This window comes from Lynx canadensis, chromosome B1, assembly GCF_007474595.2.
Source record: "Lynx canadensis isolate LIC74 chromosome B1, mLynCan4.pri.v2, whole genome shotgun sequence".
Taxonomy (NCBI): domain Eukaryota; kingdom Metazoa; phylum Chordata; class Mammalia; order Carnivora; family Felidae; genus Lynx; species Lynx canadensis.
Genome location: NC_044306.2, coordinates 6813470 through 6864438, shown reverse-complemented (window position 1 = coordinate 6864438; position 50969 = coordinate 6813470). Strand labels below are relative to the sequence as shown.

General features: G+C 44.0%; 1 protein-coding gene across 1 annotated transcript; it reads left to right on the top strand.

Moving 5' to 3' along the window:
* The first annotated feature begins 10087 nt into the window (after positions 1-10087).
* Positions 10088-41719, top strand: LOC115511739 (zinc finger protein 596-like). Its single transcript, XM_030312065.1, is given in 10 exon segments — positions 10088-10290; positions 17779-18060; positions 18329-18399; positions 36497-36582; positions 38328-38454; positions 39174-39269; positions 39736-39819; positions 40172-40671; positions 40673-40768; positions 40770-41719. Coding segments are annotated over 7 exon segments (1026 nt in total). The 5' UTR covers positions 10088-10290; positions 17779-18060; positions 18329-18399; positions 36497-36570; the 3' UTR covers positions 40881-41719.
* Positions 41720-50969: the final 9250 nt, after the last annotated feature.

Genomic DNA, 50969 nt, shown 5'->3' with positions numbered 1-50969 from the left:
GGTCACAATAAAAACCGATGCGCATCAGCAATCATGATGCTAAGCGTGTGATACTGACACTCATACCTATTGACTATATTGACAATAATAGTAAACCTATGGAGTTGAGACACAGAGGAGAGATTTCCCTTCGTGAATGTAGGTACAGATACTGGGCCTCATGAGGTAGTTTGGAGTCCCAGGAGGCAGAGGTGACCAGCCAGAAAGAGAAGAAAATCAGCTGGAAGTAGGCGTGTGCAAACACGGGGAGCCCGAAAGGAACCCCAAGCCCTGAGCATCCAGGCCAACCAACACCCAGCAGCTTTGGGGAGAGGAGGGAGACAGCTGGCTGATGGGGCAGGGCCCCGTCCCAAGAAGGCAGGGCTCCAGGCCTACATACGGCGCCCAGAAGCACGGACTCTGACAAACAATAAGCCCCTAGCATTGTGTCGTCCCAAACCATCTGGCTGCCCTTCTGCTGTCCGCTCTTCCGGGGCCCTCTGTGGCTGGGACACCTGGGTACTTGTATCGCCTCCAAAGGCTGCTGGAGGGGTTGTCACCCTCTATTCTCCCCTACCTGCAGCGGCGAGGCAGACAAAACCAGTGGTTCCCGGCCTTGCTAGAAGATTCTGTGTTTGCTCCAACAGGCCAGTCACCTGCTCAGTGCATTTTCGTATAGCTCCAGCCATCCCTGGACACCTGAGGAGACTTAGAAAATTTCCAGAAGCTCGGGAATTCTGGAAAGCACTCTGTGAGCATCCTTTGCCTGTGGCAGTGTATCCACGGGCTCCTGAACAGTCTTAAAATTTTTTCGGAGGCGCTGGTGAACACATGGGCCCGTTCCAGTTACAAAGGAGTGTTTCCTGGGCCCTGAGCTGATTCCCCCTGGGATCTCAGTTGGGTAACAGAAACTGTTCACGACCCATCCCTGCTGGCATAAGGGGCTTGTGGACCTGAGTTTATTTAGAGAAATTTTAGGTGGCCCAGTTGATGCAAGGAAGCCTTCTCTAGGGGCTGCAGGTCTGCCTATAGAGTCGCTGGCATGTGGACGATGTGTCTAATATTTTCCAGAGCCTGAGATAAGACGAGGGTGTCCTTTCCAAGTCCCCCCCTGCTGGTATGGACAGGTCCTTGCATCCAGAAGGAACCTGGAATATTTCAGGGGGCCCATCCTTTGAACTAGCACCAGACAAGACAGTAACAGGAGCCCCGAGGTGCTGGGTGTATGCACGTCTTCGGGTTACTCTTCTAATCATCTGCAGTAGCCTGGACAGCTTTCACAAACTGAGAAGCTTTACACAACATTACATAACAATCGCACAAAAGATCCATGATAACCATAATAATACATGGCGAGTAACAGTAACAATCACAGGGATGATCCTAATGACACAAGTATTAGTCATTTCAATGAAGACATTGTTAACATAAAGAGACGGAGATTGAGCATGTATTTCTTTGAGTATCTGACAACGTACTGATTGATATAGGGCCCCGTGGTGTAGTTTGGAGGCAGAGTCCTAGGACCGCACCGTGAAATGTGGTCCTGGGAGGGCAAAGAAGGGCAGTAGCAGGGAAAAGGCAACAAGCCACATGAGGCCACGCGTGAAAGCGGGGCCTCGCGCGCCACTCTGGGACGCATTACTGCCGGGCATTGATGAGGGACACTGGTCCGGATCCTGCCTGCCACAGGCCACTCAGAGGCTTTCGTAGTTTTGCCACATGGATGGCGGGGCAGCGCTCCAGTGAGAAAGCAGTACCAGCCCCACATCGCCCCCTCCAGGTCTCAGAAGCTCTACTTACAAGGGACATCAAGCCCCCAGCGCTCCATCAGCTCTCACCCCCGTGGCTAGCCTGCTGCCATCTGGTTTTCCCCAGCCCCATTATGGTGAAGGTATCTCCATACCAGTATTCACCAAAGCCTGGGGAGGGCATCATCCTGTACTTCTCCACCAGCAGGGGCAAAACAGGCCAGCACCCATGGTTCTGGAGCCTCCCTAGGGGACTTAGAGAATTCTGAGGTTGCTCAGACGGGCAGATAGCCCTCTCTGAGACTTGCAGTGGAGCTCCAGCCTTACACACCTGAGGGTACTTAGAAAACTTCCAGAGGCTCATGCAGTCCTAGGACACCCTTTGTGCAAATCAAATGTGTACAGTGGTGGCTCCTTGAAGTCAGAAATGAACTTAAGAAAACCTGGGGAGTCTCTAGAGGAAGGAGAAGAACTCTACTGCCATTCCAGAGAGAAAGGAACAGTTTTGTTGCCTGAAGGACACTCCTGCGTCCAAGTTCTTGAGTCGGAGGAGCACGCGGAAGAAACAGGAACCAGACGACTGTGCCTTGGACCAGTGGAAATGCCTCCAGAACAATCCCGGCCAAAGCCTGAATCCAACCTCAGGAAAACAGAATTCCCCCTGCCTTCCAATGTTGTCATGATTCACTAGCCGAATACAGCACGGGAATTCCTGAACGGGAAAACCACCTGCTCAACCATGCAGGTATGTACAGGTGGCAATGCACGTTGGCAAGTCCCATGTCGGGAGGAGCTCCAGGGGTAACAAGAAGAATAACAGGTCTCCAGATGTATCCCAGTCATCTCTGTCCAAGTGTTGACACACGAGCATATGCACGCGCGCACCCACACAGTTACTCGTGGATGAGGAGGTGAAGACAGAAGGTTTGTGGTTGTGCCCGCAGGTAGCGGAGACAATATTCCAGGTGAGCCTACACACAGGACGTATTTTGTGATGTGGCTTGTGGTTGTCTAGGCAGGCGGGGAGCTGTCTTTCTGCACATGTTCATGGACATCGCATGCAGCATGCATAAGTGTTTACTGGGTATTGGGCTGTAGGTCTCCACGGCAGGATTTCTGGAGAGGAGCGGGTCTTACTTCTGGGTCTGAGGATTTTCCAGTTGTGGTGTGTGGAAAGTCAGCTGATGATGGATGGGGGGGGGGGGGCGTTTCCATTTTTGCAATATGTGACCCATGTTCAGGGACCTGGAAGAACTGCTTTGGGAATGGATTTGCCTGATGCGTGGGTAGGTTTTTCTTTTCACCCATTTCCTACTGGTATTTAGTGTTGTCAAAGTAACTTCAGTTTTTGGCAGGTTGTCCAAATAAGTTCAATGGTGCGTTCTCAAGGAGCAGTGGGCTGTGCCATCTACATAGCTTCGGGCATGTTGATCATACATTTTGTGGTTCATCTGGTGGGTATATGGGGTAAGCGTGTGCATCTGGGACTGCAGGTGTGTGTGCATGTTGCCTGGCCTTGGTCAGATTTGGGATTCATTTAATTTGGGATTAAATACATTCAAAAATGTGTTTGTGCTCTATAGAAAGATGATATTTGAATTCATAGACCTTTGTGGTTAGAGAGAGTGCAGGTAAATGGTTTATTTAAAAATAAGGAGCAAGTGATCCTCTGCCTTAATATTGGAGGTTTTTATGAAGATGTAAATGAGTGAGGAATAATTTTTCCTATGTTCTAGGCTACGTGGTATTAATATCTTATAAAGTTGTCCCAATTGCCACTTCTCACAGAAACGTTATCTGCCACCTTTCATTAGATGAATAGCAAAGATGATTACTGAGAGCTCCCCCCACCCCCACATACACACCCACCATCCCTGCAGGTGCCTGTGCTGTGAGGTGTGTCCTGAGGGACCAGGCACATTGTCCTGGCTGCAGTGACCCAAGGAGGCCATTTCTGGCCCTCCAGGGCCACTAGACTTTTCCACCTACATTTGTGGATGTAGGAACTGCTCTTATCCTCCTGAAAAGGCTGGAGATGGTGAACTCTTGGGGCCAGGAGCTTCCTCAGAGTTGTCTGCATCAGCTTAGAGTCCAGAATCTGACATTTCTGACAACTGAGATCCAGTAACAGTGTTTTCGGCCCAACTTGACACTCTGGAAATATGCTGGATCCCTGTTGGAGAGCTGGAAAGGTGTGTGATGCCCTCGAAGGCAGCTTGGCGACCCGCCCTCCCAGGGAAACTGCAGAATTTCCTGAGTCCTTCAGGAAACCCATGGACCTCTCACACATGCCTGTTTCGCCCCCTGTGACACACTGAGATGCATGAACGCAGACATCTGGGATTTCCAGGCTGGAGAGGATCAGGAGACAAGCAGCCAGACATTAAGGGTAGCAGTAATGCTTGGAATTGGAGTCTGTGCGAAAATGCCGGAGCGTGATGGTGTGGGCATCCTGGCCCTTAATTTCTGTTCACATTAACAACGACATTTGCCCGGCAATACCCACGGCTGCAATTCTATTGGAAGGAACATGGAACTTTACAAATGTCAGCTAACGAGGGCTAGAAGAGAAAAATCCAGTGCATCTACACAAATAAATAGTAAACCTCGGTGAGCTTTAATGAACCAGAGCTACATGGGCCCACAGGGAGATTTTTCAGGAACAATTGTTTGAGTCAGAAGGTAAGGTGCAGAGTGAAACATAAAGCGTATTAACAGGGGCGCCTGGGTGGCTCAGTCAGTTAAGCGTCCGACTTCCACTCAGGTCACGATCTCATGGTTCGTGACTTTGAGCCCCAGATCGGGCGCTCTGCTGTCAGCACAGATCCTGCTTTGGATCCTCTGTCCCCCTTTTTCTCTGCACCTCCTCCACTTGTGCACGCTCTCTCTCTATCTCTCTCTCGCTCTCAAAAATATACATTAAAAAAGGAAAGTGTATAACAAATGTAACGTTCTTACTTACATAAAATATATGTTGTTAAAAATAATATGTTGTTAAAAATATATGTTAACATTTTTCAATGCTTATAAATGGTGAACAATTACTGTATATTATTTCCAGAGAATTCGATCACATGTGATTGGATCCCATAATTATAGTATATGGAAGTGAGTTAAGCAGGCTCCAAAAGGTAGAATCCTGTGTATATCTTATAAATTATGATAAATCTTTCCAAATTGTCCATCAAAACACATTAGTCATCAAACTGCCTTCAAAACAGCATTAACTGTGTACAATTCCCCAAAACAGTACATACAAGAGTTTGCTTCTAATTAGTTAACAAAAGACAATATTAAGAACTTTTACATTTTCCAGTTTGGTAGAGAAACTGTATCAAGTTAATATTATAATGTCTGTTTTCCCAACCAGCACTGAGGCTGTTTGCCTTTCATACCAAAATGATCGTTCATATTTCTTTAACTGTTAAATTTAATGTTTTATGTTCCACGACTTTTTATTTGGTTCATTTCTTCTCAATTTGATTGAGAGGAAATCCTAGTATATATTGTATACACGGCATCTTCTCCTACAGCATCCGAGGTGGATGTGCCTGCGCACAAGGAAGAAATCTGTTCTAGAAGCTGTTCTCACAAGTCGGCCGCATGAGATCCCCTGCCCTGTGGTGTCTCCCCTGAAATGACCTGAACTGACCTCCTCACCTCATGGACAGAATAAAATACAGGTAAGGAATGTCACTGAAACCCCCCCAGCCATGTTCCAAATACTTTAGCCAGGACCCCTCCCTCATTGTCAAGGTAGCAGACGGCCGGCCGGATGTCGGCTCTCAGGATGTTCCCCAGGCTGCCATTCCTCAGTCCCCAGGAACAAGCCAAGTATCCTGAAAGGAACTCCCATCCCAGCCCACATCCTGCTGCACATAAATTGGACCAGGACTCCAGACTCAGCATCAAGGCACCAGGTGAGAGATCTGCCCAGATCCCCATCCATCCAGACTTGGCAGAATCCCTCAAATAAATGGAGTCCCAGCCCCTTCCAGACCTTCAGTGGAGTATGATCTTGGGGGGCTTTACAGACTTTCCGGTATCCCTTCAACAGAAATGGATTTAGTCCCAAGGTGTCCGTGAGGACACTTGCCCAAATGCCAACCCCTGACCTCCAGGCTCTCCTTGGGAGACCTCACCTAAATACTGTCCAGGCCTGCACTGTGCCCCGTCCTCCACTGTCCAGCTGTGTTCCAGGCCAGTTCCTCCAAACGGGCTTCCTGAGATTAGACAATGAACAGTGGAGCCTCAGGTTCACAACAGCTCCCTCATTCCAGCCTCCTGAGAAGCCTCCTGACTCATGGTCAGAGTCCTCACGTCTTAAAGAGTTCTGAGGAACGCTGTCCCTATATCCTGGCGTATCCACGTGTGGTACCTTTTGGTCAACTCTGCCTCTGAGCAGAGTGACCAGGGGTGACAGAGGAGACAGCCTCCAGCCTCAGGTGTTGTGGAAGGGACTGCTGGATTGAGGAGGGAGGGATGAGAGGAACACCTAAATACCTCCCAGAGTCCTATCCTTCCTCCTCTTCGTAGAAGGGACCCAAATGATGGTCCCACCCTCCGTTGGTTTGTTGGTTCACAACCTCAGGAGTTCCTGGGTAAAATTTGAAGCTGGCCTCCACACATGGACGTCAGGGAAAGACCGAAGAAAAGAGAAGACCACTCCAGATTGGTAGGTTACAGTTTTAATAAGCAAAGGGAACTTACATGCAAGGCATGACTTGGGCAGCTGCAAAATGAATCAATCTGAATACCAGCCACCAGGATCTTTGTATAGAGGCCTTAAAGAGGTTCAGTCACATTTACCATTGGATGGTCTCAGCATGTTGCACTCTCAAAGCTGCATCCTTGAAATGGTTTCTAGTATGGGCAGTGTGGGCAGAACATACATTCCAAGGACAGGGAAGGGGCGAGGAGCTTTCTACAGCCTGGGTCATGTCCTCTCAGTGACCTCCTCCAACACCCTCATGACCTCACCTAACCCTAATTGCCTCCAAGAGACCCCATCTATAAACATCATCACACTGGAGGGCAGGGCTTCAACATAATGAGTTTGGGGAAGAGGGACACAGTTCAGTCCATAGTACCATGTCACTGGTTGAATGTTCTAGAGCCCAAGTTAGTGGAAAAACCATGTGGTTGCTGAAGAGAGTGGAACTGGGGCACGGGGCTCTCCTAGGGAGACCTTGGGCACACGTGCAGGGTTTCAGATGGAAACTCTGCTCGTACACGTGCCAGGTGGGGCAGAGATTGGTTCTGTGAGGGGCACAGGCCAGTCAGTGTCCTGTGCCCATGCATGGCCAATGTCACTGGGCATCACTGAGTGTCCACAAATCAGGTGAAGACTCAGCCATCAGAGTGTGCTCCTCAGCGACCCCTACACCAAACGATGCTGACTCTAGCTCTCTCTGACCACCCTGACCAGAGGAGATATGCAGGCATTTAATGAGGAACTGCAATGTGACATCAGTGTTTGGGTGAGCCGAGCCTCACATCCAGAACAGACGCAAACACCCTAAAAGGAATCCATAAAACTTGACTATGCTCTCTGGAATCCTGACACTCTTAAGACAATTCCAGAGCCAGCCTTCATTCCTTCCTCCATCGGCTAAAGTCCTTCTTCCTCCATAAATACCGGAATGAAATGATCCCGGACTGAGCAGGCACTCATACTTTCTCGGGAAGAGAGCTCCTTCAAAGAGTGACTGTGAACTTCCCTCAGGGGTGCTCTGGGAGGCCATATGCGGGCATCCTGATCCCTTCTCTGAGGACTCCGAACAGAGACATGGCACTTAAGACGAGAACCTGGTGTCTGTGGGTGAGTTTGTGTTGCCCTGTGCGTGAGGACCTGCCCTGGAAATGACTTGAGATCCCCCGGGACACAGAGCTCTGGGGCCTCTAAAATGTGTAACTGAGTCTGGATGTCAAGGTCAGCAGCCCATGGATTTTCATCACAAACTCACTGTTTGTGTTCTTCATCCCCCACTTTCTACCTCTGGGTTGTTCTCTTCACTTTCAACATGGCATGCTGAGAGTATTAATATACCCATCCACACATGAACATATTTTCATCATGAAAGCAATGAGACAAATGGTATTTGAGCATTCCAAAGGCCTAAGCAGAACCTCGGGACAAAAGGCTAACAAATGTCTCAACGCTGGGGGGCACCATATTCAGACTTCACACATTACACCCCCGCGTGTGCTCACATCCCCACGCGGGAATCAGATTCTCCAAGCTTAAGCTCCTTCATTCCACCACCCTAGAGCCAACAGAACAACTGCTCCCTTCCACAGGAGCTCCCTACTTTGACTCATAGCACGTCTCTGCTCTCAGCTGGAGGCTCCCAGATGTTAGGACATTCAGGGTACTTGATGGGCAAATGTACTAGAACCAGAGACATCCCCAGGAGGGAAGGCATCATCATCCCTGGGATGATGGGGGCACAGGCACCCCTACACATGCATTCCAGTCTACAGGGGCCACCTACCCACCAGGCCATCAGAGTGACCCTCATCAAAATTCTATCCTACAGTCATTATGATTACATAGGGTAGTGTTTCTAAGGAATGCCTGGAAAATGGTTTTTCACTGTAATAATAATATAATGAAAACAGAAATAGAAGAAATTATTTCAATTCAGTCTCATTTCTTTTCTTTTCACTCCTCAGCTTTCATCGGATCTACTTCCCAGCCAGGGAAAGAGATTCAGAGGTGTGGGAAGACCGTGGTTTACTAAGACACCATCTTATGGGCTCAGCTTTTCATAAGGAGCTTCCAAATAATACACATCGACATGTGCACCCAAGAAAAATCACTTCAGTCGATTTACGGCCTCCCAAAGCACTCCGTATAAAGCAGAACACAGAGGATTTGATGGAGGAGGTGGCTTGGAGGCTGGATGGCTTACACTGGTGGAACTGTATCACTTGACTTCCATGTAAAGAGAGAGGGGGATAGACTAAATGGGGGAGAGGTTCCTGTACCGGGATTCCTTGATCCCTTCTTAATCTGTGCCCAGCTCCTCACAGGTATGAGAGGAGTGAGGTGAGTTCAGATTAAGTAATCTCTGCCCTGGAGACCAGGAGGGATCGTGGGTAGGGCTCCCCCAACTCGCTCCATATGAACCACACAGTGTTTACTGTTGCCCTGCCTGAGAACGTTATCTTCCAGAATTTAAACCCATTTGAGCCCAAATATTTAATATTAAAAAAATGTAAAACTAGAGAAATAGGTGTTACGAGAAAACCAGAAAGGTTCTTCTCTGGAAATAATCTTTGAGAAATCCTGCAGCCTGAGTAGTTGGGATTTAGTCTTGCCAAATTCCCTCTAGCGTGGATGTCAGAATTTACAAAGGAAACAGATTAAGATTTTCACTCACACACTTTCCATTAGGATTTATTAAGGGTATAAATGAGGCAACTAAACTTTGAAAATCCAGTTTCACTATGCTTTTTGGTGTTGTCAAAAAAGAGACGTTTCAGTGAGATGTATACAGAAATAATGAAAAATTAATACTTGCCCATACTCGACACAAAACATTGGGAGACAGAAAAAAAAAACACATTAAAAAAACCCTGATTTTTCAAAATTAAAAATGCTCTTTCGAGTAGTACCTCCGGAATAAAGAAAAATGTGAAATTACAACAGATTCAGGAAATACTAACTCCGGCAACTTGCAGAATGTCCTGCACATCAGTCTTAAAGGTATGTGAATTTATAAACCTCAAGCCCTGCGCAGTAACGCGAGGGCCTCAGCCGACCATCCTCACGGCCCAATCCTGGGCCCGTGTGTCCCTCTGCCTCCCCGCGAACAGGGAGGAGAAATGTTAGAAATGTTAGCTACCCTCCGCGGTGGTCAGGCTGAACCCCCGGGTTCGCACAAGTGAATTCGGGGTTCACACTCGTTCTATCGGAAAGGAAACCACAATTTGATAGGCGGAGCCGCAGACGCCCCTGCCCCGCCCACGCCGCCGCAGGGGTGTCCCCGCAATCCGAGCGCCTCTCGCGGTCCGCGGGACTCTGGCACGCACGAAGGGTTATTTAAGCCGTTCTCACGCTGTTGCGAAGGAAACAACTCCGCATTCGGTATTACCGGCGCGCCAACGCTAAGCTTTTACCTTAGCGTATCTGAGTCATTTAACGTGGCGTAGGGTGGGCAGCCCGGCGCCACAGGCCATCCCGCCACCTGGAGGCAAACGCCGGGACCCAAGCTCCGGGCGGAAGAACTTGCAGAACGGAAACGCCCTGGGGGCGGGGCGGAGACTTGCATAAGCCACACCCAAGCCCTTCCTTCCAGACCCCGCCCCGTCCGAGGTCCCCGTTTCCGGCCGACCCGGATGCAGATTTCCCGAACGGAAGGGCTCTTTTCCCGGTGCGGGTTTCAGCGTTTCTAGTTGCAGCTGGCACGTTGATGGTCTGGGTGTTGCGGCCTCCACACCCGGAGTCCGGGCCCTCGCTAACTTGACAGTCCCCGCATCCGCCAGCCCCGCCCGCGGGGAGCCCGGCCTGGTCGGAAGACGTTGTGCTGCTGCACTGGATCCGCGTCTGTTTCCGGTAAACTGGCTCCCAGGCCGTTTCGCCCGTTTTTCTGCCTCCGTTCTTTTCACCGTCTCTCCCTGGCCCCCGCGCGTGTCAAGGCCCCACTGGCGAGGTGCATTCTCGCCCTTCGCGGTACCGAGGGGGCAGCACCACGACGCCCTGCTCTCCGGATCCTGCAGACCCCAGCCCCCTCCTGAGTTCCTCTCTCCCTTCTCGCGTCTTTCTGGGGCCGGCCCTGCTGGTCCTTGGGCTCTCCACAGTCAGTTCCTCAGGGAGGCCCTGAGTCCCTTGCTGGGGCTTTCACCTGCCCCTGTCCCGTGGCACCCCTTGTTCTGTCCCGTCCCATCCTGCTGGCTGTGCCTGTCAGGTATTGTTTACATTCCCGATGAGCCACCACAAAGCGTGCTTCTGGACAGGGGCATCTTCATTCTGTTCCTGTGAATGTGAAGGTGGGGCCGGGGGATAGGGGAAAGAGAGAGACCAGGGAGAAGCAGGGAGCTACAGCCAAAGAGAGTGATGAGAAAAAGCAGCTATGAAATTGAGGAGAGGGAAGTGGGTCCGATGGGCTTTGAAAGACCAAATAAGAGTGAGAGCGTGACATGAGCTAGAAGCAGTGGAATAAATGAAAGTGGCAAAAAAAAGGATCAGCAGAGAGATGGAAAAGAGCAGAAGGGAGAGGAGTCGAGCAACAGTAGCAATGGGGGCAAAAGAAGGGTAGATCCCAAATTCATTAGAATTTTGTTTTTTTTTTTTTAATTTTTTTTTCAACGTTTATTTATTTTTGGGACAGAGAGAGACAGAGCATGAGCGGGCGAGGGGCAGAGAGAGAGGGAGACACAGAATCGGAAACAGGCTCCAGGCTCCGAGCCATCAGCCCAGAGCCCGACGCGGGGCTCGAACTCACGGACCGCGAGATCGTGACCTGGCTGAAGTCGGACGCTTAACTGACTGCGCCACCCAGGCGCCCCTAGAATTTTGTTTTTAATTCCCAACGTATATTCCCTCTTAAATATGTCAGTCAGATGATGAGGTCTTAATGGTTTTATAGTCTGTTATATGTTGAAAGTATTCTTTGGTGCTTAGTAAATAATTGTACACTATTTCAGTGTGCCCTTGATTAAGGATATTGGCAATTTTTTATATTAACAGTCAAAATCTAGTTTAACCAATTAGTCTAATATTCCACATCTTCTCTTTCTTCTTATGTGATCTTTTAACCTAGTGGGCTGTGAACTAGTTCCCAGTCAGGTGTGTATCTATTTCCTTTGTCCTTTCTCTGGAAATGACCAAGGATGGGTTGGATTGTTGTGGGACTTTGTTGAAAGATAGCCCATCTGTTCATAATTGGATAAATTACTCAGCTGCTTCTATTGACCTTCTTCCACGGTTTTCAGTGCTACTAATTAGGTCTTCTTAATTACCAATTTTTTGGTAGTTTAATCTGATGTTCTGGAAAAGAGGAATTAAAAACTTGAGATAGTGATTAAAACCATGAAAGAGAAGCAGCTCTTGCTCAGGTGTATGATATGTGATCTGTAAATTTTAGGGGTAGGGGTGAGAAGAGCAAGCCTTACCACTGTCCCATCCAGGCCATGTCTTTCCTGTGAGGAGAGTTCCACTCTGCTGGCCTCTCCCACTGACCCCTTCACCTGCCCCAGTACACATGCAGGGAGTCACGGGGCAGTTTGATGGGAAAGGGCCCAGGCTTTTTTTTTTTTTTTTTGTCTTTTCTTTTTTTAAGTTTATTTATTGTGAGATAGCACATGAGCCCGTGTGAACAGGGCAGAGGCAGAGAGAGAGGGATAGAGAGAATCCCAAACAGGTTCCACGTGCTGTCAGTGCAGATCCCACACGGGGCTCCATCCTCCAAACCTCGAGATCATGACCTGAGCTGAGATCAAGAGTTGGACGCCAGACCCACTGAGCCAGCCAGGCGCCCCCGGACCTAGGCTCTTTTAGCCAAATAGAGAACAAAAGCATCTCTCCAAGGAGGAGGAAGGAGGAGGTGCTTTGCTCTGTAAAGGGAGCCTGTAGAAGGAATTAGAGTGCTCTTTGGGGAGTTAGGGGTCCTGGAATGGGGGAGAGTTTGAGAAGCTCTGACCCTGTCCTCAGCAAGTATTAGCAGAGACTGGGGTCTTTGTCTTCAAGGGACCGTCAGTCCGGTGCGTAGACTCACCACTGCCGCGGACCGTGTGGGCTTCACTGGGATAGGAGAGTGTTCTGAAGAAATGAGCAGAAAAGCCCGACTGTTGATCTTCACGGAGGAGCGTAATCCTGCTGAATCCCCGTTATTTCAGCGTGCAGCAGAGGACTGGCTTTGCCACAGAGTGAATGCCTTCTCCTGGGTGTGTGTCTGCAGTGCAGGGAGGGGCCGTGCTGTTTCGAAGCCCCGAAAGCCATCGCCACGCCCAGGAGTGAGGGAGTGACTTTCAAGACGGATCTTGGCTGAGAAAGAAGTTTTTCATGTGTTCTTTTTTAATTCCTGACCTGAGGAATCATGTGAAATCATGACCTGAGCCAAAATCAGGAGGTCACTTGACCAGTGAGCCACCCAGGTGCCCCTGCTTTTTTTTTTTTTTTAATTCAAGATTTTTAATCTAATCAAGATCGGAAGATACTGCAACGTTTAAGTTCTGGGAGGATCAAATAGAGAGGAGTAGTGGAAGTTATTATTATTTTATAAGTAGTAACATAAAATTCATGAAATGGCAGAAATAACAGGACCCAAACGTAAAGTTGGAGGTAAAGAACCTAGCTAAGATTAAAAGTTATTCCTCACCTTTTACGGAGAAGATGGCATAAACACCAGGTACGACTGCAGGAATACTTTACAATTTAACAGTTGAGGGGCACCTGTGAGGCTCAGTTGGTTACGTGTCCAACTTCGGTTCAGGTCATGATCTCGCAGTTTGTGGGTTCGAGCCCCACGTCGGGCTCTGTACTGACAGGTCAGAGCCTGGAGCCTGCTTCAGATTCTGTGTCTCCTTATCCTCTCACTCCCCTAAGCTCACACTCTGTCTTTGTCTCTCTCTCTCTCTCTCTCTTCTCTCTCTCTCCCTCCCTCCCTCCTCCCTCTCTCTCTCCCTCTCTCTCTCTCTCTCTCTCCCTCTCTCTCTTTCTCCCTCCCTCTCTCTCTCCCTCCCCCTCTCAAAAATAAACAGTAAAAAAATAATAAAATAAGATGAACAGTTGAAAGCATCTACCTCGAAAATTACCTACCTCATTTGTGAAATAAGTTACCAACCATATGATGAATGAAGAGGAAGGACAAGTCTATGGAAATTCATCTGTCATAGCTAATTTTGAAATAGCATTTATTTTGCATGGGAGTTGGAATTTACATGCAAGACCTTAACACGATTGCCAGGTATTTTGAGAAATGTCCAAAATGACCTGAGATACCAGTTGCGTATTTACTGGGCTGTCTACTGGAATTATTTCATTGTGAGAGGCAGAAATTTTCAGCCAAAAGCTTTTCTCTGCAGACGTAGAGATTCCACTTAAATGTGTAATTCAGTTGTGAATGAGATGGCGGTGGAAGTATTTACTGCATTGTGCTCTGTATTAATATTTTATTTATTTTCCCATTAGCCAAAAGATAAAGTATAAGGCTGGCTTCCCATTTTAATTATAAATTAATAAATTCTTAACATGTTCTTGAAAGCCCCCTAACACTCTCCTCCTCCACCCTAGTAACATAGTTTATGTATGCTGCATCATAATATATTTGCAGATTTTCATATTTATTCGGCTTTCATCTTATCTTCAAGCCCAGATTTCCCCCAGGGAGTTTGAGGTTTGTGTCCATGGAATCCCAGGGTGTCTGCTTCCCTCCTGTACCTGTCTTTAGACATTTGTTGTATCAAAGCAGCATCTTAAATCTGAATTTTACTGTTAGCAGTAATCAGTCCCCCATTCTCATGTCTTGTTTTTGACTATTTGTGTCCCTTTTCCATTTTTGTCTTTAATCTGTTTCATTATTTTGACTGCCTACTCTAAGGTTTTAGAGCTGTGCTCTCCAATAAAGTAACCACTAGTGACATGTGCTTATTAAATTTAGATTAATTACAATTAAATAACTAAACTTAAGACCCTCAGTAATGCTAGCCAGATTTCAGGTGTTCTTTTTTTTTTTTTTAAGTTTTAAAATTTTTTCAAAAGTTTATTTACTTTTGAGAGAGCATGAGTGAAGAAGGGCAGAGAGAGAGGGAGACACAGAATCCGAAGCAGGCTCCAGGCTCTGAGCTGTCAGCACAGACCCCAATGCGGGGCTCCAACCTGCGAACCGCGAGGGCATGACCTGAGCCAGAGTTGGATGCTTCTGTGACTGAGCCCCCCCCAGGCGCCCCAGATTTTAGGTGCCCTTTAATGACATGGATCTGATTGCTGCTGTGTGGATAATGTAGACAACAGAGCATTTCCTTCATCACAGCAAGTTCCACCGAACTTCTTGTTCTACATCTTATGTTTTTACTGGACTTTTTTGGCTTATAAGTAATTTCTTTTCTGCTTCTCCCTATTCCCTTTAATGGGTTTCCTCAAGTAGTTTTTTCATCTTATTTCTTTTCTTGAGGTAGGTGCTTATATCATTTATTTAATCTTTAATTAATTAAATATTTAAGATAAAATTTTCTGTGAATATTGCTTTAGTTTGTTCCATTGGTACATTTATATATGTATAGGGACATTGCAGGTTCCTTTTTTTTTTTTTTAATGCGAGGTTTTCCTCCATCCTTGTCACAAGCCCTTTGTATTCAGGGACCGTTGTGCACTGTAAAGGGAGATCTTCTCTTTGGGAGTGTGATGCTTTCATATATGAAATTCTAGAATAATTATAAATTTCATTCTATTTTCACCTTTTCTGAACAACTTTGGATGTACTGGATGTTAAAAATTATGAAAGGTTGGATTTTGATTTGTGATCAAATGAGCTGATACGTTTTTCCATTTACAGTATTAATTTGAAAGATACAGTTGTTCTAGTTTTATACTTCTTCATACATAAAGCTATTTTCCTGTACTCTGTGCCTTTGCTTTCCAATCTGTGTATTGCTAGAAGGTTAGAGGCAAGAAGGCAAGACTGTCTTGGTTAACCTGTAAACTGCCGTCTCCCCAGCACCTGGAATAGCTTGGCCCATCACTGGTCTTGGGATTTGAGGGAGCTCACTTAGTAATATCATTTTTTCAGACTGCACTTCAGAAAGAAAAGGAAACACAGGTGAATGGGAATAGATATCAGTCATTTTTTTTGGCACATCTGTTGGAGAACCTGGTTTTGGAATGGAGAAAACAAATGTTGCACCCCAGACCTAAGCAGCTATGTTCAGATAGCCTGGGAAGGACTGGGAAATCTTAATGGTTAGTTAGCAGTGCTCTAAAAAATAGTGAGGTGATATTGAGGATGCACAAGGCCTTCTTCCCAGTGACCCTTTAAGAGATCTCGAGGGAGGGGCTGAGCTGTGTAATCACCCATCCTGAAGTCATCAGAGACGTGTCACTATTCCTGGTTGGGTGGGAAGTTGGTTAGTATAGTGTTGTGTGAATGAATGGATAACTTGGAACTGTTAAATAGGTTTTATTGGTTCTAAAGTTGGCTTATATAGCTATTTATTTATTTATTTATTTATTTATTCATTCATTCATTCATTCATTCATTCATTTTTGAGAGACAGAGAGAGACAGAGTGTGAGCAGGGCAAGGGCAGAGAGGGAGACACAGAATCCAAAGCAGGCTCCAGGCTCTGAGCTGTCAGCACAGAGCCTGACCCGGGGCTCAAACTTGTGAACTGCGAGATCATGACCTGAGCCGAAATCCGGAGTCGGAGGCTTAACCGACTGAGCCACCCAGCTGTTCCCGTCCACGAATCTTTCTTAAATTCATCTCTTGTGATAGTTGAGGAAGAGTTTACTTGGTTATAAGGTTAAAGGTCACAGTTGGTTCCCCACTTTGTTCAGTGAATGTCCTTTTATACCTCACTTGAGTTTTTACTGTGATCCTCAAATCATTCTTCGTCTATGAATTACAGACTCTATGGGGACGGGGCACTTTTGTTTTGTATTGCTGTGTATATGTTTTTCCAAACAGTGCATTTTCACGCACGAATTGCTTTTTTTGTATGTTTTAATACTTCTTTATTGAAATAATTCATAAAATTATTTTTTGTCATATTATTTCATTTGTTATCTTTACCACTAACATGGGTTTTCTAGGTTGTGGGCTTGTATTTCACAGCTTTCAATGATTTTTTATTTAATCCTTTTACCTTTTGCTCATTTTAAGCCTGTGACATTAATGAGTGACTTTTCAGCAGTGTGTCTGTTACTTTCTCTTCTCTCCCAATGTAGTCTCTTTTAAATGATTTTTTTATTTTATTTTTTAAAGTTTTGGAGTTTTGCCAAGTCATTTCCTTCTTCCCTTGTCTTGTAATCTCTTTCATCCTAATTCTGCTTTGAAGTCCTATTTTTAAGGTTTCTAATGATTTGTTGTCTATCCATTACTAAAATTATTGGATAGCTTCTAAAGATGTTTTGCTCCAAGCCACGGGATTCTTTTTTTTTTTTTTTTTTTTTAATTTTTTTTTTCAACGTTTTTTATTTATTTTTGGGACAGAGCGAGACAGAGCATGAACAGGGGAGGGGCAGAGAGAGAGGGAGACACAGAATCGGAAACAGGCTCCAGGCTCTGAGCCATCAGCCCAGAGCCCGACGCGGGGCTCGAACCCACGGACCGTGAGATCGTGACCTGGCTGAAGTCGGACGCTTAACCGACTGCGCCACCCAGGTGCCCCGGGATTCTTTGAATATTAATATTCAATTACTTTTTCACTCCTGCCTCTTCCTTTTTAATAGCTACTGTGTTCGTTACTTGACATGTTTTCATGTCATTTTTATGAAGTTGAATTCTTAAACCCAATGAATTCATGGTGGTAGTTTGCAGAAAAATAAATGTCGGGGTTGTGCTATAGGAGGACCTCTTCCCGGCTCAAAATAATGACTGTTTAACACAGGAGATTTGGAAAGTTTGTGGGACCTAGTTGGGAGTTTTCATAATATAAGAAATAATCAGCTAGTGAGCTGCTTTTTATTTATGGTTCTCATTCATTCATGTCCGTCTTTGATGCCTACCACTTGGAAACACAGACAAAGCACAGTGATACGTAGGTAAAATTTTCCTTCCTACTCATAGGACTTCCTGTTCATATGTGTAGGGATTCCCTGGATATCCCTAGATTTCCTTTGAATAAAATTCTAAAGGTAGAACATAATTTTACATTTCAATCTAAATTTGTCTTGAAGGCAAAATCTAACATAATCCCACAGCCAGTGCGTTACTAATTTCCTGAGATCTTCCTTCTCTCTCCTTGGACTCTCCCATATGCTCTGGATAACTCAGTTGGTAAACCATATTTATAGAGAATCTTTTGGGCATTGTGAAGTGTCCTGGATATTGGCTACCTTTCTCCAGTTATCAGATGCTTGCATTAATACAGAGTTTCTCTTTCAGATCTGAATCAAAGTTCTGTCCTCTCCACTGGGTGACTCATAGGAAAACAAGAGGATACAGTACCCAGAATCCAGCTGTCACCTCCCCAGAAATTTAAACACTTCTCCAGTTCCTCAGACCCCTCAACTCACCCCAGAAGGCAAAAGATTCAATTTCTCCATCATAGTACATGCATACAACGGGCAGAGAGCAAAGCTTGGTAATCACCTTGGCATTGCCTATCTCTGTGATGCTGAAGACATTCTCATCTCTGTGCATTACAGAAGAGATTCAGATTTCCAGGTGTGGACCAGTGTGCAGGGGAGGGGTGTTCCCACTCTTCTGAAGGGCAGGTACCTTGAAGCTCAAGAGAGGTACTCAGAAGGGTATAGAGTCTCAGTCCAAGTGCCCTAAAAGGGAAAATATTGGAATAGAAGCTTAGGGTGCAGTTGGAACAGGATATCCAACCACTTTCTGGCCTCGTAGCCATGGAGAAGGACAGCAAGGGACCGGGGTGAAACTGGGGCTCTTGTCAGTCTTGGAGATGAATGCCAGTTTTCTTCCTCTACAGAGTTGGTAAGCTTTGGAAGATGCTAGTGGAGCATTCTGCACTATGGAGACATGTACGTGACACCTTACAGGGTACGTATGGACTCTGTCTGGGAAAATGCTTGCGGGGATCCGCTTTATGTGGATGGCAGCTGGGATGGCACTTCTTACACAAAACCCATCTTGGGCTCTCCAGAGGCTGTATATATGATGGCTCAGTGGAGCTTTGATACTGTCCAAGAGCCCTGAACATCAATCATTCCACTTTTTTCTTTTAATCTTTATTTATTTTCGAGAGAGAGACTGACAGTGTGCAAGTGGGGGAGGAACAGAGAGAGAGGGAGACACAGAATCCGAACTAAACTCTAGTTGCGTGTCGCATACTTGAGGAAACTCCCAGTCACCAAACTTCCCCAATTCCTGACAAGTGTAGAACTGCACAACTCTAAAATGTCCAAGTCCAAGTCATGGATCTTTGAGGAAAGTGACTTCTCTTCACTATTCTTCCAACACAACTTTGGCCTGGACCCTGTTCCTGTCTTCACGACAGGTAGGTGGTGACCTCGTCCAGGCTGAAGGCTCTGCATTTCGTGGGAGTAGTGGACATTTCCTCGAGTGTCAGGAAAGGGGCTCATGATGGCCCTCTCTGAGGTTGATGGGTTCCACCACCTAAAACTGGTGAACTTCTCAGCAGATGGATTCCTACAGGCAGTAGTCTGTATCTTCGGAGGCTTTAGAAGCTCAGTAGGAGGAGAGCGAATGGTCTCACAAGCCAAGTATTGTCTCAACTAGAAAGGATGGATTCACTGTAGCCCCTGGAGCCACATACTCCTCCCACCACTGAAGCCTTGCCCTCTACTTGACACGTCTGTGGTGGCCTCAGGCCCAGACCCCAAATCTTCAAGCTCCTGGAAGTCCATGCCCCATGTCAGAAGGGAGGATGCCAAGGCTTTTCCGCAGGAAGTTCTGCGCGACTCTGGTCCCCTTTAGTTCCAGCCCAACCTTATCCCGAAGGGTGGAAGTGATGCCACAAAAGGACTCGGTCCCATTTCTCACCACCCTTACTTACAAACCATATGCCCTTTTTATCCTTTCTCTTCCTGCAAGTGGTTATCCATCTGGGGTTCTATTTTTCTGAGACGTTTGAAACCGTGAGGACATAACTCATAAACTGTGGTCAGGCAATAGGCTTTTGAGCCAGATAAATAGGAGCAAATAGTTGAGTAAATTGTATGCTGTATGGTTTTTGTCAGGTCATGTGAGTCCTCTGCAAGCTGGCTTTCTAAGAGGAAAAGTGAAGATAATAATGGCAAACTTATAGGGTCTGAATAAATGGCAAGATTATAAGTAAATACCCGTCACCTAATATGTGATCAGTATTGATGATGTATTTGGGCAGCTAGCTTCTTAGATCTTCCGTGACTTCTCCATAGACTTCGTACAGAGCAGGGCTAGAAGATGTCACTGAGTTTAAGAGAATCAGTGGTCCTGGAATGGACACACCTCTGCTGGAATGGAGTCTGGGCTAGGGACCACAGCGCTAATCATGATTATCTTTGGGGATGTGGGTTTGGGGGTTATAGAAATTTTGAAGATTTTGAAATGTTTATTTTTCATATTAAACACTTTTTAAAAAGTGTGTGTTTTAGGAATGGTAAAAAGCATGTTACTTTTAAAGTAATGTTACCAATTTTAAGTAAAATATGCAAGATTTTATATGGCAGATGACGGAGGAAAGTAGTATTCTCTCAAGATGATGCTCATGGAGGCAAGAAGCCACATTCTGTGGTCTTGTTGGAAAGGGAAACATACAGGTCAGTGGCCTCTGGAGGGTAGTAGTTAACTGACTCTCTGAAACAGACAAAGCACTGATTTATACCATTTGCTGGTTTCCTTGTATACCGTGGCAAAATTCAAGCTAACAAAGGCTTTCCATCCAGTTTCCAAACCTCTGAATGTTTTATAAGCAACTCTTCGGAGCCAGTCCATGCCAGATCAAGCATAACTGCCAGAGGCATTGAAGGAATATATAAAAGAAAATTAGTAACTCTCCTCTGTTGCCCCAGGGTAGGAGTATAATGGTGGAATTGAGAAGAACAATCTCACTAGGATGCTGTGGCTTATGTTTAAGGAAGCCAGTTAGAGTAGCTCCTCTTACCTCTGACCCAGTGACCTCTTGAATGGACTAGCTTTTTGTAGTTGGGAAGAATAGAGTCCAGAAACATGAGCCCACTCTCTTACGAAACCAGCCCTGTCACAACTGTCACAACTGTTCTATTTGTTTGAAAAGGGAGGAGCTGCAAGGGTCTTGAGTGCTGCTGTAGGTGGAGCTCGGTGACGGTGAATGAACGAAGTTCCATGATTCCACACAATCAGGACCCAAGGGAAAACCGTGGTTGTGAATGACTTTCTTTCTTCAGTATTCGTATCATTCCTCTTTGAGGGTTAAATAGATCCGGCATTGGTTAAATCTTGGTGGAGTTCTGGGATGCTGCCAAGGCTGATGCCCCAGGACAGAAATCCAAAGCTTAAGTGGTCCACCTCTTCAACTCTTACGACATTCTACAAGAAGTTATTTTAACTTTCAGTCACTAGGTGTGAAGGATATAAGCTGCTTTGGACATATCTATGTTCCATAGCTTAAAATTTCCCTAATGCGTAAAGAAGGTGTTTGGGGATGGGTGGATGGTAGTCCAAATCAAACTTCTATTTTATAAGTCAACACTATGGTCATTTTAAATTCAGAAAAGCAAGGTTACTGGATGGACTGGTCTAAGGAAGACTAATCCATCTATTTCTGTACTTAAGTACAAGTTATTTCTCTCAACAATAGGAAGAATATATCCTAAACCCAGACAATGTCATTACCTAATCTCAAAGGAAAGATGAGCTTCAGTACCATGTCAGAGCAGAAGGGGGCTTTTATATACTCCAAACTCCAGGAATTTTCAAAAGGAGGAGCTGTCAAAGGGAAATGTAATAAAAGTGCCAAAAGTGAAAAGAGAGTTGAGTGGGCCCTTGACTACCTCAAAGCCTTTCCAGTGCAGCTTGGAAGTAGGTGCCTGGAAGTGATGAGTTGAGTGGATAGTTGACATTTCTTGGATAAGTTGGCTTCTCTTTGCATCCATTTACTTCATCTATGAAGTAGGAATAGTACGGGGACCTGGCTGTCATTTAAGTCCAAAGCTGCTGATTCTGTGAGACTCCCTAAGGATGCATTCGGCACCCTTTTTTATTACCATGTTTCTGCCATGTGCTTTGTCACACCTGTGCCATAGTTCCCTCATAATGATGTGAATCATAACACTTTAATATTGTTTGAGTTTGATTCAGCACATTTAAAGTTCACAGATTCTTGCCTGGTGTGTATTAAAGCTCCAGTTAAGATTTACTTACTGATAAGCTTCCCAAGATGGCAAATAAAGGTCAGTTGCCCCAGAAATTTTATTTAGAAAAGTGTATACGTGTTGATGAGAAAGAATTGATCTAGTAATCCAACAGAGTGATCCAAGTGACTTGAATTATCTGGAATATGTAAGGGCAGTTCTTGATTTTTTTTTTAATTTAAACTTTAGTTGACTTATAGTGCAACATTGGTTTCAGGAGAATTCAGTGATTCATCACTTACCTGTAACACCCAGTGCTCAGCACACGCACCCTGCTTAATACCCATCTGTTTGTTCTCTCTCATTAGGTGTCTGTTATGGTTGGTTTCTCTCTCTTCTCCAGCCCCCCATATATGTTCTGTGTTTTGTTTCTTAAATTCCACATATGAGCAAAATCATACGGTATTTGTCTTTCACTGATTGACTTATTTCCCTTACCATAATATGTTCTAGCTCCACCCACGTCATTGCAAATGGCAAGATTTCATTCTTTTTGATGCCTGAGAAAGTCCATGGCATATATGTACCACCTCGTCTTTATCCATTCATCAGTCAATGGACCTTTGGGCTCTTTCCATACTTTGGCTATTATCAGTAGTGCTGCTATAACCAATGGGGTGCATATACCCTTTCAAATCCATATTTTTGTATCCTTGGGGTAAATACCTAAGAGTGCAATTGCTGGATCATAGGGTAGTTCTATTTTTAGTTTGTTAGGGAACCTCAATGCTGTTCTCCAGAGTGGCTGCACCAGTTTGCATTCCCACCAACAGTGCAAGAAGGTTCCCCTTTCTCCACATCCTCACCAACGACACTTGTTGGTTCTTCTGACAGGTGGGAGGGGGTATCCAATCATGGTTTTGATTTGTATTTCCCTGATGATAACTGATGTTGAACATCTTTTCATGTGTCTGTTAGCCATCTGGATGTCTTCTTTAGAAAAGCATCTATTCATATGTCTTCTTCCCATTTACTGGCTTGTTTTTTGGGTGTTGAGTTTGGTAAGTTCTTTATAGATTTTGGATACTAACCCTTTATCAGATGTGTCATTTGCAAATGTCTTCTTCCATTCTGTAGACTGCCTTTTAGTTTTTTTGATTGTTTCCTTTGCTGTGCAGGTTTTTATCTTGATGAAGTCCCAATAGTCCATTTTTGCTTTTGTTTCCCTTCCCTTTGGTGACGTGTCTAGTAAGAAGTTGCTCTGGCCCAGGGCAGAGAACTTGCTGCATGCGTTCTCCTCTAGGATTTTGATAGTTTCCTGTCTCACATTTAGATCTATCATCCATTTTGAATTTATTTTTGTGTGTGGTGTAAGAAATTGGTCCAGTTTCATTGTTCTGCATGTTGCCATCCAGTTTTCCCAACACCATTTGTTGAAGAGGCTGTCTTTTTTCTATTGGATATTCTTTCCTGCTTTGTCGAAGATGAGTTGACTGTACAGTTGTGGGTCCATTTCTGGAGTTTCTATTCTGTTCCATTGATCTATGTATCTGTTGTTGTGCCAGTACCATAATACCTTGATGACTGCAGCTTTGTAATACAGCTTGAAATCTGAAATCGTGATGCCTCCGGTTTTGTTTTTCTTTTTCAGGATTGCTTTTGCTATTCAGGGTCTTTGGTGGTTCCATACAAATTTTAGGACTGTTTGTTCTATCTCTGCAAAAACTTCTGGTGGTATTTTGATAGGGCTAGCATTAAATGTGTAGATTGCTTTGGATAGGATGGACATTTTGACACTGTTTGTTCTTCCAATCCGTGAGCATGGAATGGTTTTCCATTTACTTGTGTCCTATTCAGTTTCTTTCATGAGTGTTCTACAGTTTTCAGAGTATGGATCTTTCCCTCTTTAATTAGGTTTATTCCCAGGTATCTTACTGGTTTTGGTGCAGTTGCAAATGGGATCGATTCCTTGATTTATTTTTCTGCTACTTCATTATTGATATATAGAAATACAACAGATTTTATATTTACAACATTGATTTTATATCCTGTGACTTTGCTGAATTCATGTATTAGTTCTAGCAATTTTTGGTGGAGTGTTTTGGGTTTTCTCTATAGAGTATCATGTCGCCTGCAAATAGTGAAAGCTTGACTTCTTCCTTGCCGATTTAGATGCAGTTTTTTTTGGTTTGGTGTCTGATTGCTGAGGCTGAGACTTCCAGTAGTATGTTAAATAGTAATGGTGAGAGTGGATATCCTTGTCTTGTTCCAGACCATAGGGGAAAGGCTCTCTCACTTTCTCCCCACTGAGGATGATATTAGCAGTGGGTCATTCATAAATGGCCTTTATGACATTCAGGTATGTTCCATCTGTCCCTGCTCTGTTGAGCGTTTTTATCAAGAATTGATGCTATATTTTGTCCATTCTTTTTCTGCATCCATTGACAGGATCATATGGTTCTTTTTTTTTTTTTAATGTAGTATATCGTGTTGATTGATTTGCAAATATCGAACCAGCCCTGTAGCTCAAGAATAAATCCCATTGATAATGGGATCAATGGGTGAATAATTCTTTTAGTATACTGTTGAATTTATTTTGCTATAGTACCTTGTTGAGGAATTTTGCATCCATGTTCATCAGGGATATTGGCCTGTAATTCTCCTTTTTAGTGGGGTCTTTGGTTTTATAATCAAGGTAATGTTGGCTTTGTAGACTAAGTTTGGAAGTTTTCTTCTATTTCTGTTTTTTGGAACAGTTTGAGAATAGGTAGAACTATTCTTTAAATTGTCTGGTAGAATTCTCCTGGGAAGCCGTCTGTCTGGCCCAGGACTCTTGGTGGTTGGAAGATTTTTGATTACTGATTCAATTTCTTTGCTGGTTATGGGTCTGTTCAAATTTTCTATTTCTTCTGGTTTCAACTTGGTAGTTTGTGAGTTTCTAGGAATTTGTCCATTTCTTCCAGATTGCCAAGTTGGCATATAATTTTTTATAGTATTCTCATGATTATTTATATTTCCCTGGTGTTGGTTGTGATCACTCCCCTTTCATTTGGGTCCTCTCTCTTTTTGATAAGTCTGGCTAGGGGGTTCAGTTTTGTTTATTCTTTCAAAGAACCAGCATTTAGTTCATTGACGTGTTCTGTTTTTTTGTTTTTTTCCCCTATATTGTTTATTTCTGCTCTAATCTTTATTATTGTCCTTCTTCTAATGGCTTTAGGTTTTATTTGCTCTTCCTCTTCTAGGTCCTTTAGATGTAAGGTTATGTTGTGTATTTGGATCCTTTTTTCTTGAAATAGGCCTGAATTGCAATATACTTCCCACTTAGGACTGCCTTTTGCTGCATCCCAAAGGTTTTGGACCCTTGTCTTTTCATTTTCACGTGCTTCCTTGTATTTTTTTTAATTTCTTCTTTAATTTCCTGGTTAACCCATTTTTTCTTTAGTAGGATGTTCTTTATTAACCTCCATGTATTTGAGGGCTTTCCAAATTTTTTCTTGTGTTTGACTTCAAGTTTCATAGCATTGTGATCTGAAAATATGCATACTTTGATCGTGATCTTTTTGTACTTGTTGAAGGCTGATTTGTGACCCAGTATGTGCCATGTGAACATGTTCCATGTGCACTAGAAAAGAAGGTGTATTCTGCTTTAGGATGAAATGATTCGAATGTATCTGTTAAGTCCATCTGGTCCAGTGTGTCATTCAACGCTATTGTTTCCTTGTTGATTTTCTGCTTAGATTTGTCCATTGCCATACGTGGGGTGTTAAAGTCTCCTTCTATTTTTGTATTATTGTCAATTAGTTTCTTTATATTTTTTAGTAATTGATTTATATATTAGGGTGCTCTCAATTTGGGGGCCTAAACACTCAAACTGTTAGATCTTCTTGATGGATAGACTCCTTAATAATAATACAATGCCTTTCTCCATTTCTTGTTACAGTCTTTGTTTTAAAATCTAGTTTGTCTGATAGAAGTATGGCTACTCTGGCTTTCTTTTGATGTCCATTAACATGATAGATGGTTCTCCATCCCCTCACTTTCGATCTTCAGGTGTCTTTAGTCTCTTGTAGGCAGCATATAGATGGGATCTTATTTATTTATTTATTTATTTATTTATTTATTTATTTATTATTTATTTTACCCATTCTGCTACCCTATGTCTTTTGATGGGAGCACTTAGTTGATTTACATTCAGAGTGATTATTGAAATGTCTGAATTTAGTGCCATTGTGTTACCTGTAGAGTTGGTGTTTCTGGTGATGTTCTCTGGTCCTTTGTAGTCTTTGTTGCTTTGGTCTTTTTTTTTTTTTTCTTTTTCTTTTTCCCTCCAAAGAGTTCCCTTTAAAATTTCTTGCAGGGCTAGTTTAGTGGTCACATACTCCTTTAGTTTTGTTTGGGAAACTCTTTATCTCTCCTCCTATTTGAATGACAGCCTAACTAATAAAGAATTCTTGGTTGCATATTTGCCCCATTCAGTACATTGAACATTTCCTTCCATTCCTTTCTGGCCTGCCATGTTTCTGTGGACAGATATGCTGCAAATCTGATCTGTCTTCCCTTGTAGGCTAAGGACTTTTTTTTTCCCTTGCTGCTTTCATGATTCTTATCTTTGTGTTTGTGATTTTTGACTTGACTTTTATGCCTTGGTGACGATTGGCTTTTGTTGAATCTAATGGGAGTTCTCTGTGCTTTTTTGGATTTTGATATCTGTGTCCTTCCCCAGATTATGGAAGTTTTCAGCTATAATTTGTTCAAAGAAACTTCCTGCCTTTCTTTCTCTCTCTTCATCTTCTGGGACTCTTATGATGCGAATACATTTTTAGTAAGTCACTGAGTTCCTGAAATCTGCCTTTGTGGTCCATGACCGTTTTTACCCTCTTCTTTTCAGCTTCATTATTTTCCATAATTTTATCTTCTGTATCACTGATTTGCTCCTCTGCTTTGTCTATCCTCATTTTTATGGCCTCCATTTGGGATTGTATCTCGGTTACAGCATTTTTAGTTTTGGCATGACTAGATTTTAGTTCTTTTATCTCTGCAGTAAGGTATTCTCTAGTGTCTCTATGCTTTTTTCAAGCACAGCTAATATCCTTATAATTGTTTTAAGTTCTAGTTCAGACAATTTACTTATATATGCATTGATTAAACAATCTGGCTGTCCTTTCTTCCTGTTCTTTCTTTTGAGGTGAATTCCTCGTCTTGTCATTTTGGAGAGAAAGAAAAATAAAGCAAAATAAAAGAAAAGTAAAAATAGAAGACAAAAAAAATCTAAAAAATACATGAAGTTAGATCCTAGGTGTGTTCTGATCTTGTTACAAGAAGCTTGATAGGAAAAAGGTAGGAAGAAAGAAAAGAAAAATCTAATAAAAATATATCCAAAATAAAACAATTTAAAAATGATAAAATAAAAAAATAAGATTAAATGCTCTTTTTGTATCAAAAAATAAAAAGAAACAAAGACAAAAACAAAAACAAACAGAAAAACCCCAAAGGATGCTAGATATTTTTTCCTCTAGAGCTGAAGCTTTGCGCCAGTCTGATTCATAGACTTGGTGTGGGCTAGGTGTTTCTGCTGGTCTTCTGGGGAAGGGGCCTGCTGCTCTAATTTTCAGGTACAATTGCTCTCCTGGGAGATGTGCTTTCATGGTGCTGGGGGGGGCAGGACTTGGTGTAGCGCTCCGTCCTCCACTTGGTGGCGCTGTTTAGCTCACCGAGGTGGATCAAGCTGGTGGGTGCGGGAGCAAAATGGTTTCTCCCCATTCTCTTGTTCTTTCAACTCAGGAGTAGGAAGTGTACACCACCCCTCTTCAATAAGCCCTCACAGACGCGCAGCGATGCCACCTGTGTCCCGGTTTCCGTCATATCCCCACCTTCACCCCGTGTCCAACCTGTCCACCTGCCAAATGGTGCAGCACTGCCGTGTTTTAAAATCAGGTGCGGCTGTGTTTCAAAACCCATACTTCAGAGACGCCCACAGCACAGACCTGCACTGATCTGGGGACAGTCACGATGACTTGCGGCTGGTGGTGCCAGTTTGTCACAGAAGACAGCCACGGGATCATGTAGTGGATCAGAATTTATTGTAAATCACAACACACAGCTGGCGCCCGGGTTTGCATACCTCTCCTGGCTTCTTTGTTTGGGATGTTGCCTGCTGGGTCCTGTGTCCATTGAGAGGCGGAATCACCTCTCCCAGATGCACTCCAAGCAGCCGAACCGCTTCTCCCCATGTGATCCTGGGGATCCTCAGGCCGCCCGCCGTTGGGGCTCAGCTCTGCTCTCTCACTGCTCAGCTCCCCAGGTGCGAATCTGGAAACGTCACAGACCTCCGAAACCTTAGGAATATGCGCTCCACTGTTTCTGGAAAACTGGTTGGTGTTGTAACCCTGTCCTTTTCCTTGTCTGAGGTTTTGGGGAGTAATTTTCTGAGCAGTCCCTTGCAGTGTTTTCCCTCTTACACGCCCCCCCCCCCCCGCCTCTTTTTCTCTCCCTCTCCCTCCTCCTCCCTACTCCCACTGAGACCAGGGCTCCTTTCCCTGGGGAGCACCTGCAGCTCTTTTCTCCCACGAATTCTATGCAGTTCCTTCCTTCCATGGGTCATTTTTCTGGTTTTTAGATGTGCAGGTTTGTTCTCTGACAGTTATGATTGAGTTCTTGGGTGTTCAGAATGATTTGATATTTATCTAGCTGTGTTCCAGGGAGGATGTGTGCTTAGGGCCTCCCCACTCCTCCACCATTTTACTCCATCATTTCTGTATTTTCTTAAGACAATAGATTTTGAACTCCTAAGGTATTATCGTAACAGCAGTATTGGCGCAGTGATTTTTATTTATTGAAAATAAGATAATAGCAAGAACAAAATTCACATCTACTTAATTTGATCAAGGAAATTTGCTTTTCACAGAAATAACAGGCACAAAAGAAAAGTATAAATGCTGATGTACGTTTTAAAACAATTTTACGAAACCAAATTTAAAAGTTGTATTTTATTGAGCTCTCTAGAGAATGTTCAAGCATTTATATGTACTTGTCCGTAGCATATGCTTTCTGGATGAAAAGTCATCGCTATGTAATAATATTTTACTTAAATCTTTCTGTATCTAAAAACAAAGCCCAAGAATTTCCATGGTAAAACAGTTAGGAGAATCTGTTACCCAGCATTCGCTCTACAGCTGTCCCAGATAGAACTGCCTCATCATATGCACACAGGCACCTGCACAGACTACGGACATGGGGGTCTCCAGTTTAATACTATAGTATGGCAGGACTGTCTACAGACATGGACGGCAGATAATTCATCAGCCGGTGCCTAAGTGAGATACCTCCCCCCACCTCCCAGCCACTTTCTGAGGGACCAGTTGGACACCAGCCCTGGGCCAGCCCTGTGGATCCCAGGAAGACCTTCAACCTTAAGTCTCTTCAGCTATTTCTTGTGGAGGTTGATACTGAAGTCAGTTTTGCAAACCAAGCTGTGAATTAGAGGAGGAAAAAACCCCCACAATTCCCCAAAGAGGACTTGCCATCAGCGCAGAGGGGGGGTATTCCACTGGGACGTAAGACCCCAGGATCCTGCGCCTGCGCTCTGGAGTGGAGCCTTCGTCGTCCATAAATTAGTCCCATCCCTTTGCGTTTCGTTTGAAGGTTAAAAGTGTTGTTTCTGGTAGAAGGGTGGAAGGTGAGAATAGTGCCGCCAAGGCACTAAGGTTTGGTCCTGTGTTGATAGATCTAAAACAGAAGGCTTTGTTTATATGAATTGTTCTCTCACTACTTTTAACATGAATTGTTCTCTCACTACTTTTAACATGCATCGTATCTCCATATCCCATACAGTTTATGGGGACCCGGGGACAATAATGAGCCAAGCCAAGTGTTTTTGCTGTCCTCAGCTCACACAGCTCTGAGAAGGAGACAGTCAAGGTGGCAGTTGCAGGGAGGTGTCCTAAATGCCCTCCTGGGATAATGGGGAGGTTTGGCACCAACAATTAGACTGAATGTTCAGGGAAGGGGATCCCATCTCCCAAAGGGGTATGATATGTAATCAGATTCTTAAAGGGGAAGTTCAAGAATGCCAAGTGGGGGATGGGAAGGAAGTTCTAGTAAAAGGGCTGTGCACGGGTGAGACAGTAAAGCCAGCTGGCCGGTGGCCCACGAATGAGACAAGTGCCTGTGAGGCAGAGGATTTCAGTTCAACCAGGGATGAGTGAGTGATGAATCTGGCCGTGTCTGCTGGTGACCTGAATCCATATAAGAATCTGTCTTTAGCTTATTGGCCACTGTGTCACATTTTCAGGGTTCTACTCCTACATCAGGATCCCTGGTGTACTTGTCAAATGCAGACTCCCAGTGTCCACCCCAGACCAAAGGGAAGGACTGTGACTGGTGTTAGTCAGGAGCCCCATAAGTTTGGTGCTCATGTCGGGCTATTGTCTTCCTCACTGCTGCACTGTGGCTATTAATTTTTTTTTAACTGTGCTCAGAAAGTGGTATCATGGCATTGTCAGCACTTTGTAGAATATAAGGTAGCTTGTTTCTTTACTGCTTCCTCTGTGTTAACAGTTCGCTGTTATTTACTGGGCTCTATGTCTATAGAAGATCAGTCTATGTGAAGACCATGAAAAAGACAAATACACGTGGGAGACGCCAGATGTAAAAACATGGGCTCAGGGAGCCTGTGGAGAGTGGTTCACATTGGATCCAAAACCCTCCGCGCCCCGTACTCCTGCCTACCTAGCTGCAGCTGGCCTTTACTGCTTCCCCATACAAGTAATTACAGCAGTGACTCAGTGTGAAAACGTACACTCATTAACCCATTTTTACCTCTCAATAGTCCTATGAGGGAGTAAAGGGCATCTCAATTTAAACATCACCCAGCATGTGGGGGAGCCTGGCTGGGGCCCCAGCGGGCTGAGACCAGAGCCTTGGCCCTTGACCTCTGAACAGTTTGGCTCCAGCAGGACCTGGTTCACGTTCTTTTGGCCTTAGGACACTAGCTTTCATGGTGATGATAATGCCGGTGATACTGATGACAAGGATGAAAAACGACAATTTTTTCTAAATCAAATGCTTGTATTTAAAGTGTATATTGCATGCTTTTTCTTCAAAACAATCTGTTCTTTTGGATCTCGAGATTTCCGTGTCTCTTAAGATATGTCCTACTTCTTTGAAACTTATTTTCAAAAACAAAGCACATCCTATTTATAGTAAAATAAGTAACGCAGCTACGTTATTTATTCTAGAAAGCCTTAATACGTTGAAGCTTGTAGGGTTTTACAGTTGTTAGGCATCAATCAACTGAATCTGATGAAGAGACCTATGCTGATTTGTTTTTCTATTTCCTGACAGTAAATATACACACTCTAGGTAGCCAAATATGTATTTTAAGCTCAAATGTTTCATTTATCTGGAGGTCACCAGGATGCTCACCGCCTGAGAGATGTCACATGATGAGTCCTCTTGAAAATCAAGAGCAGCATACAGCTCTCGCTTTAGCTTCTCTCCAGTGTTGCCTGTAACAACCCAAATCCACAAGATGGATGAAGATTGCTTTTGAGACCGTTAGAAGGATGACGAATTAAACTATGTAATCTGTTGGTGAAACAGACAACTGTATCAGTGAAACACAACAGGGAGCCCAGAAGTATACCCACACAAATACAGTCAACTGATATTTGACAAAGAAATATAATGGAGAAAAAAAGCATTTTCAACAGTGAGAGGGCAGGTAATAACTGAAATTCATATACCAAAAAAAAAAAAAAAAAAATCTAGACACAGACATTATACTCCTAAAAACTTATCTCAAAATATATAACATCTAAATATAAAACACAAGACTATACAACTCCCAAAGGAAAAAAATCAAGGTGACCTTGGGTTTGGCAATGACATTTTGGCTACAACATCAAAGGCATGATCCATGAAAGAACTGATAAGTTGAACTTGATTACAATTAAATACTTCTGCTTCAATACTGAAGAAAATGAGAAGACAGAGCCACAAGCTGGGAGAAAATATTTCCAAAACACACATCTGATAAAGGACTTAACCATAATATAAGATATTCCTAAAACTCAACAATAAGAAAATGACCAACTCCATTCAAAAATTGGCAAAAGTGGGGTGCCTGGGTGGCTCAGTCGGTTAAGCATCCGATTTCAGCTCAGTTCATGATCTCGTGGCTCTTGAGTTTGAGTCCCATATCAGGCTCTGTGCTGACAGCTCAGATACTGGAGCTGCTTCAGATTCTGTGTCTCTCTCTCTCTCTCTCTGACCCTCCCCCCCAGTTGCTCTCTGTCTCTCTCTCAAAATAAATAAACGTTAAAAAGGAGGGGGGGGATCAAAAGATCTGAACAGCCATCTCACCAAAGAAGATAGAAATAAGCATATGAAAGTATGCTCAACATCATGTCATTAGGGAAATACAAATTAAAATAAAAACGAGGAGTACCACTGCATGCCATTAGAATTCTAGGGGAAAATCCAAAATACCAACACCACCAAATGCTGGTAAAGATACACAGCAACAGGAACTCTCCTTCATTGCTGGTAGGAATGCAAACTGGTACAGCTCCTTGGAAGATAGTGGGAGGTTTTTTTTTTTTACAAAACTAAACAAACTCTTAACCATGTGATCCAGCAGTCCTGTTTCTTGTTTATCCAAATGAGCTGGAATACGTAGGTCCACACAAAAACCTACACGTGGTTGTTTTAGAACGGCTTTATTGTAATTGCCAAAACTGGAAGGAACCAAGTTCCTTCCTTCAGTAGGTGATGGATAACTAAACCGTAGTATAGCCAAACTGTAGAAATTATTCAGTGGTAAAAGAAATGAGCTTTTAAGCCAGTGAAAATGGAGGAGGTTTAAATGCCTGTTACTAAGTAAAAGAAACCAATCTGAAAAAGACATACTGTATAATCCCAACTATATGACATTCTGGAAAGGTAAAAACTATGAAGACAGTTAAAACAATCAGTGGTGGCCAGGGATTGGGTGGTGGGCAGGGATAAATAGGCAGAGTACAGGATTTTTAGGCCAGTGAAAATCTGATGATACTGTAACAGTGGATACATGTCATTGTATGTTTTTCAAAACCAGTAGAATTTACAACACCAAGAGTGAACGCTAGTATAAAACTAAGGACTTTGGGTGATGATGATGTATCACTGTAGGTTCATCAATTGTGACAAATGTAGCACTCTGGTGGTATATTGATAGTGGGGAAGGCCATTCTTTTGTGGGGACAGGAGGTATATGGGAACTGTCTGTATCTTATAGTCAGTTTGCAGTGAACCTAACATGAGTCTAAAAAGGGTTAGAAACAAAAAAAAGCATCATCTTTTTTTCCTTAACTGCCTCTATATGATTTACCTAATTAGAAAAAAAAGGCATGCCTCAATTAGATTTATATTGACTGTCATCCAGACTGGCCAGGGTCTTTTGGTTTACGTTACTGATGACGTTGTCAACTGCTTATAAAGATGGATCACCATCGCAAGAGTGATCTGTCTAGACTAGAAAGAAACTCTGAGGGTCTTTGTGTGGTGGCTGCATCCTCAAAGAGTTGGCTTTGTTAGCTTCTCCATCTGTTTGGGTCTGGGGAAGTACTGGAGAGAATTTATACCAGAAAAGACTGACTCCTGTATTTCAGAGAGGAATTTTATAATCAGAAAAATGATGGTTTATCTGACCACAGGCCATTTGGGGGGAGGCTTCCTTACTGTGGGCATAGAATTCTCTGTCTTCATAATTCAGATGTAACGATCAGAGGGGGACTTGCCTAACTCTACCATTCGTAGGTGCATTTTTCCGCATTTAGACCATCGATGAGGACAGCATAAGTAATATATAACAACAATTTCATGAGTGACCTGAAAGGGCAGTAGTTCTGTTTAAGTCAAGGCGGAGGGCAAGGGAGAGGCTTACTCTGGTTGGAGTTTAGTGAAAGTGTCTCTGTATAATTGAGATGCAGACTGAAACTGAGGAGGAGGAGGAGTATGGGGCAGGACGTTCGTTGATGGAGGTGGAAGTGAAGAATGACACCAGTGGCCAGTTTAGAAATAATAGCAGTGTGTTTGTCGGATGGATGAAGGCATTTACAATACCAACACTCAGGACGGAGCCATTAGCTAAGATTCAGACAGAGGAGGAATACATTTGATGTTTCGAGGCGGTGGAGTTACTGTCCTGGGAATATTTCATTTTAGGTGTATGTACATTTGCAGGCAGAGGTGATCATTCAGAAATGGAATCTAGACAAGAAATTGGTTACTTTCAATTTAGGGACAGCAACAAAAAAAATGTGGAGCAGTTTGAAGAAATGCGTGAGCCTACCAGGACATGGTATAAAAGGAGGAGCAGAAGCTCACGTGAAGTCTCGAGACATTCCGACAGGATTGAGGAATTCTTTGCAGAGGACATGTGATAAGGACCGATTGTAGAGGAGACTTAAGTGTCAGGTAACGGCAGCAAGATGTTCAGAAAAGGAGGTCAGGGTTTAACTCCTCCTCATTCCATGTAAGGATTTATTTATGGAGACAGTGATATTAACACGTGTACTTACAAAGTAACCATTGGTGGTCTTTGTAAGTCAGAGGGAGGGGACGACGTGAGTGAGGGACACCAGCACTTCCGGTTCGGCTCTGAAGGGAGGATGGAAGGCCAGGGGCTGGAGAGAAATCCGTCCACGAGATTTTTGCTTCAAGTTACAAGAGAGATAATGAGCGTCAATGAGGAGATAGGTGATTGTGGAGAGATGGACATGTTTTGGGGAAAGGAGAGTTCATAATATAGTTCTGAACAAAACAGGAGAAGGAATTCAGTTGGACACAGTGGACTTAGAGGCAATAGGACTTCAATTTGATAGAAAAAAATAACCAGTGGACATGAATGTAGGACTTTGGGGAAAACTGAGGCAGAATGTCACTGTATGTAAATTCATCTCTATTATAGGTTGAATTTTGTGTTCCCAAAAGTCAAATGTGGAAGTCCCAACCCTAAGAATGTATTTGGAGATTGGGCCTCACAAGTGGTAACTAAGGGAAAATGAGGTCAGTGGGGCGGGCTCGGAGTCCGTTTGACTGGTGTCTTTGCAAGAAGAGGGACTGATGTCACCAACGTGTGCCAAGCAAGAGTGTGGAGACACAGGGAGAGGAGGCCTTGGTCTCGTGCAGCGGCCAGATTCATGAGAAAATACACTTCTGTTGTTTAAGCCCCTCGGTTGGCGGGTTACTGGTTACAGCAGCCTGAGCAAACTAACACAGAATTGTAGTAGGGAAGAATCCTGTCTTTTGAAAGGGGAGAACGTGTAGATTGAAGAGCCTGCAGATTTGAAGTATTTATGGAGCGTGGAAGAATGATTCACTTCTCCAAGGTAGAGATGCCAGACACATTGAAAAGCCCTAGGAGGTGGTGGTGCTGGTGTTAGGCAGGGATCGGCTTCTTTGCCACGTGGGTCACATTTGGCCACAGAAAAGGCAGGCGCACGGAAGTCACCTGCTGCCGGTTCCCGTGCACAGAGACCTGAGTGTGGGGTGTGTTTCTTGAAAAAGTAGGAAGAGGACGTTGTAGTAACAGCGGAGGGCTTCTCGTTAAGTCAAACCGACATGATTTTCCAGGTTAAACCCAGGCATGGGGTTGTGATTCTTAAGGAATTTGAGCATGGGACACAGGCAGAGCAAGATTAAACTACAGAAAGTGTTTTGAACCTCTTCCTTCAGGTCTTTTGTTAAATGAGTAAATCAATTAAAGTCACAGTTTATCGTGAGGATTAAATAGTGGATCATGTATATATCCAAGCAGAAGTCACATTGATGCAAATTTCCTTTTTTTCCCTCTTTTTTCTGGACCCCAGGTACAAATGGGTGAGTTATCCTGTTTTTGCTTACGACACATTGTCGTCATTTTCCCGTGAAATACATTTAATTATTACTGGTATTTTAGGGGAGAAACTTACAGTCTATAAATGGCCTTCTCTGTCTTTCACACACATTTGTGTATATACGTAAATGTGCATGTACGTATACGCGCGCGTGTGTGTGTGATGCAGGTAGTGCAGCTGATGAAAGACTCTAGAATCGGATTTCAAGGCCTTGTGCTAGCGCTTAGCTAAAATAATCAAAGAGTAGCTAGATATCCTCCTGAACCCCAGCCATTCCAAGTTACTGAGTGACCTGGAGGGTTGGGACAGTACATAACAGGAGCGCTCTGACTCCTATACTCATCCTTTCTGATGCAGGGGAGCAGAATGAGTGCCACTGATCTCTCCAAATGGAGTAAGTCCTTGAATTGAGTAATCCTATCATAAACTTAGTGTTTTTGACATCCACATCTGGGTGGGGGGGGGCAGATCGCAGAGGTGGAGTTGAGGAAGAGCAGAAAGGCAATGTGGCTCCAGGAGGTTGCCATGGATGCTGGACAACCACTGCTTGTGTAGGAGAATAAGGAAAATCTGGGAAAGTCGAGTATTTACCTCCCAGATGGAAATCAAACTCGACATGCGGCCGAAGTCCCAGGATCCCCACGCTTTGGAGTCACAGAGGGAACTGAAGAACTCTGGATGCCGTGGGCTGATTGCCCATATACACTCAATACTTTCAGTGTTCTTTTCTTGAGACATCTATATTTGTATTTTTTTTTTTTGCGGGGGGGGGGGGGGGGGGATATTGTTTTTTAAGCAACGGTAGTCAGTCTTCTTAACTCTAGACACGGGAGAGGAGGCAAGTCCTCTGCATTTCTTGTAGAGCGCGCTGCAGGTTGGTGGGGGCTGGGTGGGGAGTGTCACATCCAGGTGAAGGTTTGGGGGCTTCATGACAGTTTGGACGTTATGTGCAGGACTGCATCTCATGGCTTCTTTCTCTGTCCTCAGCTTTGCCTGCTTAGTGCTTGGACTGCCAGTGAGCGAGTGACCCAGAGAAAGACACCTGCATCTGGGTATTGACAATGCAGCCACTGGTGAGTGGGGATCGCCTCTTTCCGCTTACACCCTTGTGCCATCTGACGGGTGGGATTTTCCCCATTGGCACGCATATTCCAGGTGCAGTCAGGAAGTATTCAGGGATTCGAGCTCCAGCGAAATCTCCCCAGGACTCGGGATGGTTCTAATGGGTCAGGAACTCCTCAGTAACTAATAACCTTTCTACCTCACACTAGTTTACTCTCGCCTCCATTAAGCTTATGTATTTACAGAAAAGAAGAAAGACGTTTTTTCCTCTAACTTAGTCCATATCCTTACCGGGAATTGATTCACTCACTAATCAAGCTGTTGGCTATAATGGTCCTTGTAAAGGGTTGTGATGAAGAGATGAGCCAGGAGGGCAACACTGTAGTCCAATAGGGAGGTGGGTTCTGACAGTCCAGTGTACAGGTCCTGGTTGGGGTCTTTGGTGTGTGAAAGGAGCACGAGAAAAGTTTAGGCCAGAAAAGGCATGAAGGGTCACTCATTCTGTCCAGTTTTAAAGTTTTGATAGAGTGTATTTGTACTTTTGGAAATTTCTTAAAAGAGAACTAACTTTTCACTATCATTCATGTTCCCAGTCACACATTTTGCCTTACTGTAATTAACCTTTTAAGAAAATATTTCTTAGCTGCAATAGTGTATAGGGAGTATTATTTCCATAACTGTGGCTATATACTCAGGACAAGGGAGTAGAGTACAATTTAAGATCCTGCAGAAACTTTTTACGAATTAAATAAACCAAAACCAGGTCAAGAGACTTCTGTTATCCTTTAGCAGAAGGACCAGATAGAGACAGTGATAACTGTGTCTGAGGTCCCAGAGAAGATTGGATTGGGAGTCCTCGTGGCACAGGACCGTCAGGGCCAGGACTGTCCCCAGCACAGCCGTCTCAGAGGTCCCCTGCTTTGCTGCGGAGCCTTCTGACCTTGTCCTTTATTATGAACATCTGCGTCCCATAGAGATGAGCGAGACGACACTATTTTTACCAGTTCTTTATGAAACCTGTTCATTTTGAAGAATGCTAGAGATGGTTTCAAGGTTCTTGGGACAATGTAAGGAGTAATAGGCAAATGGCTTATATTTTATACACGTTTATTAGGAAGAAACTTCGTACATTAGTTTATCAGGTCTTCCAGTACTCGTAACAGTTTATTAACGTTTACCTATGGGAATGGCGTCATGGTTTAAAGAGACAAGTCACGGTTATTGTTTGCCTTACAGTGAGTCGGTAAAGTTACTTGAAATTACCAGAAAGTGAGTTTTAGTTATTAATTTTCAAGTGCCACATATCAGAAACCATCATTACCAGTTTTATTTTAGACTTGTCTTTATTTTACGTATTTACTTTTGTAAGTAGGCTTCACACCCAGTGTGGGGCTTGAAACTCACAATCCAGAGGTCAAGAGTCACCTGCTGTACTGACTGAGCCAGCCAGGAGCCCTAGAAATACCAGTTGTTGTTGTTTTTTTTAAAGTTCCAGGTAATACTATATCACGCTTCACGTGATACCCCCCTTATAAAGAAGTTTTATTGCTTCAGACTGGATGTATCTCTGTGATGAATCTGAAAGGCAGCTGCCCATTCAGTACTGAGAATGAGCTGACGGAACCCCACGTTCAGTTTGATCTTTCGACACACCCGGCGCCTCCGCCCCCTCCTCAGAGCTGTCAGCTCAACCCTCCTACTCTGGATCGCCTGTTGGGAGTGCTCGGTCTAAACCGGAATATCCATGATGTTTCAGGAATCAGTGACATTTGAAGATGTAGCTGTAGACTTCACCCAGGAAGAGTGGGCCCTACTGGACGCATCCCAGCGAAAACTGTTCAGAGATGTGATGCTGGAAAATATACGTCATCTGGTCTCCCTGGGTGAGTCTGCCAGTACGTGTGTATCTGTATGCATGTATACGTATACAGATGGGTGGGTCGGGAGGTAGTCAGTCCATCCGTCCACAGGAATCTGGAATAGCTTCGACATACCCACTCCACACTCTTCCCTGAATCTTTCATAGACCTTCCTGGAAAAATAAGTTATTTCTTTGTATTTTGCTCCATCTAGTTTGTCACCCCACTAGAATGTAATCTTAGCCACACTTTAATGTTTTTGTTGCTACTCAGTCTCTAACACAAAGAGAACTGGGAACTCGGTATTTCTGAATGTAGAAATAAGCTGATTAAACATTTTCTAAATAATTATTCTGCTCTAGTCACTGTGGCAAGAGTTGAAAGCAGACTAATGACAACAATAGAACTGGTTATTCTTGTAGAGCTTATGTTTGTTGGTGTCTGTTTGAAAATAATATTCAACCCACTCTGGAGATATTCAGCGTGTAATGCAGACTGACTGTTTGGCGTTCTTTGAGCTTGGGCATGGACATCAGCATCCAGAGGTCTTCACTGTTGTGAACACACTGTCTGGATGTCAGTGTTCTTTTCTATTCAAGTGGTGCCTGGGGTGAACTTCAGTGTTGTCCTTGTCCTTCCTCAGTAGCCTGTCCTGGACTTGATGATAATTACTAGCTTCGGGGAAGGAGAGGACTTTTATCAGCACAGAATTCAAAATCCATGTACCTTTTTTCAATGACCAGGGTACCAACATTGCCAGTCAGATGTGATTTTCCAGCTGGAGCAGGGAGAAGAGCTGTGGGCTGAAGGAAGTGGATCTCTCCAAAGCCAGGGTCCAGGTGAGCCGCAGGGACCTGTGCTTAGTAGGCCACGTGCCTATTCAGTAGGGAGCATGTTCCTGGAAATGCCGGCTGAAGGTCTTGTCCAGTGAGGGATGCTTCCTAAAATGCGAGGAAGGACACTGGGGCAGAATTCTTCAGTTACCATTATTCCTCGCATGTGACAGGCATGGTTCATGTTTCCTCCTGCCACTGTCTTTTTTTTGGCTTTAGGGAGAGCATATTCATGTGCTTATCACAGTTAAATTTTCACGCAGTAACTCACACTGCCTACCCAACTTCTCTCCCTTAGAATTTTTTTATAATTCAATTTGAAATCTTCACTTGCCAATTACCTAGTATTCCTGGAGTATTCCTTCCCTTGATTTATTTGTCCCCATCAAAGTCCCATGGGTCTTGGTGCTTTTCAACATTTTCATTCTCCTAATGCCATTCGAAATATTTGTGTTTTTTTCAATTGTTTTAGGTGGGGAAAGTGCCCTTAAAGAACAAGACATGATAGCCCCCACAGCGTATCAGCAGCAAGGACACATCTATGGTCACGCCAGAGGTGAGTTCCAGGGGTAGTCACCCAGCTCACTCAAAGACCTGGAAATAGGATGTTAGTAATTGAGCACAGTAGCCTAATTTACATTAAGTTGGGATTAAGCCTTTTTTTTGAGCAAAGCTTTAATGAATCTGAGCTCAAATCCATAACCTGAGATCTTTAAGAAAAGGTTTTTTAAACATTAACTGTAGTCTTTGAAACATGTTAAGGTCTCCAAAATCAGGTGATAATCTCTGCGGTTGGGATGCTACAAAAGGGAAAATCTTCATGTATGCAGGGAGTAACCCATCATGTGTATGCAAGTAATACTGAATTTTGATTGGAGGACATCACTGAACGATTTCTATTCCTATAGAGAAGGGAACGTATGGACATAGACAAAGCTTTACCAACCTTCCACCTCTTTCCCCAAAGCAGAAGTCTCCTTTGCCAGAGGATCCCTTTGAATGCAGTGACTTGGAAGAAGATTTCACTCGCAGCTTCATGGTGACTCGGCGTCTGTTGACTCCCACAGAAAAGACCCCCTGTGTCAGTAAACAGTGTCAAAAATCCGTTAGTGAGTCGTACCTTAATCAACACAAGCACCTTCACACTAGAGGTAAATCATGTGAGTGCCATCTGTGTGGGCAAGCCTTTAGCAATTGCTCCAGCCTGAGGAGACACGAGATGACTCACACCGGAGAGAAGCCCTACGAATGCCGTCTCTGTGGGAATGCCTTCATTCAAAGCTCTGACCTTAGAAAACACAATCTGACTCACACTGGAGAGAAACCGTACGAGTGTCACCTGTGTGGGAAAGCCTTCAGCCAGTCCTCCAACCTCAGACAGCACGAGAGAACGCACACGGGGGAGCAACCCGTACGAGTGCCACCTCTGTGGGAAAGCCTTCAGTAAATGCTCTGCCCTCAGACGGCACGAGAGAACGCACACGGGGGAGAAACCGTACGAGTGCCACCCTCTGTGGGAAAGCCTTCAGTCAGTGTTCTGCCCTGAGACGACACGAGGGCACCCACAATGGAGAGAAAATTAGGAATGCCTTCGGCAAATGTCCTGACCTCACATGACCCGCGTGGCACGACTGTCACGAAGGCGGGCACCACGTCCACCACAGCGGTTTAACACTGAAACGCGCCACAGGACTCGCACGTCGTTCGGTCTCATTCGTCAGACTCACGCAAACTTCTCTGGGAGAAATCCACCATGTGCCATCCACGCGGCAAGACCTTCGGTCAGTGCTCCGACCACAGGCGACATGAGCGCACTCACTCTGTAAATGCGAGGAAGGGACAGGTTTGCGGCCACGGCTCTCGGCCTCGGCACCTCCACGCGGGAGAAGCCCGAGGTCGGTAATCACCGTGCACGCCGCTCAGCAGGCACCGGGCCTGTGCCCAAGAAAGCTCAGTGAGGTCTGAGTAGACGCTCGCCCCAGATGGAAGAGGAGAACGCTCTTGAGGAACACCAAAAGTCACACCGCGGTGAAGACGCACGGGAACCGCCTGGCTCACAGAGAAGCCCCGTGGCGCATGTGAGGACACAGACCCTACAGAGCAGTGTCACCAGCAGAGGAGACTCCAGTGGTCACTCACTTCTTAGCCAACGTTAAAGTTCTTACCCTAAGGAGACATCAGTCGTGAAACCAAAGTGGAGGTAACTTCAGCTAGATTTCACATCAGAAAACTAAGTCGGGGACAAACAACCTCTAAAAGAGCCTTTGACGTAGAATTTAGCAAATATTTCAGGATTTTGAGAAAATAACTATTTATGGGGAAATGTGGCATGTAAGTGCAAAATAGTAAGGTGATCCGGGAATACTGAATGCAGAAGTTTGTAAGAAATTAAATTTTTTCAATAGATTATTACTTGTAAATATTTAAGCAATAAACCCTGTTGCTGAAAAATCTAATGTTGGTGAAGTTCTAGTTTTCTCTGCGTGGTTGTAAACAGGGGCTCGAGCCTGCGCTCCTCGGTACGTGAGTGAAACTCAGCAGGACTCCGTGTCTCCCCCTTTCTCCAGCAGTTTCTTCCACACAGATCAGGTCCGCTCTTTCCAACGTGTCACCGTCAGCTGCCTCCTGCGCCCTGGTGGCACACAGCAGGGACGCTCAGCCCGGCCCGGCAGGACCCTGCTGGACATTAGTGTAAGCTGCAGGGTTGTCTCCTGCCTGTGCCCTCAGGCGACCACATGGGGCCAGGGAAACCGGCAGTGGTCTTTCCAGACCAACGACATTCCTTGGAGTTTTTCCAGGAAGCTTCTTTGGGGGTAGGAGTTCATCCCACAACCATACCTAACATCTGCTCAAGTGAGTCCTGAGTTACGTGCCTACCTGCGCTCCAGAGCCACGGCCGTGCACCCCCAAGCAGTCCTGCAAAGAAAACTAGTACCCTAAAATCCCCTAACCTGTCAGACATCACAGAAGACTTTGGCATAAATGTAACGTACTCTTCTCCAAACAAAATGAAAGTTCTCACAGGGGCCGTCTCCCCAGCTTTGGTCCCAGGCCCTGGAAATGCTCTGCCCTTCAACAAACCCTCATACTGGACCTAAACCTCAAGGGGGGGATGTTCTCTTCCCAAGCTGCCAGAATCCTAAAATCTTAGCCTGGGACCAATTAAATGAGCACATCTCTGGGTGGAACTGATCGTTAAAAAAATTTTTTTGAGAGACAGGGAGAGAGGCAGCATGAGCGGGGGAAGAGCAGAGAGAGAGGGAGGGAGACACAGAATCCAAAGCAGGCTCCAGGCTCCGGGCTGTCAGAATAGAACCTGATGCGGGGCTCAAACTCACAAACCATGAGATCGTGACTTGAGCCAAAGTCAGACGCCCAACCAGTGGAGCCACCCGGGCACCCCAGATCATTTTTAAAAATTACCCACCAGTGATTTTACCCTGCAGCCAGGGTGAGTCATGCGCGAGGACAATAAGCAATCAATGTCCAACATCTTGGCACCCAGGCTGGAGAGGCAGGTCTGTGATCAGGCAGGGACCCAGGGAGGTATGAAGGGGACCAATTAGTGATTAGAAATTCAGACCCTGGAGACAAACCTCATGGGTTTTAATTTCCACTGTCACAGCCAGTGAGATCTTGTTACTGAACCTGTGACTCATCAGTTCTAAGGCAGAATTAAGCTTACTGCTTTCATCTTCAGACTTACTGAAAAGACTAAGAACTCGGTTCTGCATATATCAAGTTGTTATTACAGGTAATAGGTATTTTGTATTTGCCAGTAACATTGCATAAGCAGAGATGTGAATTTACCCCTCTGCCCTATTTTTATATTGAAATATTTCATAACCATTCTTAAAAATCACACACCCTCTGCCCGTGTGTCTCCAGGAAGGAAGGGATCCATCCTGTGCCTCCTGGGGGTGGGGCCTGTGCTAGAGTTGGGACCCCTAAGATGACGCACACACCCCCTTCTGAGAGGATCTCATGTTCCAAGGGGCTTATCTCCACCGACCTATGGATGGAAGTGTGCTGGGCCGCTGTACTGAGATCAAGGGACTTCAGGGCAGATAAAGGAAATCTATGACTACAAGGTGATGGAGTGACACAACTAGCTTTGTCTGGGGTGGCACGTTGACAACTTGCTGTAAGGGGAAGTCCCTCACAAGTTGACTCCTTCCAGAGGAAAACAGCGTGGGGCCACCACCCAGAAGGGGAGGCTGGCAACAGAGCTCCGGGCAGGGCGGGGGGAGAGCCATCTTCGCGTCCAGATGAAGTCTCGTTCGCACACGGGGAGTCCCCGGGTCACATCTGCGGGGGGCTAGCAGCACTGAGAGCACTGGACGGTCCACGGTTTACCTTTATGGCTAGTGGCTAGCAGGTGCAATGTCAGTATGCACAGCACGCAGGCTCTGAATGGTTAAAAATCTGCTAATCCGAGCTGTTTACAGTAATTGGGTGTAAAAATGCGAGTTTGGCACTGGTGGGTTTTTAAGCTCATGGGCCTGGTCTGCTGCAAAGAAGTAAAAAATACGGAGACCATCTTTGGCTCATTTATAAATGAGGTGATAATTTCAACTGATTTTTCTTCGTGTTCACTGGTTATTTCTTTCGCCTGCTCAAATCCAGGGTTGGAGCCTTTCGTCATTGTACTCTTCGGAATTGTGCTCTTTGGCTCCAGAACTTCTATTTGATTCCGTCCTGTAACTTCTGTCTCCTTATTGAAACTCCCAACTTGGTGAAATAACATTCTTCTGGTTTCCTTCAATCCTTTGAGCCTCACGGAGACACCTGTTCTGAAGCTTCTGTCCAGCACGTGCACGGTCTGTGCTTCCTCAGAGACCGCATCTGTCTGATCCTCTTTTCCGGAGGGTGGGGTATACCTTCTGATTTCTTCACATGACTCATAATTTTTTGCCGCATACTGGATATTTTGAATATTAGAAGCTGTCCTCAGAAACCAGATTCTCCTACCGTCCCAGGGTCTGTTGTTATGTCGCTTGTTCAGTGATTTTCTCAACTCTTTGTAACGGCTGTTCGGCGTGTGTGGCCCTGAAGTCTGTTCCGTCAGCTCAGGGGTCACCTCGTGACTTAAGACCGATCTCCTTCAACAACTGCAGCCAAAACACCCCGGTGTGGCGCCAGTCACAGCAGACTGACTCTGTAGGCCCTCTCCTCCAGGGCTCGGGCAGGACGTCGGCCCTGTCCCACCCTTTCCTGCACCTGCTCCAGTGCTGACGGTGGACTCGCGTGGTGCCCTCACACGTTTTCCCAGCACGTGTCCAACCGCAGGCATCAGCGTGGCCTTCAGATGCCGCGGCGCTCGGCAGGCTTATCTCCCAGCTTCCTCCCTCGGGGGCTCCCTGGTCCGCCTGCCTCCCGCCCCTGTGCTCAATCCCTGCAAGTGCAGCTAGTAGATTTCATTGAGATGCTCTTGACATTGCCAGCCAGGAGGGTCCTTCAGCCCCCAGAAAGTTCTAAGGCCGTCGCAAAAGGAGAGCCCGTCCCTCCTGGAGCCCCCAGACGGGTCTGAACGCACAACTACGATTCCCTGAGAACGACGTTTGCGTTGCCCTGGCACCAGAAGGCTGCGTCGGGAACGTGGGCCACTCACGGCTGCCACAAAGCTGGGGAGTATGGCAAAGTAGGTGGGCAAGTTAGAACATCACACTGCTGTTTTACTGAAATCAAATAGCTTTTGTTCTTCACGAAGCATCCCCCCAATTATTTGAACTATCAATAGCTCATTCTCCAACTTAATTTTGCAATTTTTGTTTTCCTAGTCCAGTTCTGTTTCCCCTGGCATTTGAAGATTTTAACTTACCTCTACTCTCTAAAAAATCTTACTAACATTAGGCAAATATGTAGAAGGAATGCTATCTGTTGTGTCCAAATTCCGAATAACCAACAATTTATCCTCAAGGATTCAGTTTCATTTTATTACTTCCTGAAGACCCCAACTAACTGCCTTGTGTTTAGAGACAACACACATCATCATGGTATAACATATTTAAATACCCCTACCTTTATTTTCTAGACACACTACAACATAAAAAGTTATTAGCGTGCATTTCTCTGGGGAAAGCTTAATCTATAGCCTATAAGAAAGAATTACGGGAAATACCCTGCTGCCGCGGTTTTGGATTTTTGTTTTTTGTTTTCCCAGGACAAAAATTTAGAACCCTAAACCTACTCCATATTTTAGTTACCTCCATTTCCAAAACTAGAATACAAACTCCCAGAGGAACTTAACATTGTTTTCTCCTGGTATATTTTACTAACACCCAGCAGGAGAACTCAATTCAAGACTCAGAGCTTTGGCAAGGCTGTTTTCCACATTACACAAATATTCTTGTGGTTAATACCTTTCAAACACTGCTCACATGTCACTCCATAAAGCCGGTCTTAATTCTATCAGCCCAAGTTAGGTCCTGGACCCGGAGACCTTTCACAATACTTGGCTTTCATGTCTCTAGTACAGGCTTTATTTCAGTGTATCCCTTCTCTGGAGAATTCTCCTTGAGTGTTCATTTACTCATCAAAACCGTGTACATGAAACATACCAGGCATTGGTCTGAGAGCTCAGGATGCAGAGATGAACACAGAATTATTTCTGACTTCAGAGTCTGGTGGGTGTTACATCCAGATCTTAGCTTGAGAAGCAGCAGTACAAGGCAGAGGTTACAGGAACATATTTAGAACCAGACATTGTCTGAAGACCACGTCTACCATTTAGGAGCTGTGGGGCTTTGAGTAAATCATTTAACCATTTACTAATTGTGGGTAATATTTCATAGGCTTTTTTGAGAACAGAATGAGTTAAATCATGTAACGCATTTACAAACATGGCTGGTCTAGAAGAACTCCATGAATATATATTTTTAAAAATTGAGATGTTTCCTTGGAAAGCTTTCTTAAATGTCTCCACATTGTTCAAAATACCACGCTAATACCATGCTAAAGCAACACATTATGCTAATTATAAAGTTCTACGCAACTAATCACTGTAGTATGGTATTCTGAACATACACATTTGATACATGTCACTAATTTGATCGATACCATTAATCTGTGAAGGAAGCACCCTGACTGCATTTGGCTTGATCCCCAATCTTGTGTGTTTGTCAAGTAGTCTTCAAACCCATGAGAACATCCCACCTGCTCACCGATTTCACACACAAAAAATGGGGACCTTTTGTTTGTACACTATTTAAAAACACTACCTTACTTAAATGCACAGAATAAATTTTGCATACAAATAATGAGCTGAGCAGAGCACAGATCTCCCATAACCATGGGGTGTGGGGAGACAGGCCAGAGTTGCTCCGTTGTCATGGCTCATGCCAGGTAGGCTTTTATATCAAAACCATCTTTCATTAACTTCTTCATAATAAGAACATTTCCAGCTTTTCTTTCATATCAATAAAGTCAATAAACTATTTTGACTGTTGATATTTTATGATTATAGGAATATACCTTATAATCTAGTATGTTGTTCATAATGAATGACTTCTGTTGCAGAATGGAAAAGCATGAAATGTATTTTGCTTCCTGTGTCCTTTTTTTTATATCTTTTTAATGTTTGATTATTTTTGAGAGAGAGAGAGAGAGAGAGAGAGACAGTGTGAGTGGAGGAGGGGCAGAATCGGAAGCAGGCTCCAGGCTCTGAGCTGGCAGCACAGAGCCTGAGGCGGGGCTCCAACCCACGCACTTTGAGATCATGACCCGAGCTGAAGTCGGACACTCAACTGACTGAGTCACCCAGGTGCCCGTGCTTCACATGTTCTTAACAGTATTTGAGGCCTACTGTGATTTCCTCATTAGAAATTCCATTTGAATTTTGTTAAACATAACAGGCAAATCTTTTTGCCTACTTAATAGGCAAATCTTTTTGCCTACTTAATAGCTTGTAAGGCCAACTATAGTTACAACCATTTCTAGGGTTGGGCCTCCAATAACGATTATGAGGTATTTCTTTCCCCCCCAAAAATAACAGCATCTGAAAGCTTTTACAAAATAGTCTGCCATTTTTACTTTTTGTTACTCTACAAACCACCATCTACGAAACTCAGATGAAATGTTTTTAAAACTCTCCTGTTTGGGTAAGCACTACGAAAAGCTATCAGATCTTCATGGTGCTACACTCTGTTTACACTCTTACAAACCTTAACAAGTTTCTTAGTTGGATAGTTGGATAGATTTGACTGTGCTAAAAGTGTGTATGGAAACACACAAGAACAAGAATCCTTTGGAGTAAGGAAGCCAATTACAGTGAATCAATTCACCATTAGAAGTGCTATGAAATCAGCCTTTGGAAATGTTGAGACAAGATATGACAGAGAATTTTAAAATCTGAATGCTGACCCTCTTAGAAAAGCTATTTTTAGAGAGTAAGACACATAAACTCAACTATACCAGAACCACACACACACACACAAACATATGCAATACACAATCATATATTAGTTCTATTTACCCATCTATGTCAAAATTCTTCCAAATTAAAAAAATAGAGAATATGACTAGTACACTGTCAATTATGAGTTATTAATAGTAGGAATAATCAAACATGTAAGTAAGTGTTAGAAAATTATAATGGTGTTTTTAATAAACTTTTAATTTTGGAATAGATTGTATTCAGAATAAATTTACAGAAAATTTGCAAAAATATAAAGATATTTCCCATATACCTAAGACCCAGTTCCCTCTCTTATCATCTTGCACCACTATGCCATTTTTGACTCAATTTATGAATTAATATGTCATCAACTAAAGTCGATACGTCATTCCGACTTCTGTAGGTTTATCTTTACTGTTCAGACTCCCATCTAGTATACCACATCATATTTATTCATCATGTCTCCTTAGGATCCTCTTGGCTATGACATTTTCTTAGATTTTGGTTTTTGATGACTTTGACAGTCTTTAGAACTACCATTCAGGTTTATCTGATTTTTTTCCCCCCATGATTAGAATGTCTGTGGTTTTTGGTATTGAGAGGAAGATAACAGAGGTAAATAGCCATTTTCATTACTTCTTTATCAAGGCTCTATGCTTTCAAAATGACTTAATAGTGCTGTCAGATTTCTCCACTGTGAATTTACTTGTTTTCCTGTCCTTACTATTCATACTCTTTGGAAGGAAGTCACTGTATACAGCCCACATTTAAGGAATGGGGAGTTATGTTCCATCTCCTTGAAGAACAAAGTTATGAATCAGTTACTTTGTTTTTTTTCTCTTGGTATGAGTACTATCTATTCTTTCCCATTCATGTATACACATCAATTCATATCTATAGATTTTATACTTTGAATCAGAATTCAATTCTACTTTATTTTGTTGTCCAAAGTATTTCAACTTTGGCATTAGGAGATCTTTAATTTGGCTCTTGTTTTCCTTTCGCTTAACCTCATCTTTATTTTTTGTTTTCTTAACTAACTTCCTTTTTAGACACTCAAGGTTCTTCAGGATTGTCTGTACATTTCCTGCCCAGTCCTAATATCAGCCATTTCTCTGAGGAGCCCTGGTTCATCCTATTGGAGACCAGTATTAAACCCAGGTTCTAGAGCTAAATGTGCTTGTTGCTACGAAGTGCCATTGCTTCTTGACCCTCTCAGTGGACAGTGCAAGGAACTGTGTGTGTGCACGCGCTAACCTACGAATATACACCCAACTATAAATATTGTTTATGAAAGCCATCTGTATCTGTGCTAAGCTAAGCACTAGTTCATAGTGATGTATCCAACATGGATTATTCTAACCTCCTTTCCATGCTTATCTCTAACTTCCTACCCTAAAAGTGAGGTACCTGGCTCCTGCTATCCGCCATCCTTTTTTAATTGTTAAATTCCAGTTCATGTGTATAGTGGTTTCAGAATTGTTAACTAGTACCTCCCTGGGAAAGAACTTTATCAAGTTGAGTACACTGTTTATGTAACAATTCCTTTTGGTTTTGGTCTTACAGACTCCACTCATTCCAAGTTACTTAGGCCAGCCCCATCCTTCCACCACCTACAGTTTCTTTGTTTCATACTTTTTAGTAAATTCATTCTGTAACATTCTTATTCCATCTTGGGATTAAGCTAGTTCCCAAAGGATTATTTTCAAATTTAAACTCGTTAAGACTCCCCATTTTTGCTGTAAAATCGTAAGGGATTTGACAAATGCATAGGGGCAGGTAACCACCATTAAAGAGTCATTTAGAACGTTTCACTTATTCAATCTTCTCCTTTCACAGATCCCGGGAATCTACTCATCTGTTTAGCATTTCTATAGTTTTGCATCTTCTCCAAGGTCATACACAAAGAGATAATACAGTAATGGTCATTTTCAGACTGGCTTCTTCTACTGACAAATATGCATGTAACCTTCATCCGTGTCTTCATGTGGCTTCATACTTCATTGTTTTTTCATCACTAGATACTATTCCATTTCACGGTTGTACGTTTTGGTCATATATTCACCCACTGAAGGACGTGTCGGCTCCTTCCAGTTTGGGGCCATCATGATAAAGTTGCTATGAATATTGGTGTGCTGTTATGGTGTGGGTATAAGTTTTCAGTCCAGATGGATAAATATCTGGAAATACAATTATTATGAGACGAGACCATGTTTGCATTGTAAGAAACCTGCCAGACTGTCTTCTAAAGTATCTGTGTCACATTCCTTCCCACCACAGGTCCTCGTGGTTCCTCAGGCTGGTCAGCAGAATGTTTTGTGAACTTTTCTAAATTTTAGCATCATCTTAATGTGCAGTAGTAAGTGGTAACTCACTCAATTTGCTTTTCCCTAAAAGTGAGTGGTGTTGAGGATGTTTCTGTATATTAATTTGCTATCTAAGTTCTGTATTGGTATCTCTCCTCAGAACTCTACTCATTTTTATTTTTTAAATTTTCTTCTTTTTAGATGTTATGAGTCTTTACCATATTTTCCATACAAATCCTTTCTTCTGGTATCTGTTATGCAAAGATCTCCTTGTCTGCAGAAGCCTTTCCATTCTCTTAGCAGAATCTTCTGCAGAGTAACATTGTAATTTTGATGAAACTCACCATTATCGATGTTTCTCTTTCATGGATCATGCTTTTGGTGTTGTATACAAAAACTTACCTCTATGCCCAAGTTCAAGTAGGTATTTTCTTATTCCAGAATTTTTTAAGTTTGCATTTTGCTTTTAAGTTTATGTAAGTTCTAGCGTGTGGTGGGTTTTCTGTTCATTTCTCCATGCAGCGGAACAGTCGCTACAGCTGTTACTGAAAAGAATCCGCCCCCCCCCCCCCCCCCCCCCCCCCCCCCCGCACGGCTGTGCTCCGAAGGCCAAGCTCAGGTGACTGTATTTGAATGGGTCTATTTTCAGGCCCTCAATTCTGTTCCATTTACCTATGGGTCTGTTCTGTCGCCAATGTCGTTCTCTAATCGCGATGGCCCTTTGGGTCAATTTTTGGAATGAGCGGAAGGGGGTGAGGAATCTTTGACTTTTTCTCCCTAAGTGTGCAAGCTATTCTAACGTTGGAAACGGTTTTAAAAATCTACAACCGGGATTCTGATTCAGATGGCACTGAATCTACTGACAAGTTTGGGGAGATGTGTCATGTTAACAACACTGAATTTGCCTATCATGAACATGATTTGTGAAGACTCTCTCTGAGGGGCACCTGGGTGGCTTGGCCAGTTAAGTGACGCTTGATTTCGGCTCAGGTCATCGAGGTCACA